Genomic DNA, 72,089 nt, shown 5'->3' with positions numbered 1-72,089 from the left:
CATTTACATCTATCAGTCAGAGCGTAAGCTTCTCATTTGAAGCCTTAAGCCCATCCCTTTCAGTTGTTAATGTATACAGTGTATCTGACAACAACCAGCCAACGTCTCTATACCTCCTATTTCCACAAAACTCTGTAAAGGTGTCAAAAACATTAGCCCCCAGAGACTGGCTTCATACAAGCAAAGCATTAGAAGAACTGAATGGTGATTTTTGACTATCTCTTTTGCCAACTCATCCCATGGATTGGCAGTATCTTTATGATTATGGGAATCAGAGTCCTTAGTGCCTTTGAGTTCTGTCAGAGTAGAAGATCAATCATAAAAACCCATTTTTAAGTTTCTGTTTCTTAAGAACCACTCCTGGTACCAAGCTGTATTAGTTAGGGTTCTCTAGAGAAAAAGAATCAACAGGGAACCCTCGCAAATATAAAATTTATAAAAGTGTCTCATGGAACCATGGGAATGTAGCATCCAAAATCCGTATGGCAGGTTATAAAGCAGACAACTCCAGTGGAGGGTCTGGACAAACTCCACAGGAGAGGCTCGCTGGCCAAAGCAGGAATAGAGAGAGTGTGTCTCATCTGAGTTCTCCTTAAAGGCCTTCCATTGATTAGATTAAACATCAGTCATTGCAGAAGACACTCCCCTTGGTTGATTACAAATGCAATCAGCTGTGGATGCAGCCAACATGATCATGATTTAATTCTATGAAATGTCCTCATAGCAACAGACAGGCCAGCACTTGCCCAACCAGACAAACAGGTACCACCACCTGGCCAAGTTGATACATGAACCTGCCCATGACACCATTTTACAGATGAAGAAACTGAGACTTCGAGAGGAGAGGTTATGTCCCACACAAATAGCAAATGGCAGCATTGGGGTTTGAATTCAGGCAGTATCTTATCCATAAATCTTATTCTTAACTAATGTATGTCCTCTTGCAGTTGTTATCTTGGACAAATGACCTTTTCATAGTCTCAGTAGTCATGCTTGTAAAATGTGGGGGTTCGGTTACATTATAGTTTAAATTTCAAATACAATTTAAACACAGACACACACACATATATTGAGGGATCTTAATTAAGTAAATGTTGCCATGTTAGGCTTTGAGCAGTGATGAAAACAGGAGACAGAAAGGTAAAAAGAAAGAAAGCTGACAGACTACAAATCTGCCTGTGAGACTGAGCTCTCCCAAAGGATCCAGCTCTCGGCCCTTGATGTCCTGCTCATCTCTTTACAATGCTTATAAGCATGCCTTGCATGGCACTTTATTTCCATGTCCAGCAACAAAGTCCCCACGGACACACTATTACTGTATACCACTCCTTCCCTTTATGCATAATGTTCCTTAATGCTTCATAATGATTTCCAGGCAGCTGAGCTTTTGAAAATGTTAACAATTTTTTTTCCTTTATCGTGAAAACTATTTCTTCTCCCCCAACCTGATAAAGATCACATTTTTTGCTTTTGTTATAAAATTATGTCTGGGCAGTGCAATGGCGGCTCGGTGGCAGATTTCTCGCCTGCCATGCCAGAGACTGGGTTCGATTCCTGGTGCCTGCCCATGCCAAAAAAATAGATATCTAAGATATATGTTGATTGAAATTGAAGCTCCTGTTGTTTTAAGTAAAATATGTATCCCATTAGTGTTTAAATATATGAGTGTACTTCTACCAAAATATCCTGTGATTACTTCTAAATCCCTAAAGGGATAAAAAGATTTAAACACCACACAAAACCCTCTTAATGCCACAACTTGATCCTGGCAAAGTGATACACAACTGACTTTTGATGTTTTTCTTGGTGTTAATTGGATAAGTTTTCATCCTTGTTGGCTTTTAGAGAAAAGGTTGCCAAAGGGATTAATAAAATTGGCCCAGATACCATGTTTAGGACTAGAGAACCCTCTGCCTTCTATAGGCTTTTCATATTCTAAACTGCCCTCCTCCACTGCAGAGATGTCTAGCTCTTTTTTCTTTCACTAAAACACTTGACTTCAGATCTTGGCTTGTTCATATTTATAGCAGCCACCCTCCAGCACTTGCCACTACCATGTCTAAGAATAGCCCAACACCTATTATTGCAGGTGATAATAATAACAATAACATTAATAAGAGTGGTAGTCATTGAAATTTACCAACCATCTTCTATGTGCTGGGTGTTCATTGCAAGTATTGATTCATTTAATTCCTATATAATAAACCTGTGAGTGTATACTATCATTACCCCTATTTTACAGGGGAGAAAACTGAGACTAAGAGAAATTAAGTAATTTGTCCTAGATCACATATCTAGTGAGTGGTAGAGTCATTATTTAACAGATTTCAGGCTTCCAATTTTCCAGTCTTAATTTCCATGCTTTTATTATGGTTTTTTAAAAGGATTTTAAATGGAGATTTGACGACAACTGTTATCTTGAGTTCTATTTCATGTTTTCACCATTCTGATGTTGAGACAAAGTATTAAGAAAACTCTTATTTTGATCAAGGAGGCTCTATGTATGATTTACTTTGCCAAGAAAAGATATAGAACTATCAAGGCAGTATTTTTTAGAAAATGTACCATATTTTCTTTTTTTAGCTCAAGCTACCTTAATTCCCTGCAGACATATAACAACAAGACTGCACTGACATTTGTGAGGCTTCTGGGTAAAAAACTCCCCATTTTTCTGAAAAATAACCTTTTGGTAAAATTTCTCTAATAGAGAGACTAAAAAGTCTCTATAGGCTTAAGTTTTTAGGTTCTTTGGAGAATTTTTTTTCGGTCATATTTCCAATGATCTACCTTCAAAGTTATTCCTAAGGGTGTTCTCACAAAAATATCTCTTTTTTTCATAGGTAATATAATTCTTTTGTAAAACTAAGACTCCTTGCTTTTTATTTGATATTTCTTCCACTACATTTGCTTCATATGGATATACACTTGAGCTCTCCAGTTCTAGAAAGTTTAAGAGTCTCACCTTGACACTGGATTTTGTGCCTCATGATTATCCCTAGTGCCTATTGCTACAATCTGGCACACAGTAGGTATTAAATGTTTAATCAATAATGAGGATTATTGATTAAAATGGAATAGAATTCTGTTTTAGTTTGCTAGCTGCTGAAATGCAATATACCAAAAACAGAACGGTTTTTAAAAAGGGGAATTTACTAAGTTGCTAGTTTACAGTTCTAAGGCCATGCAATTGTCGCAAATCAAGCAAGGCTACAGAAATGTCCAATCTAAGGCATCCAGGTAAAGATACCATGGTTCAAGAAGATTGATGACGTTCAGTGTTTGTCTCTCAGCTGGAAGGGCACGTAGTGAACACAGCAGTGACTGCTGCCTTTCTTTCCAGGCCCCTTGCTTCATGAGGGTCCCTGGGAGGTGATTTCCTTCTTCATCTCCAAAGGTTGCTGGCTGGTGGACCCTGTGGTTCTCTCGTTCTTTTGTCGTGGTTCTGTGACTCTCTCCTCGTTCTCAAAAAGAACTCTCTCTGAAATGTCCCCTCTTTTATAGGATTCCAGTAAACTAATCAAGACCCACGTAGAATGGGTCTCCACCCATTCGTCTTGGAATAGGACACATCTCCATCTAATCAAGTTTAATACCCTCAGTTGATTGAGTCACATCTCCATGAAGATAACCTAATCAAGTTCCACCTTATATAGTACTGAATAGAGATTAGAAGAAACTGTTGCTCCCACAAGATTGATTAGGATTAAAGCATGGCTTTTCTAGAGTACATAAATACATTCAAACCAATACAAATTCCCTGAAATATGATTCAAAAGTATGAATCCAAATGTGGATCTTCTTCACATGGACACAGTCAAAGAGGTCAGCTCATTAGAAAGGATTCATCTCATTTCTGGCAATAAAAATACTAAGGAGTGAGAACTTGGTGGTATTCTATAGAGAGAGCTCAGTTCCAGTTCATTGCACTAAGAACTATTCTTCTCTCCTGTTGAAATGAGAGCAGAGAATGCACCAATGTAAACAGCCAGCTACTTTAGACCACAGGGTCTGTGATTTCAAAGTGTCAACAAATTGCCCCTGAAATGAAGAATGGATGTAAGACAAAGAACATAACGTTCATGCTTTTTGCAATCAACACTTAGAGCAGTGGAGGGGGCCTGAGTGAGCCTTCGAGACAAAAGCAGAGTATTGAAAGGAAGGAAGAATTGGGGAATATTTTCTTGTCTAAGATTATTTGAATTCTCTTTGTGTGCTGCTTTTTTTTTTCCTGTTCCCATCCTCTATTTACTTATTATTACAGATTGAATTGTGCTTTCCCCCAAAGACATATTCAAGTCCTAATCCTAGGTCCTGTGAATGTGAAGTGAATGTGAATTTATTTGTAAATAGGATTTTAGGAGATGTCAATAGTTAAGATAAGGCTAAACTGGAGAAGGGTGGGTCCTATTCTAAGACGACTGGTGTCCTTAAAGGAGAAGAAATTTGGAACTCTAAAAAAGACAGAGACAGAGAGAGAAAATGGTCATATGATGGAGACAGAGATTGAATTATTGTGCCATAAACCAAGGAACACCAAGGATTGCTGGCCACATACCAGATGCCCAGGGAGAGGCACCAAACAGATTTTCCCCTTTAAGAGGAAGTATGACCCTGCCTACACTTGATTTCAGACTTCTAGCCTCCAGAACTGTGAGACAATAAACTTCTGCTGTTTAAGAAAACTAGTCTGAGGTACTTCATGACAGCAGCCCTGGCAAACTAAAACACGGGTTTATGCGTTGTCACACATTTATGTTTTTGAAACAGGAAACTTATTGTAGGCTCTGAATACAAAGTGTCCTTAGAGGCCATTTAATCCAGACCCTTCTTTCATTTGTCATGGATGAGGAAACAGGTAAATTAAAAATATTTCCCTCTCTAGGAAGTGAATTTATAAAAATACCAACCTCCAAGGTGGAGCCACCACCATAGTGGTGAAAAACACGTGCCTACCATTATATATGTGCTAGGCTATTATTAAAGGTACAAAGGGCTTACCTGCAAAACCCAGTCAAAGCTATACCCCTTCATTGTAGTATCCATAGTGTAATAAGCCCAACAAGAATTCCTGCTTTGCTCTGGACAGAAAAAATCCAGGGCATTTCTTAAAGGAAGGCAGATTTATGAACCAGAAATCTCCATGTTCTGAGATTTCTATAGGCAAATCAATCTCTAATGCATACTCCAACACTCCGATTTGAGTAGCACTTTATATATTTTTGGTCCTGCGTAGATAATTCCAACTTCGAAGTACTTTATCACTTGGTAACTGTAGAAAGCACTAAGTGGGCAGGGTGAGGCTTAATCTGGTAAAACTATTAAAATTACCAAAATGAAGATACACCAGCCTTTACATGAGAACCCTTGTATTAGTTTGCTAAAGTTGTCAGAATTCAATATGCTCTGGCATATTGAATCCATTTCTGAATGGATCAGCTTTCATAAAGGGGATTTATTAAGTTACAAGTTTACAGTTTGAAGGCCACAAAAATGTTCAAACTAAGGCATCTAGAGAAAGATATCTTGACTCAAGAGAGGCCAATATCAGTCACATGGAAATGTACATGGTTGGTGTCTGCTGGTCCTTGTTCCCAGTTCTATGGCTTCCAGCTTAGAATGGTTTCCTTTCTAAGCATCTGTGGGCCATCACTTAGCTCCTCCAGGACCCAACTCTAGGTTCTTGCTTGCTTAGTGTCTCAAGGAAGACACATGGCATCACCAAACATCCATGTTTTACGCATCTGTTCTCACTCTGTTGACACTTCATGCATCTTCAAATATCTGCATCTCTTTCGGCTGTGAAGCAACTGTTCTCGAAGCGTCAGCAGAGGGTTCTCCAAAATGTTTTCCCTTTTAAAGTCTAGTAAACTAATCAAGATCCACCCTTGAATGGGTGGAATCACATCTCCATCTAATCAAAAGGCCACACCCACAATTGAGGAGGTCTGTCTCCATGGAAACAATTTAATCTACAGTTTCCACCCTAAACAATAGGTCTGGCCCTACAATATTGGATCAGGACTAAAATATAGCTTTTCTGGGGTACATAATAGTTTCAAATCAGTACAACCCCTTTCTTCTAGAACCAAATGGAAATCAAGACAAGATTTAAAACTCATAAATATAAAATTAAAATTGCCAAATAATAAAGTTAACTGTTGTCATGGGCACAATAAATGTTCCACACTCCACTCTCTAGAAGCCTATACTCTGTCATGAATGTTAGCAAAATTTTTCAGATTACTTGCACAATCACTGCATTCCTTCAGCAACAATAGCACAGGCTAACCTACTCTACCACTACTAAAACACACACACACATCCCATCCTTTATCCCTGAGACCTCCTTGGATAACTCCTGTTAGTTGTCAAGACCCCTCTCCCACCTTTCACTATCATGAATGCATCAGAACAAGGGCCGATTCCCTACCAAACTTTCAGCCTTATTGTTCAATCCATGGTGAGGGACAGATGCACAGGTTTACTTAACCTTTTAGTTGGCTTAAAACTCTGTAGGTTGCACAGGAATTCCAGTCAGATTTTGCCCATGGGACCTCCATATAATTCACTTTAGATCAGACCTACTTGGCTGAATTTTATTGAATGTCAAAAAAGGATTGCTTGATGCACATTACAGCAATGGCTTAATCTTTCTACAATCTACATGAGCTGTAAATAATAGAAATACACATGCCATACCACAAAATACCATAGCAAAAATACCAGAGCCTGATTCTATATGTGATTAAAATTCCTGTTTATTTGAGTGATGGGAAAAAGCCGAGGAGATTCAGCAGTATAGAAATAATGTATATTTACATAAAATGGATGTAATTATAAAGGAGAAAAATATCCATCTCACTGTATAGTTTTTCTTTCTAGCTTTTTCATTAAAAAGCAATAATTTGGAAACTCCATTTTCCCAATTTATTCAATATAAATTTACTTATTCTTCCATGTGCTAACTGAAATAAAAGTGATATATATTTTCAAGAAAGGCCATTTTAACCCTTTTAGTAAAGGTCTACTTTTGGAAGTTCCTGCCCAACTCATGCTTCCTACTTGAAATGACAGACTCAAGTCAAATTCATACTTCAATTGTATAATGAGTAAACTTGTCAACTCTTGATTATGGCTGTAATGAAATAACAGGCACTGAATTTACTCTTCCTTCTTAAACAACTGTAACATTTTAAAAACATTAAATAGTGGCTTTTAGACAGTTGGTAAGAGGCTGTACAAGAAAGTTATCCCTGCAATATGGAAACAAAAAAGGTGAGCCCTACAAGTGCCCTAGCTCTCTGCCTGGAGAAAGCTTTCAGGCTGCAGCATATTAAGGAAAAACCCATATAAAACCTGGCAGTCTCATTAGTTGAGGACACAGAGTCCAAAGTTCAAGGAGGCAATGAAGCTACAATTTTTGGAGAGAGTGCTGGACAAGAGAGCTGAATAGAAAGAAGAAGCTCTAGAGATACATAGAAGTATCTTCTTGAGTTTTTAACTCCATCTTTAAATGTATATAAGTGTAAGAAGGGACTAAATGAAAATGAAAACACCACATATCAAAATTGCTGGGATGCAACTACAGGAATTGTTCTGGTTTGAAAGGATGCATGTCCCTTAGAAAAGCCATGTTTTAATCAAAATCCCATTTTGTAAAGGCAGAATAATCCCTATTCAATACTGTATGTTTGAATCTGTAATCAGATCATCTCCCCAGAGATGTGATTTAATCAGGAGTGGTTGTTAAAATGGATTAGGTGACGACATGTCTCCACCCATTTGGGTGGGTCTTGATAACTTTCTGGAGTCCTATAAAAGAAGAAACATTTTGGAAAATGAAGGAGATTCAGAGAGAGCAGAGCAGAACGACATAGTCTCGAGAAGCAGAGTCCATTAGCCAGCGACCTTTGGAGATGAAGAAGGAAAATGCCTCCCGGGAAGCTTTATGAAACAGGAAGTCAGGAGAAGAATCTAGCAGATGATCCCATGTTTGCCATGTGCCCTTCCAGCCAAGAGAAGCCCTGATTGTGTTCACCATGTGCCTTCTCATTTGAGAGAGAAACCCTGAACTTCATCAGCCTTTTTGAACCAAGGTATCTTTCCCTGGAAGCCTTTGATTGGCTGTTTCTATAGACTTGTTTTAATTGGGACATTTTCTCAACCTTAGAACTGTAAACCAGCAATTTATTAAATTCTCCTTTTTAAAAGCCATTCTGGTATATCGCATTCTGGCTGCTAGCAAACTAGGACAGGAATGCTAAAAGGAAATTTATGATACTACATGTATATATTATAAAAGAAGAAAGACTTGAAATCAGTGACCTAAATGGCCACTCTAAGAAATTATAAGAAAAAGAGCAAATTAAATCCAGAGTAAGAAGCTGAAAGAAAATCATGAAGATAAGAGCAGAAATTAATGAAAGAGAAAACTAAAACCAATAGAGAAAATCAATGAAAATAAAAGTTGGTCTTCTAAGATTATTAATGGATTAATCGTCTTCTATCCAGACTAATAAGGAAAAAAGGGAGAAGAAAAAATTACCAATACCTGAAAAGAAAGAGGCAACATCATTACAGATTCTACAGACTTTAAAAGAACTGTTCATAAGAGAATATTGAACCGTTCAAAAGAGAATTGGCAATTTTTTTGCCAATAAACTGGATGACTTAGATGAAATGGAAATATTACTTGAAAGATGCAAGCCATGAAACCCCACTTAATGAAAAATGAGGTTTCTGTAGCCCTCTATTTATTAAATAAATTGAATTTGTAGTCACAACATTTTCTCTATAAGAAAACTCCAAGCTCAGAAAGCTTCACTGGTGAATTCTACCAAATAAAGAACAAATAATGAAAACAACAACAACAACAATAAAACCCTTCCAAGAGAGAAGAGGAGGAAAAGCTTCTGAACTCTTTCTATGAACCAGCTTTACCCTGATACTAAAACCAAAGAAAAATATCACAAAATATATCAATTTCTTGATGAAAAAATGCAGAATATTTAGCAACATTTTAGCTAATTAAATCTAGCAGTATATTAAAAAAATGACATATCAGGACTAAGTAGGCTTTAATCCAGGAATATAAAGTTTGTTCAGTATTAGAAAAATCAGTGAAATTCACCATATTAGCACACTACAAAAGAAAAATGGTATGATCACATAAATAGATATTAAAAAATATCTGGCAAAATTCAACACTTGCTCATGATAATAATTCTCAGAAAACCAGAAATAGATGGGGACTTCTACCACCTAATAAGAGACATTTATGAAAAAACCTGCATGCAAGATTATTTTTAATGTTAAAGACTGAACACTTTTCCCTAAGATCAAGAACCAGACAAAGTAAGAATCACCCTGAGAGAACCTCTTTTGTTGCTCAGATGTGGCCTCTCTCTTTAAGCCAACATGACAGGTGAACTCACTGCCCTCTCCCCTATGCGCGACATGACTCCCAGGGGTTTAAATCTCCTGGCAACATAGGACATGACCCCCAAGGATGAGCCAGGACCTGGCATCATGGGATTGAGAAAGACTTCTTGACCAAAAAGGGTTAGACAAATGAAATAAAATTTCAGTGGCTGAGAGATTTCAAATAAAGTTGAGAGGTCATTCTGGAGTTTTTTCTTATACATTAGATATCACTTTTAAGTTTTAGTGTATTAGAATAACTAAAAGGAAATACCTGAAATTGTTGAACTATATTCCAGTAGCTTTGATTCTTGAAGGAGATTGTATAACTATATAGCATTTACAATGTGACTGTGTGATTGTGAAAACCTTGTGTCTGATGCTCCCTTTATGCAGGGTATGGACAGATGAATAAAAAATTAGGGCAAAAAATAAATAAGTAATAGTGGGGGATAAGGGGTAAAAAAAATGGGTAGATTGTAATTATAGTGGGCAATGAGAGGGAGGGGTATGGGATGTATGGGTGTATTAGTCAGGGTTCTCTAAAGAAACAGAACCAATAGGAGAAATCTGTAAAAATGAGATTTATAAAGGTGTCTCATGCAACTGTGGGAATGGAAGAGTCCAAAATCTGTAGGGCAGGTTGTGAAGCTGGCAGCTCCAATGAAAGGTCTGGTCAAACTCCACAGGAGAGGCTTGCTGGCTGAGGAAGCAGTGAAAAAAGTCTCTTTTCAACTGACTGGATTATTTTATTGGTAAGAGACACACCTTAGTTGATTGCAGATCTAATCAGCCACAGATGCAATCAACTGACTAATGATTTAATACACCAGCCTTTCAGCTTATCAACCAGCCACAAAATATACTTGCAGCAACAGTCAGGCCATTGCTTGCCTGACCAGACAACGGGGCATCATTACTTTGCCAAGTTGACACCAGAACCTAACAATCACAATGGGGTATTTCTCTTTTATTTTTATTTCTTTTTTTGGAGTGATGCAAGCATTCAAAAATGATCATGGTGATGAAGACAAAACTATGTAATGATATTTTGAGTCATTGATTGTATACTTTGGATGAACTGTACCATGCCTGAAGATATCACAATGAAAATATTAAAAAAAGGAACCAAGCAAGAATTTCATCTCTCATTATATTCAACATTGTACATCCTGGTCAGTTCAATAAGGTAGGAAAAATAAATAAAACATGTAAAACTTATAAAACTAAGTAAAACTGGCTTTATTTGCAGTCAACATCTATTTAGAAAATTGTAGGCTTCTTTGGAAAAGCTACTGATACTAATGAGTCAGTTTGCAAGGGTATAGGATATAAGGGCAATGCACAAAATAAATTATTATTAAAATATACTAATAGCAAACAATTGGAAATTGAAATTTTTGAAAATTCACAAAATCATTTAACACAGTATCAAACATATGAACTGAGGAATAGTATATATTTTTTTAACTAAGGGATAATATTTTAATGTGAAATATTTGTACACTGAAAACTATAAAACGTTGTAGGGAGGAACTGAAGAAGTCTTAAATAATGGAGAGATACACATTCTCACTTGTCAATAGACTCAATATTGCTAACATGTCAATTCTGCCAAAATTGATCTATAAATTCAAGACAATGCCAATCAAAATCCCAGGCGACTTTTCTGTAGAAACTGACAAGTTCATTCTGAAATATATATTGAAATGCAAAGGACCTAGAATAGCCAAAACAATCTTTTGGAGGAACAAAACCTGAAGGCATAGACTACTTGCCTTCAAGAATTTGTATAAAGTTACAGTAGTCAAGAGAGTGGTAATGGCATAAATATAGATGATGAAATTGACAAAACAGGATAGAGAGTCTAGGAATAGGTCATAAATAAATGTCCAAGTAATATCTAACAAAGGTAAAAGCAAAGGCAATTCAATAAGGGGAATGATCATCTTTCCAACATATTGTGGTGAAACAATTATATATCCATATCCAAGAAAAAATCCTTAAACTCAATACCATTTACAAATTTAACATGAAATGGATTACAGCATTAATGTAAAAAATAAATTATAAATTAAATTCTAGAATCAAACATAGGAAAAAAACCTTAATGACCTTGGGTGAGTATAAGCTTCTTTACAGGATACAAAAAGCAAAACGTAAAAGGAAAAAATAGTTAAATTCAAGTTCATCAAAATTAAAAGTCGCTTCTTCAAAAGTCATTCTCTTAAGACCATTGAGAAAACGAAAACAAGATTGAAAGAAACTATATGCAAAACATTTATTTAACAATTTATATTTAGAAATCTTATAATTCAATAATCTGAAGGCAACGGCCAAATAATAATTTGGCAAATATTTTGCATAGGTACATTGCCAAAGAAGTTACAGATGGCAAATAGATACACAAATAGATACTCAAGATCATTAGTCATAATTTGTCAGTTTTTTATAAACACACTTATCATATCATGAACAATTCTATTCCTAAGTATTTACCCAACAAAACTGAAAGCTTATGTTCACAAAATTCCCTGTATAGGTTTTATTCAAAATAGCCTTATACAGGAAATAAGACTAATGCCCATTAATTGTTGAATGGATAAACAAACTGTTCTATGTATATACAATAAAATTGTCAGCAATAAAAAGGAACGAACAACTGATTCACGCAACTTGATGAGTCTGAAAAGGATTATACTAAGAGAAAGAAGCAAGACATGAGAGGGTGATATATTCCATGATTCTATTAAACGAAACACTAGAAAACACATAACTACAGTGATAGAAAGCAGATCAGTGATTTTCATGGGCCAGGGTGTGAATGAAGGAATTGCCTGTAAAAGGCGAGAGGAAACTGGGTGATAAAAATGTTTTATATTATGATTGTGGTGGTGGTTATAAGACTATACATTTTTCAAAACTCATCAAATTGAACTCTTAATTTGGGGAATTTTAATGAATGTAAATCATGCCTTAATAACAATGGCAAATAATGAAGGAAGGAAAATGAACACCAAAAAAAAGTAAAGTATGAACTTACTGGGCAATTAAGGAAAAATAACTCAATGGAAATCCCAATGAAAGCCACAGAGCCCAATTAGAGAGTCCTTATGTCAAAGTTTTGGGAACTATAATGTTCTCTAAATAGTTGACCTTTGGAATAACATATGTCAGAAGCAAAGTTCAAGAATAAACACAAATAAAGCAGAATAATGAATGAAAAATAAGAAATAAGATGACAGCTTTATGACAATGTCTTTCATTAAATTAAAAATGTATGCATCCTGACTGTGGGAAGCCAGTGGAGTAGGAAACTCCGAGAATCAGTCCCTCCACCAAAATAACTACTGAATTTGCCAGACCTATCTGAAACAACCACTCTCAAACTCCAGAGTCTACAGGAACAATGGGCAGCATCCAGGGAGGAACAGGAGAAAGGGGCTGGTCATTTGTCATAAAGAGCAATGAATTTCACCCTACCCCCAACCTCGTGGCCAGCAGCAGTGGGGACTGGAGTTCTAGCTCCCAGTATAGTTTGCTGGTGCCAGGTTGGAACATAACTATTCCTCCAAACTCCAGGGATGTGTGTGATCTGATCCCATCAGCTACTTCAGATCACTGGCGGTTGGCTCCAAGAGCGGTTCAAACCCCTCCTGGGGCAAAAGTGACAGAGAACGCTTAATGATGGTCAACTTCCTCAAAACTATGGAAAAGAGTTAAAGGGCTTCAATAACCAGGTGATGCGGAATTAAGAAAACAGCTTCAAAAGCAATAGAAGAAGCTCTTCGCCATTGTTGCCCCCTCTTCCCTTAATGACATATGTTGTAGCCAGCACAAGCTCGCCTTGTAGATTTCTGGCTCTGTTTCAGAGTGAGCAGAGAGGGCCATATGTGCATACTGGAGTGCATGTATGTCAGAGACAACCAAGCAGGAAGATGTTTGAGAGACTGATTTAGGGAAAGTGCCCTGGGCTAGCCCTCCTAGAGTTGTCCCAAAGGCAGAGAAGACCCTTGCAGACAGCCTGGGATTGTGTAAGAAATAATTAAGTTTAAAACAGCCTGGGTAAAAAACTGCCTGTACTAAGTCACTCAACAAAGCACCCAGGAGGAAAAAGAGTTCTGCTCTAGAGGGAGTAGAGGGGACAAGTACTCAAATTCCTGTGGAATTCCTGGGGCCTCTAGGGAACACAGACTCAGGAAAAGAATCAAGCTCCCCAGCTCCAGCTCCCAAGAGGTGCACTTCCCATTTGCCTTGGGCTGATCTGCTTGATTGTTAGGAGGGCTAAGTTCTGAAGGAGACAACCAGCCAAATCGGAGCCATGATCCTATATACAAAAAATCCATAACAAAGCTACTGGAACTAATAGACGAATGCAACAAAGTAGTGCAGTACAAGATCAAAGCACAAAAACCAGTAGTGTTTCTATATACTAGTAATGAACAATCTGAAGAAGAAATCAAGAAAAAGGATCCATTTACAAAAGCAACTAAAATAATGAAATATCTAGGAATAAATCTAACCATGATTAGATTTGTACACAAAAATTACAGGATATTGCTAAGCGAAATCAAAGAAGATCTACATAAGTGGAAATATATTCCATGCATGGGTTGGAAAACAAAAATATTATTTTGATGTCAATTTTATCCAAAGAGATTTAGAGACTCAATGTAACCCTAATCAAAAAATTCCAAAAGCTTTCTCAGCAGAAATGGAAAAGCCAATCATCAAATTTAAATGGAAGGGTAAGGGGCCTAGAATAGCCAAAGCCATCTCAAAAAAGAAAAATAAAGTTGGAAGACTCACACTTCCTGATTTTAAAACTTATTACAAAGCCACAGTAATTAAAACAGCATGGTCTTGGCAAAGGACAGACACAGACCTATGGAATTGAATTGAGAGCTCAGAAATCAACCCTCACATTTATGGCCAACTGTTTTTGACAAGGGTGCCTAGTCTCATCAGTGCAGGAAGAACAGAAACAGCAAAAATTGTTGCTGGAAAACTGGATTTTCTTATGGCCCCCTACCCCATACCATATACAAAAATCAACTCAAAATGGATCATAATCTAAAACAGAGCTATAAAACTCTTAGGAGAAAAGCCAAGGACTCTTTAGGACTTGGGTTAGTCAATGGTTTCTTAGACTTTACACACAAAGTACAAACCTCAAAAGAAAAAATAGATAAATGGGACCAAATCAAAATAAAAAATTTCTGGGTCTCCCAGGGATGAATCCGATCCTGGTACCATGGGATCTACAATTCCATCCTGACCAAAAGGAGGAAAATAAGTGTAACAAACAAAGTAGCAGTGGCAGGGAGAGTTCAAATAGTGCCGAGAGGCTACTCTGGAGGTTACTCTTATACAAGCTTCAGTTAGACATTGCTACCTATCATAACCTGTCAAACCCCAACCAGCACCATTCCAGCCAATTCTAAAGAACACCTAGGGTAGTATATAAGATTCCACAAGGGTTCCATGCACTAGAGTAATTATCCAGAAACCTACAGCCTCCAGATGGGTCCCTGGTCTAGATAAGTCCTGAAACCTAGAGGGCCCACCCTCTCCAGAGCATCAGATAGTTCCATCTCCCTATCCCATATCAGTGATAGACTCCTCCAATATGAAAAATTTAGTATGGCCATAGCCGAAGCACCCCTAAAGAGAGGGATGGAAAGATCAAAGGTGATGGCGGAGTCATGCAGTGAAGATAGGATTTAATAAATGAATGTGAATACTGAAACATTAAATTGATATCTCTTTTAATCTCTAGTATCTTAGAGCAGTTAGAAGTAAAAACCTAAAATTATGGAATTGTAACACATGTCAAACTCTGAAATATGATCTACAATTAATTGTGGTGCTGTGCTTTGAAATTTATTGCTTTGTTGTATATGTGTTATTTTTCACCAAAAAAAGAAGGAAAAAGTTGATGGTGATGATAAAAAATATTTAAGCCTTCTAGCCTTCCATATTCTGGAGCAGCTAGAAGAAAAAATCTGAGAAGATCCTATCATAGCCCATGACAGACTCTAGGATCTGTCCTGTAACTACTTGCTGAAGAATGCTTTGAAAACTATTGCTTTTTTTATTTCTCTGCTTTGTATATATGTTACACTATACAATAAAAAAGTTAAAAAAAAAAAACAACTTCTGGCCTCAAAGTACTTTATCATAGATGTAAAATACAACCTAATCAATGGGAGAAAATATTTGGAAAACACATACACATATCTGATAAGAGTTTAACATCTAGAATATATAAAGAAATTCTGAACTCAACAATGAAAAGACAAAAAAAGGCCATCTAAAAAATGGGCAAAATAGTTGAATAAATATTCCTCCAAGAAAGACACACAAATGGCCAAAAAAGCACATAAAAAAGTGCTCAACATCACTAGCTATTATGGAAAGGTAAATCAAAAGCACAATGAGATAATATTTCACACTCACTAGAATGGCTGCTATTAAAAAAAAAAGAAATTTTCAAGTGTTAGGATGTGGATAAACAGGAACACTCATCGACTGTTGGGGGTGGGGATGGAAAATGATACAGTCACTGTAGAAGACAGTTTGGAGTTTCCTTAGAAAGCTAAGCATATAATTACCATATGACCTGCAATCTTAGTTCTATATGTACACAAAAGATTTCAAAGCAGGGAGTCAAACAAATACTTTCCCATCAATGTTCATAGTGGAATTATCCACAGTTTCTAAAACATGGAAAGAAATCCAAGTGTCCATCAACTGATGAATGAGTAAATAAAACGCATCATACAAAAAAGAAACTGTCTTAGAGAAATGCAAAGCCCATATGTTGACAGAATTTACAGAACAATATAATACATAATAAATAAATTACATGCTAAAAAATACATGCATCCTGATATCAGTGGGATTGTAAAATGCTTCTCCATAAAAGCAATGAAAGCACTGGCAAAAGTGGGGAAAAAATCAACTTCTTTAGAGCCCTGAAAACTAATAAAAGGTTTGCAACAATCCACGGAGTGCTTATTCAAGAAAAGTAGCTGAGTCTTTGTAAGGTAAAAAACCTCTGTGGTGTTTATTCTTGCCTGATTTGCAGAGGAATGGACAGGTTTGGAAATCTCCCTGCAAAAAACAAAAATAAAAACATTTTCATAGAATTGTCATTTGACCTATTTTGCAGTTCTCTGAAAACACCTATTCACAGAACTTGTCTTTGTTTGATATGATTCAGACCTTATTCAGTCTAGGCCTTATTCAGGCCTTCAGCAAAAGGCCTTTTCCCTACGTATGTTTGCTTAAAACAATCACCTGCAGTTATTTATTATTGTAGCTGCCTGACATGGCAAATAAAAAGCTGATCAAAAAATTTAATAGGAGTGGCTATGTTAATAACAGAAAAAAGAGAGTTTAAGGCACAAATCATTATAGGCAAAAATCATTATCAGATTCAAATAAATACGTATTTTAATAAAAGCATCATTCCCTCAAGAACTGATGTCAACTATAAATATATATGCACCTAACAACACAGTTCCAAAATATATGAAGCAAAAACTGAGAAAATTGAAGAGATAAATAGATAATTCAAAAATAAGATTTGGAAACTTCAATATCCCATTTTTAATTAGGAGGAACAAGACAGAAGATACTTAAGGAAATTCAAGACTTGAAGAGTACTATAAACCCACCAGATTTAACAGATATCTATAAAACTAGCCCACTCTACAACAGTAGAATACCCATTCTTGAATGCCCATGGGACACTCTCCAGAATAAGTCATATGGTAGGCCATAAAATAGGCATCAATAAATTTGTAAATATTGAACTCATACAAAACATGTTCTATTACTGCAAAAGAATTAAACTAAAATCAGTAACAGAAGGAAATTTGGAAAATTCACAAATATGTAGAAATAAAGCAACAATTTCTTAAATAATCAATCATAAAGAAATCACAATAGACTTTAGAGAATACTTTGAGATGAATGAAAGAAAAACACAACATACCAAAATTTATGGGATACAGCCAGAACAGGGCCTAGGAAGGCATTTATAGTCATAACTGCAATATTAAAAAAGAAGAAAGACCTCAAATCAATAGCTTACATTCCACCTTAAAAACTGGAAAAAGAAGAGCAAACTAAGCCTAAAGAAATAAAAAAGGAAATAGAATTTATTAGTTGAAATGAATGAATTAGGCAATAGAAAAACAGAAAATAAATAGAAAAACAAATGGAATAAAAATTTTGGTCTTTGAAAGGATCAGTGAAATTGACAAATCTTCACATAGACTCACCATACTAAGAAAAAGACTCAAATTACTAGAATAAGGAAGGAAAGAAATATTACTACTGAAGTCATAGAAAAAAAATTGTATGGAAATATTATGAACAATTAATATGCTAGCAAATAAGATAACCTAGAAGAAATGGACGTATATCTCAAAAGACAGAAACAATCAAAATTGACTTAAGAAAAAATAGTGAATCTGAATAAATCTATAACAAATAAAGAGATCGTCAGTAATAAATAAAATTCTCATAAAGGAAAGCCCAAACCAGATAGCTTCATTGGCGAATCCTACCAAATGTTTAAAGAAGAATTAAAACCAATCCTTTAAACTTTTCTAGAACACAGAAAAGCATGGAATATTTTCCAAGTAATTCTATTAGGCCATTATTACTTTGATATCAAAACCAGACAAAGGCATCATGAGAAAATGAAACAACCAAATCTAGAAACATATAAATAGGAGTATACAATATGATCAAGTGAGGATTATCCCAGAAATGCAAGATTTGTTCAACATATGAAAATTAATTAGAGGAACACACCATTTTCTCAGAACAAAGCACATGATTATCTCAATAGATACAACAGATACAGAAAACTCAATTGACAATATCCAACATGCTCTAATTACAAAAACATTCAAACATCTAGGAAGAGAAGGGAACTCTCTTAGCAAGATAAAAGGTACCTACAAAACCTCACAGGTAACATTATACTTAATGATGAAAGACTGAAACTTTTCCCCTTAAGATGAAGAACAAGACAAGGATTTCCAGCTGTTCCACTGAGTTGAATTGTGTCCCTGAAAAAATTGTTCAAGCCCTAACACTAGTCCCTTGAATGTGAACTTATTTGGAAATGGAGTCTTTGAAGATGTAATTAGTTATGATGAGGTCAAATAATCCAATATGCATGGTGCCTTTATAAGAATAGGAAATTCGGATATGGACATAGACCCAGGGGAGAAGGACAAGTGAAGATGGAGCAGGCAGGGATTAAAGTGATGTACTTACAAGCTAAGGAATACCAAATATTGCTGGTAAACACCAGAATCTAGAAGAGGCAAGGAAGATTCTCCCCTACATATTTCAGAAGGAATATACCCTGCTGACACCTTGATTTTGGACATCTAACCTCCAGAATTATAAAACAAAACATTTATGTTTTTCCCAAGCCATTTAGTTTATGGCACTTTGTTTTGACAGCATGAGAAACTAACAGAATCACTTCTATTCAACATTGTGCTGAAGACGTTAGCCAAGGCAATTAGGGAAAAAAAATGCATTAAAAACTTTTACATTAGAAAGGAATAAATAAAAATATCTCTATTCCCAAATGGATAATCCTAAGGAATCAAAAACAAAACAAAACAGAGTGGGTGTGGTGGCTCAGCAGGCAGAGTTCTTGCCTGCCAGGCTGGAGACCCAGGTTTGATTCCTGGTGCCTGCCCATGCAAAAAAAACAAACATAGCTAATAAATGACTTCGGCAATATTGAAAGATAAACACTCAACACACAAAAAATCAATTGTATTTCTATATGTTAGAAATGAGCAGGCAAAAAAGAAATTAGTAAAGTATTTTATAAAATCAAAAAGGATAAAATGTTTGGGGATATATTTAACAAAATAAGTGCAAATCATGTACTGAAATTACAAAAGACCATTGAAACCAATTACAGAAGACCTAAATAAATGAAAAGATATCTCATATTCATGGAGTGGAAGACTTAATATTTTTTAAATGGCAATACTCCTCAATTAATCTACAGTTTTAATACAATCCCATTCAAAATTCTAATCCCACCACATTTTTAAAAAAGAAATAGACAAATTGATCCTAAAACACATATGGAAATGCAAGGGACCCAAAATATCCAAAACAATCTTGAAAAAGACAGAGTTGGAGGACTTACAGATCCCAATTTCAAAGCTTATCTACAGCTACAGTAATCAACACAGTGTGGCATTGATACAAGGATCAATGGAATAAAAGTGAGAGTATAAAAATAAATGCATTCATATGTGGTTAATTGATTTTTCAACAATGGTGCCAAAACCATTCAATGGGGAAAAATGGTTTGTGCACAAAATAGTGCTGGGACAACTGGCTATCCACATGCAAAAAAATGAAGTTAGACTTCTACCTCATACCACATTCAAAATTAACTCAAAGTGGATCAAAGACCTAAATGTAGACGTTAAAATTATACATTCTTGGAAGAAAATAAAAGTACAAATGTTTGCGAGTTGGGGTATGGAAATGATTTCTTAGAAATGTGAAGCAACCAAAGAAAATTTAGATAAATTAGATCTAAATAATTTTTAACAAATTTAAAAGTTTGAAAGTTAAATTGTAAAGAGTAATTTAAAATAAGTTAATAAAACAAAAACTTTTTTTCCCTGAAGGACATTTTGAAACAATAAAAAACAACATACAAAATGGGAGAAAACATTTGGAGATCATATATCTATAAGACACTAATGTCCAGATTTGTCAACAATAAAAAGACAAATAACCCAATTAGAAAAAAAAAGATGAGCAAAAGATTTGAATAGGTATTTTATTTGACTAACGCTGCTGGAAAGCAATACATCAGAAATGGGCTGACTTTTAACAATGGGAATTTATTAGTTTATAAACCTACAATTCTGAGGCCATGAAAATGTCCAAATCTAGGCATCATCAAGTTTATTCCTTCTTCCTGAAGACAGGCAGCTGGCAATCTGGTATTCCTCTGCCCCATAGCAAGGCACATGGTGGTACCTGCCAGTATCTCCCTTCTCTTCCAGGTTTTGTTGCTTCCAGCTTCTGGCTTCAGTGGCTTCCTCTTTATTTCTGTGGCTTTCTCTCCCAGTTTCTGTGTGTGTCCTTTTCTCTCATTTTCTGTGTCTTTCTCTTTTTCATCCTTCTATCAAGGACTCTAGTAAGAGGATTAAGAGGTGCCCACCTGGGGCAAGCCTCAACTGAAACAACCTAATCTAAAGATCCTGCCCACAAGAGGGCTGCACCCACAGGAATGGATTAGCTTTAAGAACATGATCTTTTCTGGGCTCCATAAAACCTCTAAAACATCACAATATTTCTCCAAGGAGACATACAATGGGCCAAGAAGTACATGAAAATGTGTTGAACATTCACTCATTATCAGGGAAATACAAGTCAAAACCACAATGAGTTACCATAGCACACCCAATAGGGTAGCTAGAAAAAAATATCAAAATAAAACATAATATAAAACATTGGTGAGGAAGTAGAGAAATTGGAACCCTCATATACTGCTAGTGCCAGTATAAAATGCTTTAGAAAACATACTGACAGTTCCTCAAAAAGTTAAACAAAGAGATACCATTTGACCAAGCAATTTCACTCCTAGTAGAGGCCCCAGAAAACTGAAAACATATGTCCACACAGAAGCTTGTACATGAATGTTCATAAAAGTATTATTCATAATAGCCAAAAAGTGGAGATAACTGAATTTATCAATAGTGTTATATCCATACAATGGAATTATCCTAGCCAAAAAAGGGATGGAATACTGATACATGCTACCAAATGTATGAACCTTGAAAATACCATGTATCTGCATGCAGACACAAAAGGCTAAACAGTGTAAGAATACATTCATAGGAAATGTCAAAAATAGGCAAATCCATAGAAACAGAAAGATGATTGCTGGTTTCAAGGGACTGGGATATGGAAAAAAATGGGGAATGGCTGGTAATGGGTATGGGGTTTCTTTTTTGAAGTTATATAAATATTTTAAACTTAGATCATGGTGTAGGTTGCATAACTCTATGAATATACTAAAATCCAGTGAATTTTACACCTCAAAAGTCAATTTTATGGTGTATGAATTACATCCTAATACAAAACGCTGTCATGAAGAAATTTGTACCTATAATTGCAAATAGTATATACTTTATAAGATCTTTTTAAATAAAAGATCACCCTTCCAGAAATACTAGAATGATTGTGTGGGATAGGGAAAAAGTGAGAATGGGACATGGGGACAAAAAAGATCCTTGTCCCAAATTAATCATTATTAAGTCAAATTTCTGTACACGTTGTTTAAATGTCAAAAAAAAAATTAGAAGAAGACTGATCTTAAGGGACATCACCCTGGAAATTATTTGTCCACTGATGTTACTTCCTGCTGCTTCATGTTGGTGGGCGAGGAGTAGGGCTCTGTTGTATATTTTAGGTCATGATAAATACATTGATGAGTGCTGCAGGCATTCTAGAGGTGAATGGAGCCGTGGAATATAAGGTAGATTGGACAACCAGGGTAATTCCATAGAGACTTTGGAGCAGAAGGGAGGATAGAACTCATGTAACGACAAAACGACATACCGATGCTGCTTAGTATTTGGAAGTACTGAGGGAAAATGGCTAGACTTCACATCTGGGAGTATCTTTAGAATATTCCTGGAGGTTACTGATAAATCAAGAAACACTGACAAAACTGACCACACTTCCCTGCTTTGCAGTCAGGGTGCTGATGTAATCTGAGTCATTAGAAAGCCCCATTCACAGAAACAACAATTCAACCAGTTTTGTAGCACCTTTTAATTAATTATTCCTTCTCTGATTCCTATTCTATAACAATCTTTGATTTGGGCCCATTTGCAGTTTGTTAAAGAGAGAAATAAAACTCACAAGCCCATGCTAAAAAAAAAATCCACAAAGCACCAAGAGTAACATTCCACAGACATCTCTCATGTCTCACATTGGCAAATCAGAGAATGACACGGAGCATTGGGTTGGGCGAGAATGATAGAACAACTCAAGGACAGCATTGCATGTCATGAACCAAAAAAATGTTTCCAATGGCACAGCTAATGGACTAGTCACAAGAAAAGATCAGACAGTGAAACCAATTCCCCCCCAAATCACTGTAAAGGAACTTAAGATAATTTCATGGGACTTTTGCTATAAGCACTGCACTGAGCTGCTGACATGTCAGGCCAAGACCAGAATGTTCCTTATCAGAAATCTGGCCTCTTCTGCACAGTGATTCCTAGAAACAACTGGAGTTCAAAATGCAGGGAAACCCGCATAAGGGAAGCAGAGCAAAATAACAAAGCACAGTGAGCCTCTCAGAGTTGGAAAAATGCATCAGACCTGAGGTGCTAAATTTAAACTCAAAGTCCCTGGCATCTTTTGCATGCATGGGATGGATAAAATAATACAGGTAGAATGAGTCCTTACTACACTCCAAAATGGTTTCTCTCACCTTTCAGTATCAGACTAAGTTATACTCCTTACCTAGAGATTTATTACTTTGGGAATACCAAAGGGTATTCCATTTTCTCTGGTACCCTTCTAAGAGTTGTATTTTTTAAAAAGCTCCAAATCCTTAATGTCAATTCAGAATAGTCTGTTTAATTACTTTCCTATTTTCTAACAGGAGGACAATAAAGTTGCAAAGGCAAACATGGGTCAGGGGTGGGGAGATGAAATGATAGGGGAGATGGGGAAGGGAAAGAGAAAATACATTGAAGGGAGGCAATGAAGAGAGCCTTCATTCTCTTTGCCAAGGTAGAGCCCGTAAGGGTTGGGAGGGATGATGAATGTTTCCTTTAAAAAAATCTTGCAGAAAAATGTACTATATTATAAATACCAGATCTCTCTCCCTCTCTCTCTGTTTTTCTCTCTTTCCCTCTCTCTCTCTCTCTCTCGCATTCTTTCTCTCTCACTCACACACACACACACACACACACACACACACACACATATGATCAGTTGCTAATATAGTTGAATATTATTTATATCAGAAATCTGTACATATGCATTTTTAAATCCAATAATTTCACAGCAGAAAAAAGTTCTCCAATAACTGAGAAGTTTTTAACATCACCAGAGAAAATGCTTTTATAATTCTTTGAGTCAGCTTTCTCATTGCTTTTCCACATCTTATCTGTCACTAAGTCAAGGAGTTTCCCTTTACAAAGTATATCTCATGTTTACTTCTTCTTTAAAGTCTTCTGCAAACCAAAGGATCTGAAAACTTAAAACAATAATTCTGGTTTGATTTTCTTCAAGGGAAATTTAACCATCATCAAGTATGTACTATCAAGAAATAAAAATATTAATACCTGCTCAGTCTAAAAGTGGGAAATCATTTGTATGAAAACAAGCAAACTTTGAGTTTAATATTGCAGCTATAGGCTCTTCCTGATGTCATCCATGGTAATAAAAGATAAAGAAATAGTGCATGGGAGATACAAGTCTAGTTTTTAACAGATTGACAAAACTAAGATATTAACATCTCTGTCCATACAGGATACTACTACGGGGGATGGTTTAATTATTAGTGGTAGAGTAGACTGTGAACTAGAGAGAAATAAGAGTGGTTAATGAGGTGAAGTTGGAGAAATAGCCATAATTTAAGTAGTAAATGCATCTGAGAAGCTGAGACTCAGAGGCGCAATAATATTAAGATTACAGACTGACAACTGGTTCAAAAATATGAACTGATGAAAGTATTAATAAGTATATGCCTCAGATTATTTTAGAAAATACATTGTTTTGAGATGCCATGGATAAAATCCATAGTTACAGACACAGAAAATTCTTGCCAGCAGATTAAAACTTTGGATATGAGAAACTAATAAAGCAGAAATCAGTATGCCGGTCAGAGTAAACCAAAATCCCAATGGCTCTTTTTGCAGATAAATAAACACAAAGGAAAGTGACTGAGAAGAATGAGGAACATTCAGACAAAGCCTGCTCTCTAAGTACCTGCTACGATATTCTTGCCAGAAACCTTACAAAAATAAAACCCTCTAATAATCAAGTGAACACTAAATGCCAACACTAGAGTCTTACCTGGTGTACTATCCTGGAAGTATATGTGAGGAAATTGAGGACTCTAAGAGAGTGTCCTTGCCCCCAAAATCTCACCAGTGCTAACCTTAGGATTTGGAGCCAGTTCTCCTAAATCCCAGCATAGAAATATCAGTACCCAACGATCACAGCTTTATGAAGTCATTGCCCACGTAGGTAGTAGGTGTAGTTAGGGTCAACAGATGGCATTGTTTCTTGAGCCTATCATCTTTTCAGAAATACCGATCACCAATGAATATTACATATTCTAGAAAATAAAGAACCATTAAGTTTTGTTTTGTTTTGTTTTTTGGGGGGGTGGGGTGCATAGTCTGGGAATCAAATCCAGGTCTTCCATGCAGCTAGCAAGTATTCTACCACTGGACTACCCATGCAACCAAGAACCATTATGTTTTAACAAGTACAGACCACAATACTTTTTGTTAGGAAATCTAAAAATCAGCTCAAGTTCATAAAGCACTAGCACAGACCACCAGCTCAAATATGTTCTCATTGGTACAGTTTTGAGCAAGTTCTCTTGTACTGTTTATGCTTTAAATGACTATTTAGTAAAGGACAGTTGGGCACCACTTCTCGAAAAGCAGCCAGTGAAAACTTTTGAAGCAGGAGGCTTTCCTTAGCTAAATAAGATGTGGTAAAACCGGGTATCTTCCACAAGCTTTCACTTCAGTGCTTCCTTAGAAGCTTTCTTACAAAATTCCTAAAGGAGAGTGCTGTTTTCTATTCTACTCTAAATCCTTAACAGTGTCTTGTGCATGGAAGTACATAGAAAAACAAAACAAAACAACAACAACAAAAACGGAGGGTGGTGAGGCACTTTTGTTAAAGTTATTCAAACACCCGTCTAGCCATTACATATTTTGTTTTCCTATTTTTTTACTTTTTTCCCTTCATTCTCTCTTATCCTTACATTGTTTTCTCTTTTACGCTCATTTTCCATTTTTGCAATATGGCTTATTCCTTAAAATGATGGCAGCACTTGAGAGGCTTTTTTCTTTGCCCAGGGGTTTTTAAAGTGATGATTGTGATAGAAGATGGTACACAGCCCATGGAGGATACAAATGAAAAGGCAGTTGATTTAGTCTGGGGAAGGGAGTTAAAAAAGTCTCCAAAATTGATATTACATTTGAATTGGCTCTTGAAAGATGAGTAGGAGTTTCTGAAGTAAAGAAATGAAGGACAAGCGTCCCCTAAAGAAATAACAATATGAACAAATTACAGAAATGAGATATTACATATCATATTCAATAAATTGTGGGTAGCCTCAAACTGTCAGAATGTAGAGTATTTGTGGGTTGGGGAGGTTATCAAAGGTGATTCTTAGGTTTCTAGATTGTATCCTTTGGGTGTAGGATAGTACCATTAACCAATACAGGAAATATATAAAGAGGAGAAATTTAGAAGGGCAGATGATATGTTTACTCACTGATATGTTGAGCATGGGTTTTCTGTGGGGCTTCTATTCATGAATGTTTATTGGAAAGTTCCATAAGGATCTGGTTCATAGCATATGGCATGATGGTGGTGGTATATGAAGCCAAGGGAGTAGGTAAAATCACACAGTGAGCAGATGACATGAGGGATAAGTAGGGCTTAGCACAGGAAGATAGGAAATGCCAATCAGGTCTAGGCAAGGCAAGAAAAGCACTCAAGCACAAAAGGATAGAATTCAGAGAATTTGGAGAAAATAGCAAGAGAGAAAATTATCATGGGAACAAAAGGAAAACTGAACTTAAAAGTGTCAGGAATGGTCATTAATACAAAATCTTTAGAAAAAGTCAAATAGTACAAGAATTTAAAATAGGCCATTGGGTTTAAAGAATTATTTCATAGAGTAATCTCCAAAAATATTATGATGTAGACGACTTTGAATTCAGCACACCCACTGTCCCTTCCAGCTCCTTCTTTCTGGGGAACCTGGCATCCACTTGGGCTCTTTTAAAATAAAATTTTATTAAGACCAATATTTTGCTGCCTTAATATGGCCCCAAAATGCCAGGGTCTCTTCTGTGACCAACATCTTCAGAATCTTCTTGTGCGACTGGTGCTAACAAAATAAACTAATTGGCTATAACAAACTACAAATAATGGCTATACATGTACTCTATTCAGATAATGGATATCATTACAGACAATAGTGAGAGAAGCTTGTTTGGAAGGGGCCTATTTCATAAATCTCAAACCCTACTGTATGTCCCATCATCTATTCTGTCTCCACAAAAGGACAACCCTGTTTGGCAAGCAGAGAAGAAAAGGAAATTAATCATATTCCAACATATGGTAAGGAAATAAGCAGCTGAAATGGGGTTTCAACTGATAGCTTTCAGACCACCAACGCGGACTTAGTCTGGTTAGTTGAGGGGCCTCCATAAATGCCAAATATCATCGTTCTTAACAACAGTCGGGCATCTGATTCTTTCACCTTCCTGGATAATTGCTTTTTTATTCTGAGACTACTTAAAAATAGCTCTAAGCAATTTCCAAAGACTAATAGTCATAAAAGGGGGTGTTAGGAATAATTGCATTGACGGAAAGCAGAGCCCAGCATGATTTTCTAGCTACCTCATAAACACTGCTGCCTTGCCCTGTATGTCTGGGGACAGTGGAGCAAAAAAGAGCCATGATTCTCACTAACACACCATTCAGGAGGGTTTATTATGGTTTACCCTTTGAAAACCCCTTGTGAAACACTGGGGCAGGGATGACACATTGGAGGTAAATACCAATGCAAGAGAGTCCTTACCTGTACATGGCAATGGGACATCAAGATAAATGACAGGTACACTCTTTCCTATAGAAGAAAACTCAGGCCAGTAAGTGTGAGTAGGACTGGGATATTCTGCTGAAAGTACCAACAAATGAGTATTAAGATCAGTGAAGAGACTATTGGATTTTTTTCTGTGATAAAATAAAGTTCCGTATTGCCCACACTTTCCAATTTCTACTTTCTTCCACATATCAACCACCACTCATCTTTTACAATGAAGTGGACAGCAAGTTCCTATAGCTTCTTTCTATAAGAATCTTTCCTAGCTCATATGGGGGTGTGACTCTAAAGGATGCTGCCAACTTTTTTTTTTTTTACCAACTAAAACTGCGTCTTCAAATTATCCTACTACTTGAGGATATCAGATCTCTAAGTAGAGTTGGATCATACCTCATTTGATAGATTTCACTTCAAATGGATTCTGACTCTTTTCAAAAAACCAAAATCTATCTTCTAGGGATCAATACTGCCCCAATTTCTGGAGACATTCAAAAGAGATTCATATGACTCCAAAAAGGATACATAAAATCATTGACACAGTGGCCACATACTAAGAGGAGCAGCTCTCAGGTGTAGTACTATTTACAGCAATTTGATAGAAAAAAATATCCTTTCATTACTTTATATTATAACCCCTTAGGGATTTTATGGGAGAGTTTAGAGGGCCTCATAAAAATACTAAAATGAGTATCAGAAATGCTGATATCTTGTCCCAGATTCTACCCTAACACACTAGGTGCTTTAAAAACAAATACTCTATTGGAAAAGATACGGGAAAATGTACATTTTCAAATACACTACTGGTGGGACTATAAATTGCTGCCACTTCTTTGGAATATGATTTGCCATTTTCAATTTAAATTTAAAACATATAGAACTTATACCTAGAAATTGCATTTATCAATATCTCTGCTAGAGAAACATACACATATGTACAAGGGAGAATGTATAAAAATGATGACTGTAGCATTGTTGTAAGGCAAAATTTGAAAAGATCTGAACGCCCATCAATAGAGGAACGGTTTTAGAGGCCATTGCATAACAACCGTATGTAATACTATGCAGCAGTTTAAAAGAAAAGGTGTGTGTGTGTGTGTGTAGATATGCTAGAACACTTAAATCTAAATCAATAAATGGAAATGTTAACAAGCCATATTGTTGAGTGACAGATAAGTTGAGAAAAAATACGTCAGTATAATGCTCTTTATGCAATCGAGCATACAAATAGAAAAGAATATGTATGTTCCTATGCATGCATGTGTAAATATGTGTGTGCACATATATAAACATATATTTATTTAAATGCATAGGAAAGGGACTGGGATATTGTAACAGTGATTATATCTGGAGCACATTCTAGGATAGAGGGTGTAGACATGGTGAAAAGGGACTCAAGCCTTATGGTTAAGTTGTTAAAATACGATGAGGATATTACACTTACATATTTCTTGTATATTTAAAATATTAGGTACCTAAAAGGATGTTTTAGTTCCCTTGTCTGCCCAAGCAAAAACCATGCAATGGGTTAGCTTAAATAATGGGAATTTATTGGCTCACACTGTGAGATGTGGAAAAGTTCAAATCAAGGTGTCATCAAGGCAATAGTTTATTCTAAAGTCTTGCATTCTGGGGCTGCCTGACTGTTTGCAATCCTTAAACCTGGATTCCTCTGTCACATGGCATTGCATGTGACAGCCTCTCCTGGCCTATCTCTTCTCTGCTGGGTTCTCCTGACCTTCAGCTGTTTGCATCCCATGGCTTTCTCTTTATCCATTTGAATTTCATTCTGCTTATAAAGGACTCCAGTAACATGATAAAGACGCATTCCGACTTGAGTGGGTCACCCCTTACCTCAAGTGAGATTATCAAAAAGGTCCTAATTACAATAGATTTACACCAGTAGGAATGGATTAAGTTTAAGGACATGTTTTCCTAGTGTACATAGCTTCAAACCACCAAAGAGGAGCTGAAATAAGATTATACCAATAATTGCCTTTGTTTTGCACATTTAATGCTGTGTAATTTGAAGCTGTTATGTGCCACAGAAAGGATCATGCTCTTGTAATCCACTCTATTGTGATTGGGACCCTTTTGATTAAGTTATTTTAATTGAGATGTGACCCTCCTCATTCAAGGTGGGTCTTAATCCTCTTACTGGAGTCCTTTATAAGAGGATATAAGACAGAAAAATCCCAGAGAAGTTTAGAGAGAAAAGCCTCACAGAAGCTAAAAGGGAGAAACATGCAGAAAGAAGCCCAAAGAGTAAGCCAGTGAAGCCAGAAGTTAGAAGCAATGAAACCCTGAGGATAAGGACCAGTAGACCTTGCCATGTGCCTTGCTATCTGACAGAGGAGCCCAAGCTCACCGCTAGCAGGTCTTCAGAGAAGGTATCATCCTGTTGATGCCTTAATTTGGTCATTTTCACAGCCCTAGAACTGTAAACTTATTTTAAAATTTTTTTTTAGAACTGTAAACTTTTAAATTAATAAATCCTCATTGTTAAAAGCCAGTCCATTTCTGGTATATTGTATTTTAGAAGTTTTAGCAACCAAAACAAGTGCCCACTCCATGACAGAGTACTCAGAAAAACCAAAGCAGAATGGACCCAAAGTATAAAAGAAGATTATATCCTAGAAGTCCGTTTTCTATTCTTCAACACATACTCATACACACACACTTACTCGCTTACACACAACTTGGGGCACAAAAGGGAACTTGAGGCTGATCCAATCAATTCCGTTTGATTTTGAGCCCCCCTACAACCTTTCTGCCAAGCACCTGTACATCTCATTCAACTTCAGTGGTGAGCACACATGAGTTTTACACCATAAACACATGGGTAGGGGAGAATTAAGCTAGAGAGAGAGATGTAAAACTAGAGATGGTGAAAAAATTAAAGACATAAGCATAATATTGCATAATAATTATACCCAGAAATATAATTTGTAAAGGATTTGGCATAGATATCATTGCAATCAGCTCTCTCTTGAAATAAAAAATGAGTTGAAAATGAACTCTGTTTAATTCTTTCGTACTGGGAATTAATTAGGAGAAAAAGCTAACAATTTGGCTTTCCACCTGGTGTGTCTAAAGGTAACATGTTTATTTTACTGTCTCAAAAAATCACATACTTTTTGGGATGCTGCTGTAAAAAAAAAAAAGGAACAATTTGAGTCTCCCCAAATCTGATGATACCAGAGGATATTCTGCCCAGGCTGAACAAGTGTAATTACACCTCCTAGTGAGCATCAGGCCACTCACATGGCATTCATTTAGAAGCCATTAATAACAAGCATGCTATGTGCCAAGGGAAAAAACGTACTGCAATGAAATGCCGTGGAGAAGAAGTCAGAAGTCACTGCCTACCCTGCTATTTATACTACAGCAAAAAATTAAAAATAATGTCATAAAATTATTATTGCCATCCTCCTACCCTCGGCGACCATCAGCATCGGAGCACCCCCCAAGCAGAATGTGGAGGTGGCCAAGTTCTTGGCCTGCCTTTGAAATATGCCATAATTAATTTTTGACACCAAATGCCTTTCATTAGAGCATCTCTGAACTCATCTCAGCAGGTGAATGCATGTATTCCCTTAACAATTTTCTCTTCCAAGCGGGTAAATATTATTATTACAAACAGGTTGAGTAGGAGTGTGCGTACAAAGCAGATTGTGTTCCAAGTGCTTAAGAAGCATTTTTTTGGTCCATGTTCACAGGTGCTGAGTCGAGGCCCTGAAGGAACAAAGGGCCCCTCTCAACACACCCCAGGAAATGAGCCAGATGTTTAGGGAGAAGTGCTGATGGGCTTTCTTGGAAAAGGGCCAAGTGAGCTGATTATACTTGCAGTGACTGTTCCTGCTGTCCCTCATCCTCCAAAGATGGGGGAGGTCAGTGATCAAGCGAAGGGAGAAGAGCTTAGTGTATATGAGAGGGAGAAAGGTGACTGTTCCAAGGTTATAAGCCTCATCTAACGATTCTAGGATTTAAAAAGAAATCATTCAGCAGACTAAAAAGAAATAAATGCACTGAACACCTGCTCTGTACCCAGCTCTATGCAAGACTCTAGGTATTTGGCTGAACCTGCAAGTGTAACTGTAGCAAAGGCAAATCTTTTCTTCACTGGCTCATTCACCTAGTCTGTATCTCCCAGTCTGCCTTGCAGCTAGGTATGGCCATGAGACTGCATTCTGTCCAAGGGAAGGGGAAGCATGTTACTTCCAGGCTAGGTCCATCAAAACCTATCACAGAGAGACCTCCGTGATCTGTGTCCTCCCAAGTGGATAGAACGAAGCAATCTTTCAGAGCAACACTGGAAGAAACACATTGAAGATGGCAGAGCATGCTTACAGGGCTCCCCGCCCTCAACCTATTGCATAAGGCAGGAAAATGATATTTATTGTGTTTGAGCCATGATTTATTTCGTGATCTACTTGCTATAGCAGTAGACTACCCTAACTATGGTGAGTCATAGATCCTATGCCCAATTATTACCAAAGGGCAAGTGAACTTGTTTAGAAAACAAATTAACAAAGTTCCCAAAGTGAAAGAAGAGTGAGAAATATAATTAGGTAGTTCTGAGTTTTTTCTTTCCCAAAGCCAGAAAATATAGAGAACGTGGAGAGTTAGGACAAATAACCCCAATGGATTACAAGCCAAGAATTTTGGTTTTGGCTAATAATGTCATAAAGTAGCTACATGGAACAAACCAAGTCATTCCTCTTATTTAAGCCTCATTTTCTCATTCTTACCATCTGTAAAATGAGAGGTTTAAATCAGATGAATGCAACAACTTTCTCAGTTTTATATGGCCAAATAGAAATAGGGTTAATTTAGACTGCTTCTCAAGCTCTGAAAGACAAGGACTTGATCTGAAGGGCCTTCTGAGAGTCTGGGAAGGTCTCTTTTTCCACCTTCAAGGCAGTGTTCGCTCATGTATAAAAGGGGCACCATAGAGTTTTGCTTTCTGTTTGCAGACAGATAGAACAAATCTGTTGACTTATTGGTGAACCAGGAGAATTGAAGTGCAATGGGTATGTGAGATCCTATGAATTTTCACATATACACCCACTCCCTCAAATTCTTCCCTGTATTTTCTGACCTCTCTGAACCCTGAATACCATGCTATTTATTTTTCTCCCTCTTACTCTTGGATTCAGTTCAGTCTTCCATCTCTTTCTTGAACAACTGCCTCTCTGAATGTGAAGAGTGACAGGGAACTCATCTCCTAGGTAACCCATCCCACCATAGGAACAATATACAGTAGAATTCATAAGTAGATTTATTTATTAAGTCTGTTTTCTTAAAACTTCTTTATTAGTCAGAAACTAGAACTAGAATATAACCATTTTTAACACTGTAAAATGCTTAAGAGCTTTTATACCAAAGATAAATTTTAGGGAGATGGTTAGAACTGATTACAACTAATGACCCAGGAAGACAGCTAGGGTGCCATGATAAAATTGCTTATATAAGTAGTGAAATATAAGTACGTGTGCAATATCATTGAAAAGTATCACAGTGACCTCTAAATCCTACCGTATGCTGAGGGAGGAACTTGCTGAGGTCTAGAAGAAAGGTTGCTCTGCAATTCGTTTGTGTTTAAGAAATCTCATCATGACAGGCTGAAGGTATTGAATTTTTGCAAAGGTGAAGGACCACGGTGCTCAGTAGCAGCTTAAGATAGCTAATTCTCTTGGGTACTGCTGAAGAAAATGTCTAGATTCCCTGGGTCAGACAGCCTGGGGCACAATATAGGGAAGCTATTTGAGATAGTGGCTGCTCCCTCACTGACCCCCACTTGCTTCCTCTCTTAGCACAAACTGCTGCATATGTAAAAAGGAGATCCACTGCCTGTATTTTCTATGCTTTGTCAGCTGAGATGGCCATCATCAAACTTATCCATATCCTGTATCTAACACATCTTGCTTTCTTTTCCAGAGCCAACATTTCTAGTTCTTCCAGGCATTCCTCAAATAACAATTGTTTTGCATCCTCTACCTTCCTTACCTCCTTCCTCTGACTGGTCTCTAGTTGGTCAGTCAAATCTCCCTCCTGAACTGTGGTCTCAGCAGTAGACATCGCTACAGGCATGTTTTGACCAGCACAAACTAGATTAGGGCTACCACCCGTCCAGGTCTAGATTCCTGCTTCTTTAATGGTAGAGGCTAAGGCTTTATTGATTTCCTTGGTTTCTATGCCAGATTATCTTGAATTTAACCTTGGTTTGCTAACTATGCTTTAAGGCAAAATCTTCCCTATTCCATGATTTTGTTGTGAGGATTTTGGCTCCAAGTGCAGGACTATATATGCATCTCCTTTGCATGCCACCTTCTTAGGATGCCAATCCAAAAGAATCTTTCAGGGTAGAAAAAAGGGTGAACATTGTCATTTCACATAATCATGATTTCTTCCTTTTTTATGTTATCCTCAGTTTTATTAATTATATCCAAGAGTGCACATTGGTTAAGAATGTATGTGCTATAATCAAACTATCCGGGTTCAAATCCCAGCTCTTCCATTTACTATTTTGTAAAATATTTTTATTGAGAAATCTTCACACACATACAGTCTATCCATAGCACACAATCAATGGCTTATAATATCATCACATAGTTGTGTATTCATCACCATGATTATTTTTAGAACATCTATATCACTCCAGAAAAAGAAATAAAAAGAAAAAAGAAAAAACTCATGCATCCTTTACCCCTTACCCCTCCTTATCACTGACCACTATTTCAATCTACCCAAATTTTTTTACACCTTACCACCCCCATTATTTACATTATTTATTCATTTTTAATTCATTTTTTTACTCATCTGTCCATACCCTGGATAAAAGGATCAGACTCAAGGTTTTCACAATCACATGGTCACATTATAAAAGCTATATATACAGTCTTCTTCAAGAATCAAAGCTACTGCAACACAGAGCAATAGTGTCTCCCTCTAGCCATTCTAATACACCAAAACAAAAGAGATATCTTTTTTATGCATTAGAATAATCTCCAGGATAACCTCTCGACTCTGTTTGAAATCTCTCAGCCACTGAACCTTTATTTTGTCTCATTTCTCTCTTTCTCCTTTTTGTCAAGAAGGCTCTCTCAATTCCATGATGCTGGGTCTGGACATATCTTAGGAGTCATGTCCCACACTGAGAGGGAGATTTACGTGCCTGGGAGTCATGTCCCACATAGGAGGGAGGGCAGTGAGTTCACCTCTGAGTTAGCTTAGAGAGGCCACAACTGAGCAAAATAGAGGTTCTCTAGGGGTGAATCTTAGGCATAATTATAAGCAGGCATAGCCTCTTTGCAGGAATAAGTTTCATAGGAGTGAATCCCAAGATTGAGGGCTCAGCCTATAGAATTGGTTGTCCTGATTGCTTGCAAGAATATCAGGAATTCTCCAGATGGGGAGGTTGTATATTTCCTCCTTTCTCTCCAGTCCCCTAACGGGACTTTGCAAATACTTTTTTTTTTTTTGCAGGTTCTAGGAATTGAACCTGGGTCTCCTGCCTGGTGGGTAAGAATTCTGCCACTGAGCTACCCTTGCATCCCCCTTGCACCCCCTTTGCAAACACTTTTTTATTCTCTGCCCAAATTACTCTGGAATATATTAGGGCATAATGCTAACATGTACAAGCCAACAAGCTCTCACATCCTATTCAAGATTCCATGTAAATATGGTGTTTGAATAAACCTACCATATAAGTTAAATTAGATAATACACTACCTAAAATATAAATTTTGCACTGAATAAACAGTTCTTCTTTTGGTCTCACATAGAAATTGACGTCTTAAAATATGAACTATATCATCCTCTATCCTGTATTCTGATTTACCTTAATCCTATCCAAATCATCTTCATTCATATCTCTAGTTGAAATCTGGTCACTTTTTCAATTTTTTAAACAGTTACTTTATGGGGTACTGCTGACTTTCATAGTTTCAGAGCTCTAACTTTGAGTTTCAGGTGTCACATAAATATCCCAAGTTTCAGGGAACGACCAAATTATACTCAAATAGCTCAGTATCTCAGGATTTTAAAATAACAGCTACAACTCCTGAATATATGTGACTGCTGTAAAAACTTACAATCTTGGATCCTCTACTAGAGGCTCCAACCTGATCATCCATGCTCTCAACTGCAATTCTCTGAGTTTGTATATTCTAGTTAGTCCATATGAATGGGGCATGATAATATTTTCGTTTCTGACATTTCATTCAACATAATGACCTCAAGCTTCACTCACCTGGTTGCATGCCTCCCAAATTTATTACTTCTTGCAACCGCTCAGTAATCCATTGTATGTATACCCCACAGTTTCCTCTTCCATTCCTCAGCTGATATGCTCTTAGGCCACCTCCATCCATTGAGAATTATGAACACTGCCACCATAAACACCAATGTGCAAATGTCCATTGTGTCCCCACTCTCAGTTCCTCCAAGTATATACTGAGCAGTGGGGTTGCAGGATCATTTGGCAACCCCACCCCTAGCCTCCTGTGGAACCACCACACTGCCCTCCAAAACACCGCACCTTTCAGCTTCCCTACCAAGTTTTATTTGCACATGATACAATTCAACCTAAGTAAATAGCCATGCCTTCACACCATAATCTATATGAAGACATTTCCTTTTCTTCTGCAAAAAATCCATGCCCCCTGTCCCCATCCATATCCCCTACTTGTTGACATTTAGTTTGGGCATAATGCCTTTTTTACATTCAGTAGAAGCACAGTACAAAATTACTGTTGACTACAGACCCTAGTTTGCATTGATTGTATATTTTCCTATATACCATCCCATTTTCATCATCCTGCAATGTTGACATTCATTTGTCCTCCCTCATGCAAAAACACTTTTATATTTGTACATTTAATCACCATCATTGTCCATTCTAAGCAGTCCTAAGTTATACTGTCTCATCTTTAACCTCTTTATCGTTCCTTCTGGTGTAATATGTGTCCCAAGCCCTTCTCTTTCAACCATACTCACATTTTCATTCAGTGTCCTTATTTTATTGTGCTACCATAAGATAGTATTGTGCTATTCATTTTTGAATTTTTATAATCAGTCCTGTTGCACATTCTGTATTTCTTCAGCATCATATGCTGAATCTTTACTGTCTTTCTCTCTCCTGATAACCTGTGTTTTTAATTTTAACTCTCAGAGTTCACTCATTAAGGTTAGTTCATATTAGTAAGACCATACGGTATTTGTCCTTTGTTTCTGGCTATTTTCACTCAGCATAATGTCCTCAAGTTTCATCCATGTTGTTACATGCTTCATGACTTTACTCTGTCTTACAGCTGCATAATATTCCATTGTTATGTATATACCACAGCTTGTTTAGCCATTCGTCTGTTGATAGACACTTGGGCTCTTTCCATCTGTTGGCAATCAAAAATAATGCTACTACAATCATCGATGTGCAAATGTCCATTTGTTTCCATGACTTCAGTTCCTCTGAATATATAGTGGAATTGCTCAATCATATGGCAATTCTATATTTAGCTTCCTGAGGAAGTGTCAAACTGCCTTCCAGGGCAGTTTTTATATTCCCACCAACAGTGGATAAATGTGCTTCTTTCTCCACATCCTCTCCAGCACTGGTTATTTTCTGTTTGTTTGTTTGTTTGTTTTTGATAATGGCCAATTTAGTGGGTGAGAGATGATATCTCATTGTGGTTTTGATTTGCATTTCCCTAATAACCAGTGAGGTTGAGCATCTTTTCATGTGTCTTTTAGCCATTTGTATCTTCTCTTCTGGAAAATATCTGTTCATGACTTAAGTCCATTTTTAAATTGGGTTGTTTTCCTTTTTATTGTTGAGTTGTAGAATATTTTAATATACTGTGGAAATTAAACCATTATCTGATAAGCAGCTTCCAAATGTATAGGAAAAGAATGAAACTTTCTCAACAAGATATATAGGAATAGAAGGGACCATCCTCAGCACGATAAAGGGAACATATGAAAAATCCACAGCTAACATCATCCTCAATGAGGAAAGACTGAAATTTTTCCCTCTAAGATTAGAAACAAGACAAGGATGCGTACTGTCACCATTGCTATTCAACATTGTACTGGAAGTTTTAGCCAAAACTTTTATATAAGAAAAAGAATAAAAGGCATCCAACTTGGAAAAGAAGAAGTAAAACTCTCACTGCAGATGATATGATACAATGTGTCAAAAATCCCAAAAAATCTACAGCACAGCTACTAAGGCTAATAAATTAGTACAGCAAAGTAGCAGGGTACAAGATCAACATCTAAAAATCAGTAGTGTATCTACACATAGTAATTAACAATCTGAGGAAGTAATCAAGAAAAAAATTGCATTTACAATAGCAACCAAAAGGATCAAATACTTAGGAACAAATTTAACTAAGGATACAAACAACCTATACACAGAAAACTACAAGAAATTGCTAAAAGAAATCATGGAATAACTAAATAAATGGAAGGGCATACTGTGTTCATGGATTCGAAGACTAAATAAATTTAAGATGTCAATTCTAGCCAAATTGATTTGTAGATTCAATGCAATACTGATTAAAATCCCAACAACTTATTTTACAAAGAAAAAGAAAATCCAACAATGAAATTTATTTGGAAGGGCAGGGTGCCCCAAATAGCTAAAAATATCTTGAGAAAGAAAAATGAACTGGGAAGTCTCACACTACCTGACTTTAAAGATATTATAAAGTTACAGTGGTCAAAACAGCATGATATACTGGCATAAAGACAGATCTATTAACCAATGGAATCAAATTGAGTTTTCAGAAATAAACTGTGTCATCTATGGACAATTGGTCTTTGATAAAGTGGTCAAGTCAACCCAACCAGGACAGAGCAACCTCTTCAATAAATGGTGCTTGGAGAACTGGATATCCATATGCAAAAGAAAGATAAAGTATTGTATCTCACATTCTAAATGAAAACTCAAAATGTATCAAAGACCTAAGCATTAGAGTTAAGACCATAAAACTTTTAGAAGAGAATGTAGGGAACTGTATTATAAATCCCATGATAGGAGATGGTTGCCCAGACCTTCAAGCAAAGCTTGAATAGATAAATGGGATCTCCTCAAAATTAAACACTTCTGTGCATCAAAGAACTTTGTCAGGAAAGTAAAAAGGCAGCCTACGCAACGGAAGATGATATCTGGAATCCACTTACTATTTATGTGACCTTTCAGAAGCTACATTTCCTGTCCTTCATTTTCTCAGTTGTAAAATGTTACTAATAACAATAATAGATCCTACTCTAAGAATTATCATGAAGATTAAATAAGGTAATGCCACAGAAAGTACTAAGGAGCCCATAGTAATCATTCATATTAACCACTGCTTATTATTATTGTTGTAATTATTATTTCCTCCAAAAAATTTTTTTATCCATCAAAGCCATTTATATCAATGTTAACAGGACAAGATGAAATATAGAGGTATTTAGAAACCCATTAGGACTTTCCCTCTAGAATGATACTAATCCATATACCATTATCTTTTTTTTTTCAATTGATTTTTTTATTAATTAAAGAAAAAAAAGAAATTAACACAACATTTAGAAATCATTCCATTCTACATATGCAATCGGTAATTCTTAACATCATCACATAGATGCATGATCATCATTTCTTAGTACATTTGCATCGATTTAGGAAAAGAACTAGCAAAACAACAGAAAAAGATATAGAATGTTAATATAGAGAAAAAAATAAAAATAATAATAATAGTAAAAAAAAAGGAAAAAGAAAAAAAAAAGACAAACAAACAAACAGACAAAAAAAACACCTATAGCTCAGATGCAGCTTCATTCAGTGTTTTAACATGATCACTTTACAATTAGGTATTATTGTGCTGTCCATTTTTGAGTTTTTGTATCTAGTCCTGTTGCATAGTCTGTATCCCTTCAGCTCCAATTACCCATTATCTTACCCTGTTTCTAACTCCTGCTGGACTCTGTTACCAATGACATATTCCAAGTTTATTCTCGAATATCGGTTCACATCAGTGGGACCATACAGTATTTGTCCTTAAGTTTTTGGCTAGACTCACTCAGCATAATGTTCTCTAGGTCCATCCATGTTATTACATGCTTCATAAGTTTAGTCTATCTTAAAGCTGCATAATATTCCATCATATGTATATACCACAGTTTGTTTAGCCACTCGTCTGTTGATGGACATTTTGGCTGTTTCCATCTCTTCGCAATTGTAAATAATGCTGCTATAAACATTGGTGTGCAAATGTCCATTTGTGTCTTTGCCCTTAAGTCCTTTGAGTAGATACCTAGCAATGGTATTGCTGGGTTGTATGGCAATTCTATATTCAGCTTTTTGAGGAACCGCCAAACTGCCTTCCACAGTGGTTGCACCATTTGACATTCCCACCAACAGTGGATAAGTGTGCCTCTTTCTCCGCATCCTCTCCAGCACTTGTCATTTTCTATTTTGTTGATAATGGCCATTCTGGTGGGTGTGAGATGATATCTCATTGTGGTTTTGATTTGCATTTCTCTAATGGCCAGGGACATTGAGCATCTCTTCATGTGCCTTTTGGCCATTTGTATTTCCTCTTCCATTATCTTATTTTTCAACACATTTTTCTCCATCTTTTCCATAAGGATTAGTGAAGGAACTTGATAGTGCTTTGTTTAAATCTAGTGATGTAACATCTACTGGGAAATCATGCTGATAGCCTATAGGTTAACAAAGTTTTAATTAAAAAAAAATTTTCAACTAGAAAATTTCACAAAAAAATCCATATTTACAGCTTATCTTAAGAAATTAGGAGTTCAGATCATGCTGGGCCTTTATTCTCACATTGCAACAATTAGCTAGATTTTCTAGATAAAACCAGTGATCTCCAGGCTACCACAGCTCTACTCTGTACACCCATTGACTATCATTCCTGATTCCTTTCACTCAATTTTCCTACCTGCCTAACCACTGTAGGCATTGAAATTTCAGACTTTTACCATTTCCATGGTGCACCAACCTGAAAAATCTTTTAAAAAACTTATGAATGTTTGTGCAATAAGCATGAGCTTAGAGTCCTTCAAACTGAAATATGAGAATTAGCAGATGGACATAGGAAGCACTTATTTATAAATTTACAAATTAAAAACAGCAAGTTTAGTCCAAACAACCTGGTAATATTTAATGTTTCATTTCCAACTCCAATGAGTTATAGAAAAAGAAACTGGGGCACAATGAAAAATCAAAGACTTGCTCAAGTTAGTGCAGAAGTAGGTTTAGATCTCTCTTCATGACTCATCTCCTGGATAATTGTCTTTATCTTGAATCACAACAATTAATGAAAGAGTTCCACTGAAAGCACACACATAGTGGGGATGAGAATAGACATTTTAATTTTAACAACAACAAAAACAAAAAAGCTGGGAGACCTATGGAATATTCCTAGCTCTACCGCTGACTAGCTGTATGATTTTAAGCAAATCACCCAAACTTTGTGGGCTCCATTTACCTTACCTGTAAAATAGCAATGAAAACACCAACCCTTATTTAAACCTTGAGGTTTTAAGGATGAAATAAAAATAGACTTTAGGCCCACCCCGATCCAAATGACAGAGTAGGACACTTTAGGGATTCATCCACTTAGGGCTTTTAACAACCAGATAAGGGCAGTGTTCATGTTTATTTTCAGTGGTTTTCAAAAAATACTGTCTGAACAATCTATTTTCATTGCTGTCAGCTGGCAATAAACCTGAGTTTTTTTGTTTTGTTTTTTTAAACCTGAGTTTTTAATCTCTTCTTCTCTCCCACATTACAAAATGAGATTACAAAAGAGAATATGAAAATTCTTCTAGGAAGAGACACACAAAAATAATTTTCTACTGCATTATAATATACTTGACTATGCAAAGATTTAAGCTTTCTAAGGTATGTCTTTTAAAATTGTATCTGACTAACTTCTGCACTTGAAGGACCTTGAAAGATTGCAGTGACTACTAATTTCAAGCATTTGCTAGAAATCGTAATAACTGAATTCTTGTTTTCATCTAAAGTTCTCATGGTGAAGGATGTGATTTACCATGACCTAGAGATTTAGTTGAGACTTATAAACAAATAATAAAACAAGTATGGAGTATGGTAATGGCCTTTCTTCAACAGAAGGAGTCGATATTCATACCCTAAGATGCACAGAAACACTTGGTTCGCTACATTTCTTACACCTTCTGGGAAGGGATTCATCCCGTAATAAACTCAGTGCACATCATAGCCTGTTTTGGCAAAACCAAATTGCCCTTATTGCTGTATTCCTTCCAAGGGAAACAGTTAATCAAACATTTTATCTGATTTCTATAGACTTTAGAAGATTAAAATATGGATTTGAATGTCAATAAGACACACCCAACAATAAATTAAATGTTGCTATGACTTCGAAACAGTTACTTAGTCTTTCTTGGCCTTAGTTTAATCTTTTGTAAAATGGGGAGAATATATATTTCACATAAATGGTAGCTACATAGAAATAAGACAAATGGCAGAAACTTTAATTCAGCATTAACTGGGCACTTACAATGGGTTAAAATGTTTTTTTTTTCAATACAAAATAAGGAAATAGGTCTTTGATTTATGAGATGTGTATCCCATTACAAACCACAAAAACAAACTTCTCTCATCAACAGAATTTTTCAATAGGGAAACTAGAAAAATTCAGGAGTTTTTTCTTGATTATGTTGCTGCTAGAGGTAAAACATTGCAATAAAAATTCCTTTTGCTTGATGCTAGAAGGGATAGAAGGCTATCATCCACAAACAAAACAAAGCAAAAATAACATGAAGTGCATCTCATCACTTGACTCTAGATTCTTTAAATGGCAAGGTTTATAAATTATATGCACATTCAATGACAACAGTACATTATCATCAGTAACAACTGCCAAAGAAAGGGACTCAAACAGGAAAAGAAGGTTCCCTGTGGCCTGGATCACATTAGACTGACACATTAGGTAAGACTTCAATAAAAAATGAGCAAAGTCTGATAGATGAAACAAAGTGTGAAAGAAAGAAGGTGCTTCTCCTTCGATTCATAGCATGTCTTTTCACTTGTATTCTTTTTTATTTTTATTAACCACCATTTATTATGTGCCAGGTACAATGCCAGGTAGTCAAATATATTATCTCATTTGGCCCAACCATCAATCCTATGAAGATTTAAAAAAAAAATTTTTATTAATAAAACCAATCAATGTCAATATGAACATTCTTTTTTTCATCACATATATGGTTGTATATTCATCATCATAATCATTTCTTAGAACATTTGTATCAATTCAGAAAAAGAAAACAGAAAAAAATTCATACATACCATACCCCTTACCCCTCCCTTTGACTGATCACTAGCATTTCAATCTACTAAATTTAACATTTGTTCCCTTTATTATTTATTTATTTTTAATCCTTATGTTTTACTCATCTGTCCATAAGGTAGAAGCATAAGACACAAGGTTTTCCCAATCACACAGTCACATTGCAAAAACTATATCATTATACAATCATCTTCAAGAAACATGGCTACTGGAACACAGCTTTACATTTTCAGACACTTCCCTGCAGCCTCTCTGTTATGCCTTAACTTAAAAAGGTGATACCGGGCGGGCCGCGGTGGCTCAGCGGGCAAAGTGCTTGCCTGCTATGCCGGAGGACCTCGGTTCGATTCCCGGCCCCAGCCCATGTAACAAAAACGGAGAAACAGAATACAATAAAACAAGAAAATGTTTAAAAAGATGTTTCCCTTTCTTCCTTCCTTCCTTCCTTCTCTCTGTCTTTCCTTTAAAAAAAAAAAAAAAAAAAAAAAGGTGATACCTATTTAATGCGTAAGAATAACCTCCAGGATAACCTCTCAACTCTGTTTGGAATCTTTCAGCTATTGACACTTTATTTTGTCTCATTTCTCTCTTCCCCCTTTCGGTTGAGAAGGTTTTCTCAATCCCTTGGTGCTGAGTCCCAGCTCGTTCTAGGATTTCTGTTCCAAGTTGCCAGGAAGGTCCACACCCCTGGGAGTCATGTCCCATGTAGAAAGGGGGAGGGCAGTGAGTTTGCTTGTCATATTGGCTGAGAGAGAGAGAGGCGACAACTGAGCAACAAAAGAGGTTCTCTTGGGGGTAACTCTTAGGCCTAATTTTAAGTAGGCTTAGCCTATCCTTTGCAGAGTTAAGTTTCATATGAACAATCCCCAAGTTTGGGGGCTCAGCCTATTGTTTTGGTTGTCCCCACTGCCTGTGAAAATATCAAGAATTCTCCACTTGGGGAAGTTGAATTTTCCCCCTTCCTATGAAGATTTCTTTTAAAAGATTATAATTTGCTTTTTATATTTTTTATTGATATAAATACACATGAAGTACAGTTACCTTTTTTATTTTTATTGTGGCAACTCATACACAATATAAAATGCTCCATTTTAACCACTACCAAATAATCAATCCAGTGGCATTGATTATATTAAAGGTGGTGTGCTACATCACCACCATTCATTACCAAAACTTTTCATCACCCCAAACAGAAACTCTGTGCCCATTAAGCAATAACTCTCAATCCTTCCCACCTCTGTAATCTACTTTCTGTCTTTATAAATTTTCATATTTTAATTATTTCAAACATTTCATATTTTAATTATTTCAAATATGTCATACTCTAATTATTTCACATTAGTAATCATATCATAGTTATCCTTTTGTGTCTGGCTCATTTCCCTTAACATGATTCTTTTAAGGTTCACCTATGTTATAGCATGTATTGGTACTTAATCATTTTTATTGTCAAATAATATTCCATTGTATTATATACCACAATTTGTTTATTCATCCTTCTGTTAATAGACCCTTGGCTTGCTTTCACTTTTTGGCTATTGTAATTAATACTGCTATGAAAAAAAATATTTGTTCAGGTCCCTGCTTTCAACTCTGCTGGGTATTTATCTAGAAGCAGAATTTCCAGGTCATATGGTAAATCTATATTTGCCTTTCTGAAGAAAACACCCAACCCTTTTCCACAGTGGCTATACAATGTTACATTCTCACTTATATTGTACAAATGTTCCAATTTCTCTGCATCTTAATACTTGCTATTTTCTTTTTTAAAAAAGAATAGCCATCCTAGTGGGTATGAAGTAGTATCCCACTGTGATTTTGATTTGTGTTTCCTTAATGGCTAATGATGTTGAGCATTTTTTCAAGTGCTTATTGGCCATTTGTATATCTTCTCTGGAGAAATACTATGGAAGTCCTTTGCCCATTTTTAAATTGGGTTGTCTTTTTTGTTGTTGAGTTGAAGTCTTTATTCTGGATATTAAATCCTTATCATATATATGATATTCAATTATTTTCTCCCATTCTTTAGGTTGTCTTTTCACTTTCTTGAGAATGTCCTTTGAGGCACAAAAATATTTAAGTTTGATGAAGTCCAATTTATCTATTTTTCTTTTATTGCTCATTCTTTTAGTATAAAACCTAGAATCCATTGCCTAGTGCAAGATTCTGCCAATTTTCCCCTATGTTTTCTTCAGAGATTTATAGTTTTAACTTTTATAAATAGCTCCAACTACAAATGACGAATTCCTATTCAATCTGTAACTTCAGCTTTTAATTTCTTAAATGCTCCCTCCTCCATGAAACTTTACCAGTCCTCCCCACTGCCTCTGGGGAAACTTGGGTACTCTTTCCTGTAGATACCTGTTCCACCTTGTGCTTAAGTCTAATTATCACTCTTTATTGTAATTATTATTTCCCTATCTGCCATTCCCCACCTCCATCCCCTAGACGTTAAGCTGCTTTTCATTTTGAGTAACCAAAGATTTACTCAGTGCAGGTCCAAGACAGCTTCCAACCAATGCTGGGATTCTCTCTCAAACTGAGCTAGCTTGTCATCCTCCACACATGGTTTAAATTTTTCAAATGATACTCACTTTATTCTCATCAAGAAGCCATTTCATTTTTAGATAGTTAAAATTGTTACAGAGAAGTCACTTTCATTTAATACAAGGAAGAACTTTCTAACTTCAATAAACTGATACCCATTCCCCCTTCTTAGTATTATAGGGCAAACTGAGTTCTTCTTCCAAATGATTAGGTGAAAAAAAGTTTATAAGGCAAATACATAGTTTGGAGAGCTAAAGCTCAGAGCTTAAATTTCAAAGAGAATTCTATAGCCTTTAGGTGAATTAAGAATCACTTGCTCACTTTTGGTACAGGCGTAAACCAACTTCATCATTCCCTTTAACAGAGTCCCACCCCCACCCCTCCCACACAGATATTTTTCTAATCCACAAATATCTTCATTAAGATGCAGTCTATCATATGACGTATGAAAAACTTGCAGAAGGATTTAGGAAACATCTTCTCAAGCAGGCTTTGAAAGCAGAACTGGCACCACACACTATTCATGCCTCTAGACTGAGTTGCAGGAAAAGCATTCCCTGAGACTAGAGAAAAAAAAATGATTGAACTTCAAGGAAAGAAAGATTTGGTTTAGTTAGGTCTGTTACAGAAGAAGCATCTGGGAAAATGGACCATGGAGTCTATGCTTAAAGGCATCATGACTGCCTCCCTTCTTCCATAGTAAGGGATCCCCTGTCTTAGATTGAATGTATGGTGTTGCAGTCAACAGCTACATTTCAAAAACAAGACAAAACACTGATGTGTGCAATAGTGGCAAAGAGCCAGAACACATTTCACCAAGCAGTCCTGGGACAAACATGTATTTACTGTCAGCTTTGGGCGAAGACCATTCTAGGTGCTTTGGAAACATGTATCAGAACAGCATCCCTGTCTACAAGGCATTTACACATGAATTCTGGCTAATGCTTTTGGAACATATTCAGCCATATTTTATTGTTTTATGAGTGCATTTTGTAGTTATCTTTGGAAACATGGCAAAATTAATTCTGAGCTTTTTTTTTTTTTTTTTTTTTTTAAACATTTTCTTGTTTTTATTGTATTCTGTTTCTCCGTTTTTGGTACATGGGCTGGGGCCGGGAATCGAACCGAGGTCCTCCGGCATAGCAGGCAAGCACTTTGCCCGCTGAGCCACCGCGGCCCACCCAATTCTGAGCTTTTTAATAGTAGAGGCCACACATTATTTTTTGTTTCATATCCTTTCCCAACACTTCTGGATATGTCATACCCTAAATGTGACTTAAAATAACTTCACTTGCTTTGGGTTGAACCTATTTACTTTTATATCTGTTTAATATATCACCTTAGACAGTCTTGATTAGAGGTTGAGTAAAAAATGTTTCAGTTCTTTTAGAAGACAACAGTTTCTATTCTTAGGGAATGTTTATGGGGAGAGGATTCTTTGTTATAGACGACAGTCAAGAGGGAATTTCTTTTCATTTGTATTAAATTCTATATATCTTTAACCAAGTTCACATATTTTATTTCGTTTGATGCTTATAGAAACCCTACAAAGAATGAATGGCAGAAAATCACTCCAGGCCACATTAACCCATCCCAGTATTAACATTCATATTTCAAAGTAGTTTTCTCAAAGCCATTAAGCTAGTGTGGCTTGTGTTGTAAATGAACAAATGTAATAGGTTTGTTGGTTTTCTTGTATTTTGTTCAGAATTCATATCCAATATCTTCATGAATCATCATGCAGAATTGACTATTATTTCCAAAACTTAATCAGCGTTCACATAACATGCACATTCAGTCTCTCATGTATACCCATTCATAATAATACTTCAGTTTCCAAGTAAAACAGGATTTAGCACTTGACTTAATCTTATTCCTTTGTCATTACTGGACTATAGAAGTGCCTCCTTCTGGTGACAGAGAACAGTTTAGTCATAGAATTAATTAGATTTTTGTGTTATTTTAGTAAATGCAAAGTACAAGAGAAATAAAAATAAGAACCCGTGGTTGTTCAATGATGTCCTACCCTTCCTGGATCCCTTTTGCATACACCCACAGGCTACTAAAGTTCTTTCTCAACAGTGTATCCCAAGCTGTCCATGTCAGATAACATACCCTATGACTCCTCTCCAAACTAGCCTGGAGCCCTGTCCAGGATTGTGGAGGCACCAAATTCAAAGAAAAACTTCCCAATCATATACCTGAATGACAGACTTCTAAAAACTCAATCCTCCAATGCTAAAAAGGCATAGTCCCCAGGTCCATAAAAATAAATGATCATAGATGTGAGGGTCTATTTTCATTTCTTTGATAATGTCTTTTTATGCACGAAAGTTTTTAATTTTAAGGAGGTCCCTGCTATAGTTCGTTAAAGCTGTCAGAATGCAATATACCAGAAATGGAACAGCTTTCAAAAAGGGAATTTATGAAGCTGCAAGTTTACAGTTCTAAGGCTGTAGAAATGTCCAAATTAAGGCATCAACAAGAGATACCTTCACTCAAGAAAGGCTGATGCCGTACAGAGCACCTTCATCAGCTGGGAAGGCACATGGTGATGTCTGTTAGCTTTTTCTCCTCATTTCATAAGGCTTCCTGGAGGGCATTTTCCTTCTGCATCTCGAAAGATCTCTTGTGTGGGGGCTCTGTCAGCACTAAAGCTTTTTCCAAAATGGCTCCCTCTCAAAGGACTCCAGTAAGTAACCCCAACTTGAATGGTGGAGACATATCTCCATGAAAACCATCTAAACAAAAGTTACCACCCATATGGGTGGGTCACATCACCATGGAAACAATAAAAAAGATCCTACCCAGCAATATTGAATGAAGATTAAAAAACATGGATTTTTGGAATACACAACAGTTTCAAACCAGCACAATTCCATTTATCTATTTTTTTCTTTCATTGCTTGTCCTCTGGATGTAAGTCTAAGACACCATTGTCTACCACAAGATCTTGAAAATGTTTCCCTATGTTTTCTTCTAGGTGTTTTACAGTCCTATTTCTTATATTTAGGCCTTTGATCCATTTTGAGTTATTTTTTATATATGGTATAAGATAGGGGCACCCTTTCATCCTTTTGTATATGATGCATCTCCCAGCATCATTTATTAAAGAGATTATTCTTTCCCAGTTAACTGGACTTGGCAGCCTTGTCAAAAATCAATTGATCATAGATGTGAGGTTCTGTTTCTGAATTTTTAATTCTATATCTACCCTTATGAGAGTACCATGCTGTTTTGACCACTGCAGCTTTTTAACATTCTTTAAAGTCAGGAAGTGTGGGTCCTTCAACTTCGGGCTTCTTTTCAAGATGTGTTTTTCACTTTTCAGACCCTTGCACTTCCAAATACATTTGATAATTGGCTTTTCCATTTCTGCAAAGTAGGCTCTTGGAATTTTGATTGGAAATGCATTGAATATGTAAATCAGTTTGGATAGAATTGACATGTTAATGATATTTAGTCTTCCAATCCATAAACACAGCATGTCATTCCATTTATTCAGGTCCTTTTTTATTCTTTAGCAATTTTGTGCAGTTTTCTGTGTACATGTCCTTTACATCTTTGGTTAAATTTATTCTAAAATATTTGATTCTTTTAGTTGCTAACACATAAATGGAATTTTTTTCCTCAGTGGCTCCTCAGTTTGCTCATTACTAGTGTATAGCGTCCTACTGATTTACATGTTGATTTTGTGTCTTGCCACTTTGCTGAACTGGTTTATTAACTGTAGTATCTTTGCTGCACATTTTTTCAGGTCTTTTTAAATATAGGATTGTGTCATCTGCAAATAGGAGAAGTTTTACTTCTTCATTTCCAATTTGGATGCATTTTATTTCTTTTTTTTTTGCCTAATTTTTCTGGCTAGAACTTCCAATACAATGTTTGTAAGAGTGAACAGGATTGGTATGAATTCTTTTTGAAATGACTGAATTCTCCTGTGAATTGATCTGGTCCTCAGCTTTAATTTTGGGGGAGGTTTTTGATGACTGAGTTAATCTCTCTACTTGTAATTAGTCTGCTAAGATCTTCTATTTCTTCTAGAATCAGTGCAGGTTGTACATGTTTTTCTAGAATCTTTGCTTTTCATCTAAGTTGTCTAATTTGTTGGCATACAGTCATTCACAGTATCTTCTTATGATCCTTTTTATTTCTATGCAGTCAGTAGTAACGTCCCCCTCTCATTTCTGGTTTTATTTCCATTGCCTCTTGTTTTTTTCCTTTGTCAGTCTAGGTAAGGGTTTGCCAATGCTCTTTACCTTTGACAAAGAACCAACTTTTGGCTTTGTTGATTATTTCTATTTTTTCTTAAGTCTCAATTTTATATATTTCTGCTCTAATCATTGTTTCTCTCATTCTGCTTACTTTGGGATTATATTGTTGTCCTTTTTCTAGTTCCTCCAGATGTGCAGTAAAATCTTTGATTTTAGCTCTTTCTTCTTTTTTAACGTAAGCATTTAGGGCTTAGACATTTTTGCCAAAATGCTTCCCTTATCTGCCAAAAATCCTTTATCCCTTATTTCTTCATTGTGAAGTTTTATTCACACTTCGCTTGCCACTTCTTCTAGAACATCTCCCCAGTGGCAGGACCTTATCAATTACTTCCTACTTCTTCAAACTCCTCTGATATGTAACTTAAGTTATATTCTATATTTGATGGCTCTGGGTTATTTTTGTTTATGTCAGCATCCTCTCACAAGGAAGGCTGCAGCCTCTTGGAAGTTAAAATTCGGATCTTGGACATTTAAATAATTTATATAAATACATAAATTTATATAAATAATTAGAGAAGTTGTGAGTTCACAGAACAATCCTGCATAAATTATAGGATTCCCATATGACACCCTATTAGTAACATTTGCATTGGTGTGGAGCATTTGTTGATGAAAACACATTTTTATAATTGCACTATTAACTAAAATACATGGTTTAACTTAGGGTTCACTGTGTAGTGCAGGTCCATGTGTTTTTTTGCTTTTATTCTTTTTGTGTTTTTTTTAAATTAAAAAAATTTTTTTAAACATAACAACATATAAAAACAAAAATTCTTACCATATGATCATTCCATTCTTGGTATATAATCAATAACTCACAATATCATCACATAGTTGTATATTCATCACCATGATAATTTCTTAGAACATTTGCATCAATTAAATTCAGAAAAAGAAATAAAAAGAAAAAAACACTCATACATACCATACCCCTTACCCCTCCCTCTCATTGATTGCTAGCATTTCCATCTACCCAATATATTTTAGCCTTTGTTTCCCCTATTTTTTTTATATATCCCTTACCACTACTTCTCATTGATCACTAGCATTTCAATCTACTAAATTTGTTTTAACATTTGTTCCCCCTATTATTTATTTATTTTTAATCCCTATGTTTTACTCATCTGTCCATACCACAGATAAAAGGAGCATCAGACACAAGGTTTTCACAATCACACAGTCACATTTCAAAAGCTATATCATTATACAATCATCTTCAAGAAACACGGCTACTGGAACACAGCTCTACATTTTCAGCCACTTCCCTCCAGCCTCTCCAATATACCGTAAGTAAAAAGGTGATAACTATATAATGTGTAAGAATAACCTCCAGGATAACCTCTCAACTCTATTTGAAATCTCTCAATCATTGACACTTTATTTTGTATCATTTCTTTCTTCCCCATTTTGGTCTAGAAGATTTTCTCAATCCCTTGATGCTGAGTCCCAGCTCATTCTAAGATTTCTGTCCCATGTTGCCAGGAAGGTTTCTGGGACTCAGGTCCCACATAGAGAGGGGGAGGGCAGTGAGTTTGCTTGTCGTGGTGGCTGAGAGAGAGATAGGCCACATCTGAGCAACAAAAGAGGTTCTCTGGGGGTGACTCTTAGGCCTAATTTTAAGTAGGCTTAGGCTATCCTTTGTGGGGATAAGATTCATATGAACAAACCCCAAGTTTGAGGGCTCAGCTTATTGCTTTGGTTGTCTTCACTGCTTGTGAGACTATTAGGAATTCTCCACATGGGGAAGTTGAATTTTCCCCCTTTCTTGCCATTCCCACAAGGGGACTTTGCAAATACTTTTTTATTCACTGTTTAAATCACTCTTGGATTTATCAGGGCATCACACCAGACAAACCTACAAACTCTCATGCCCTACTCAAGGTTCCATGTACTTACGGTGTTCAATTAAACTGTCCAAGTCAAACACACTAGTCAAATTATAAATTTTGTACCAAACAAACATTTTTTGTTTTAGTCTTACACATAAGCTAAGGTTTTAAAATATGAGTTTCCATCTATTTTCAACACCCTGCAATACTGACATTCCTTTGTTCTTCCTCATGCAGAAACATTTTTTTTAATTTGTACATTTAGTCACTATCATTGCATACTTTAGGCAATCCTAGATTATACCATCTCAGTCTCAATTATCTATCTTTCCTTCTGATTTCATTTGTGCCCCCAGCCCTCTGCCCTCTATCATTCTCACATTCAGCTTCATTCAGTGTACTAACATTATTGTATTATTGTATATATTCTTGTATATATATATTGCATATATATATTATTATATATAGTATTGTGCCATCCATTTCTGAATTTTTACAATCAGTCCTGTTGCACAGTCTGTACCCCTTCAGCTCCAATTATCCACTATCTACCTTATTTCTATCTCCTGATGGTCTCTGTTCTTAGCTGGAATTCTCCAAGTTCATTCACTAATGTTAGTTCATATCAGTGAGACCATGCTGCATTTGTCCTTTTGTTTCTGGCTAATCTCACTCAGCATAATGTCCTTAAGGTCCATCCATGTTGTTACACACTTCATAACTTTATTCTGTCTTACAGCTGCATAACATTACATCATGTGTATATAACACAGCTTGTTTAGCCACTCATCTGTTGATGGGCATTTGGGCTGTTTCCATCTCTTGGCAATTGTAAATAATGCTGCTATAAACATTGGTGTGCAAATGTCTGTTTGTGTCCTTGCCCTCATGTCCTCTGAGTAGACACCTAGCAATGGTATTGCTGGATCATATGGCAATTCTATGCTTAGCTTCCTGAGGAACCACCAAATTGCCTTCCACAGTGGTTGTACCATTTTACATTCCAACCAACAGTGGATAAGTGTGCCTCTTTCTCCACATCCTCTCCAGCACTTGTCATTTTCTGTTTTATTGATAATGGCCATTCTGGTGGGTATGAGATGATATCTCATTTTGGTTTTGATTTACATTTCCCTAATAGCCAGGGAAGTTGAACATCTTTTCATGTGCCTTTTGGCCATTTGTATTTCCTCTTCTGAGAAGTGTCTGTTTATGTCTTTTGTCCATTTTGCAATGGGGTTGTTTGTTATTTTGTTGTTGAGTTGAACAATTTCTTTGTATATTCTGGATACTAGACCTTCATCTGATATATAGTTTCTAAATATTGTCTCCCATTGTGTTGGCTGTCTTTTTACTTTCTTGATGAAGTTCTTTGATGCACGAAAGTGCTTAATTTTGAGGGGATCAATTTCTTTCTTTCTTTCTTTCTTCAATGCTCATGCTTTCTAGGAAACTGCCTCCTATTACAAGATTTATAAGTTATTTCCCTACATTTTATTCTAAAAGTTTTATGGTCTCAGATCTAATGTTCAGGTCTTTCATCCATTTTGAGTTAATATTTGTATAGGGTGTGAGATATAGATCTCTCATTTTTTGCATGTGGGTATCCAGTTCTCTAGGCACCATTTATTGAAGAGACTGTTCTATCCCAGGTGAGTTGGCTTGACTGCCTTATCAAAGATCAATTGTCCATAGATGACAGAGTCTACATCTGAACAATCTGTTTGATTCCATTTGTCAGTATATCTGTCTTTATGCCAGTACCATGCTGTTTTGACCACTGTAGCTTCGTTATACACCTTAAAGTCATGTACCATGAGACCTCTGACTGCATTTTTCTTCCTTAGGTTATTTTTAGCTAATTGGAGCATCTTACCCTTCCAGATAAATTTGGTTATTGGTCTTTTTCTGAAAAGTAAGTTTTTGTGATTTTAATTGATATTGCATTGAATCTGTATATCAATTTAGGTAAAATTGACTTCTTAACTATATTTAATCTTCCAATCCATGAACACAGTATGCCCTTCCATTTATTTAGGTCTTCCGTGATTTCTTTTAGCAATTTCTTGTAGTATAGGTCTTTTGTATCCTTAGTTAAATTTATTCCTAAATATTTTATTCTTTTGGTTGCAATTATAAATGGAATTTTTTTCTTGATTTCTCCCTCAGATTGTTCATTACTAGTGTATAGAAACACTACAGATTTTTGAGTGGTGATCTTGCAACCTGCCACATGGCTGCACTCATTTATTAGCTCTAGTAGTTTTGCTGTGGATTTTGGGGTTTTTTTGACATATAGTATCATATCTTCTGCAAACAGTGAGAGTTTTACTTCCTCCTTTCCAACTTTGATGCCTTTTAGTTCTTCGTGTTGTCTAATTGCTCTGGCTAGAACTTCCAACACAATGTTAAATAACAATGGTGATAGTGGACATCCTTGTCTTGTTCCTGATTTAGGGGGAAAGTTTTCAGTTTTTCCCCAGTGAGGATGATGTTAGCTATGGGTTTTTCATGTATTCCCTTTATCATGTTGAGGAAGTTCCCTTTTATTCCTTTCCTTTGAAGTGTTTTCAGCAAGAAAGGGTGTTGAATTTTGTCAGATGCCTTTCCTGCATCAATAGAGATGATCATATACACATTATACTATATTGTATATATTTTTATACAGTAAATATTATCATATTTTTTCTTAATATTTATCCTACTACCATCTACACAGCCTAACATTTCCCCTTTAAACACATTCAGATATATATTTCAGTGCTGCTAATTACATTGACAATGGTTTAGACTTCTTTGATATCTTTCTCATGAGTCCTCAAAAACAGACCACACATATCCAAAGGTGTTTCATTTGGTTAAATGATTTAAAAAATCACAATTTATATACCTGAATTAAAAAAAAAGATTTGGGAAAAATTCAGTACTCAGTCAACATGGCATGCTGGTTACAGAAACATAAGGAAAACAAAAGGTCACAATATCATCTGAAGCCTCTTCCCTGAAAAGTTTTCGAGATTTTCCACCTTAATTCTTCATTTGTTTGCATTCAAACTTATTGATTTGTTAAACCGCTTTGGAGAAACTAACCTTTAGTTTAGCAAATATGTCTGCATTAATAAGACCTTTAACAACATCCTTAGAGAGGAGTTACAGTGAATTAAAACAAATAAAAGAGGGTGGGCCACGGTGGCTCAGCAGGTAGAATTCTCGCCTGCCATGCCAGAGACTCAGGTTCGATTCCTGGTGCTTGTACAGCAAAAAAAATAAAATAAAATAATAAAATAAAAAAAAGTAGGTAGCGTTTCCTATACATGCCTCCAACACTCCATTAACCCTGTGCCTCTTATTCCTAAACTGAGTTATCTCTAGAGGTCTGTTCCTCTATCATTCTAGTTTCCTAACTCCCTAATCTCACAATCCATCCTTTTTCTCTCAAAACACATCCACATTTTTCTCTAAACCATGGTCTCTTGCCTGTGATTCTTCAATAGCCTCCTAATCTGACATCCAGCTTCAGGCTTCCGTACATTCAATAGACATATGCTTATTGATAGCATGCTTTGTGCCAGGTATGGCTAGATCCTGGGGTAGAGGAATAAGTAAGGAGACAGGTTTGCCTCCCCGGAGAAATTACAGAATAAGAGAAGGAAACAGATGAGTCTACAATAAACAAATAAATAATAAAACAAGATACAATATATACAATAAATATTATTGCATTTTTTTTTCCTAATATTTATTCTACGACTATCTACCAGCCTAACATTTCATTCAGATATATATTTCAGTGATGCTAATTATACTGACAGTGGTTTGGACTGTGCAGTATTCTCAAAGAAATATACAGAGTGGCTATGATAGAGTGATTGGGACAGAATAAACAGTGAGTGTGCACAAGATTGGGGTGGGTGCCCCTCTAGAGCAAGTGGTCAGGGACATCTCTGATAGTTATATTTATATAAAATATCTGTAAGAAAGAACCTACTAGGTACAGATGAGAAGAGTGGTTTACCAGATAGCACAGGCAGCAGCAAAGGGCTTGAGGCAGGAAACACTTTGGTTTGTTCAGGGAACAAAAAAGTGTTTTTGTATTGGGAGCCTCATAGTGAGTTATCTTAAAAAAAAAAAATCTGGTTATCACCTCCCTCTGACCGTGATCTTTAAGGCCCTATGCAATTTGAAGTCTCCCCAACTCTTTCGTCTCACTGGTGTGCACTCTTCCTGCCCTCCCTAGATGTTACAGCGCGACTGGCCTTTGCCTGTTTCTCTAAGATGCCTAAGATCCTCCCACAGTGCTTTCCACTACACACCCTGCCTGGAATTTCTCCTTTCACCAGCCTTCACATAAAATCCAGGTACTTGTCTTTTGGAATGCAATTTAAATAGTGCATGTACTGGGAAGAAAGATCCAAAAAGGCAGGGACCGTGTCTACCTTCTTCATCCTCCTAACCATATTTCCAAGCACGTGTCCTAACTTAATGTGCTCAAATACATTGTTGAAAAAAGACCTAATCTTATGAATGAGAGCACAAATGCCCATACACACACAAGTTAGCTGACAGTGGTAAGGAACATGTTAGTTACCGTATGAATGGCTAGACAGATCAGAGCCTGGGGTGTACTGGAATCAATGTAATAACAAGGCTTATTATATCAGGGTTTATTATGCAATCTTATTTCAATTGATAATTTGGGGGATTAATTCCCATGCCAGAAGTAGCATCCTCTATTATTTTACTTGGACCATTTTCTATGTACACAGCAGATGCTCATTTGCCTAAGTAGGGAAACCATGGAGCTGCTATCTGAAGAGGGAAGAAAGAAGAGAGGAAGGAGCAAGATGCTGCAGTCTCAAATGCAACTGCCTTTGTTTTTGGATGGGTGTTGGAGCTCATCATTCTTTTAAATTCCCTTTCTTAAAAAATGCAGCATAGCATCACTCAGACAAGATGTATAGAGACGCTTAAATATTAAACATAAATTCTCTATTACATGTTTAATAAACACTGCTAGCTTACAGGAAAGCTAAATTGCTTTTTATAAACACTGAAGCTGGCAGACACATTTTTCTGGCAATAATCTATGAAAAACTCTTCTCACTTCCTTGTTCATTCACAACACGGCAGGAGCTGAATGAATCTGAGTGTGTGGCTTCCTGGGGGTGTTTGCAATTGAGATTGACACTAGAAAAGGAATGAAAACAGGCAAGTCATTAGAAAGTAAATGAATATCTGAAACCACAGTACACCAAAGGAAATTTTGATGAAGCTTCACAAGCCCTGTCCTCCCTATTTGGGAGTAAACAAGGCTCAGTAAATGAATAAGTAAAAGAGGAGGCAGTCTACGTGATGTGATGTGGCTTCAGTTTGAAGACCTTTAGGGCCCCCTGAAAAGGATCTAAAAAACGGAATCAATCTAGGTCTGAAATTCCCATGATTAGTCACTCTTTTGGACAGATCATACTGTCAAAATCAGCAGACATTTATTTATAGAGTTTGAAAGACAAAGAAAGGTCTCTTTGCCTAGTTGTCAGTTAAAATGTCAGGAATTGGCCATTAGAGATTCATTCCTTTGGATCTTTAGACTTTTATATTTTAGGAGTTCCCTAATTAATGAAATAATGATCTTTGAGCTGTTTTTGAACTGCTTTTTAGTAAAAGTCTATTAGGGATGTGTTAATATTTGGTGGAGAACAAGACTTTTACACAATCAGAGGAGTCTAAAAGCAGCAAGAAGGCAATTACGAGGAAAAGGGTGATGGCAAAATAATGCCAGTTTTGTTCAGGTTAGTGCACAATTTTGCATTAAGCCAGCCCTGCCTTTGAGTTACATCTGTGCCAATAATGTATAAAGGTCATTTCTGAGTAAAGTGGTCATAAGACATTTAGCATAGGGCTTGTCCATCAGAGTCACTGTAATTACAGGAGAGGATATTTATATAAGTGAACAAAAGATAAAAATTCTTTTGGAAGCAGTAAGGAAGGCACACAATCATAGGCAAGCACAGGAAAAGATCCAATAACCCTTGAATCTAAACATGGGGTACACCCCTTGGAAGCTCACCTTCTAGGCACCAGCATAAGACAAGGATTCTGTCAAGAGAGATCACAGATCTGCAAAGATATTGTGCTGGTTTGAAGCTATTATGTACCCCAGAAAAGCCATGTCCTTTAATCCTCATTCAATATTGCTGGGTGGGACCTTTCTGATTATTTCCATGGAGATGTGACCCACCCAATTGTTGATGGTAACTTTTGATTTGATTGTTTCCATGGAGATGTGTCTCTACCTATTCAAAGTGGGGTTGCTTACTGGAGCCTTTTAAGAGGGAACCATTTTAAATAAAAGCTTTAGAGCCACCAGAATCAACAGAGTCAAACAGAACAGAGCCCTGGGGAAGCCCTTTAAGATCCCTGGAGAGAAAGCTAGCAAATGTTGCCATGTGCCTTTCCAGCTGAGAGAGAAACCCTGAAAATCATTGGCCTTTTTGAGCCAAGGTATCCTTCCCTGGATACCTTAATTTGGACACTTTAATAGTCTTGTCTTAATTTTCATGACCTTAGAACTGTTGATGCGCAATTTAATAAATTCTCCTTTTTAAAAAGCTGTTCTAATTCTGGTATATTGCATTCTAGCAGTTTGCAAACTAGAACAGATACATATTAAAGAGGACTAAATCATCTCCTGACATTATCATTTTAGTTGACATGCTTATTGTAGAGGACCTATGTGCTTTCCTATTCTCTTTACTTCCACCATATCATTCCTGTTTACCTTCTGGCAGCTATGCTGCTTTATGCTCACTCCTACTACCCATTCCTAAAAGACGTTGTTCTCAGTAAAAAAGCAAATATCAGTAAAAGCAAATATCAGTAAAAATTTGACCCTTTGAGGGTCAAACACCCACATTCATTTGTTCTCTTGGGGAACTGGCATTTTAAATTTTATCACACCATGTCATGAAAAGGTTCTGTTAACTTGTAAGAGAATTTTGGGCATCAGCCAACAGTTGAGGTGTGTAGTTGAAGAGAGAATCCCTAAACATCACAGAGCTAGGACATGCAAGGATTGAAATTTCAAGGATGGGTAGATATGGGACAATGCCTGGTACACAGAAGATACTTAGAAAAGATATATCAGAGGATTGATTGAATGAATGAATGTTTCATTTCTCTTTTAATGGAAATATGTATCAGGGCAGTGCTAAGTTGGATGGAAGTGGGAGCACTGCAAGTTCCTCGAGTACCATTTGGCACTGGAACTTGGTATGGTGTTTTCCAACAGAGGAGTTTAAGTTTCCATTCAAAATATTTTTTAAGAGGCAATTACCCTGCCACCCTTCTCTTCTTTCACAGCCACACAGGAGACCATACATGGAATACCAAATTACAAGGGCTTGCAGAAATTAAACTTTTCCAGATTGGGTGAGGGGAAGTGAAGGTAGAGAGAGAGTGTGTGTCTCTGTGTAGGGGAGAGATAGACTGATTCATTCTTGGGCATATTCCGGAAACTCCTCTTATCATTCATTCAAAGCTTCAGTAACAAAAATTATCATTTTTTATTAGGATTGAATTTCTTATCTTGCTCTTTAAGCCTCATATTTCTTTCACTCTATGGTCAATGGAGTTTAAAAACCTTATCTTTTAAATTCATCCTTCTGAAAAAGACAGCTGCATGCATGAACATCAGAGGCTAAGAAATGTACTCAGGTAGCTGTAGATAGAGGTAGTTAATGTGTATTTCCTCCTTTCTTCTTTCTTTTATGTAAAAACATGACCAAAGTGATGGAGTTCTTTGGGGTTCTCTCTGGTCCAGTAGTGGCCTGTCAGTGATTCATTCACTGGCTATGTAATCTAGGCATGGATTCAAGGAAAGAGACTCAATCATCTAATCTCAGATGGGTCTGGAAATCTTTACTTTATTACAGAACTTATTCTACCCCACCCCCCACCCCCCTAACAATGATGATCAGTGAGTGAATGAGTTTATGTGCTTGCTTTAGAGAAAACTACATTGGTGTATCAATTTGTACACCTGACATTCATGGGTCACAGGTAACTTTAACAATCTGATGTAGCTGGCACCAATGGTAGCTAGTTTATAATTAAAAACATTTCAAGGTCTTATATTTGTGCTAGACAGCATTTAGTTTTACACACTTATTATGCCTGATCTTATTTAATCTTATAAGAAATCTACTGCCATTCAAAGTTCTAAGTCTTCACACAATTCTATCTTCAGAGATAGTAACTCACTTTAAACACTCACTGTGCAGAATTGCTACAGAACAATTAGTCAGTACACCCCTAGTTAATTTCCTGATGGTCTACAATGAAGAGGTTCTTTAGGAAGTTCAGTCATAGGCAGACAATAGACTTTATCCACCTAGAGTCTTCTTGCTCTCTCTCCCATAGGCAGAGATCCTGACCAATAACGGCCAAGATAATTCCATAATGTCTGTAAAGTCAAATAGTTAGAAGAAAACCACAGAGCCATAATATATTTTTCCCTGATTTTATTTGTGGAAAAGTGCCATTGCCATGTCTCTTCCTAGCTAAGTCAGCACCATAGTCAAAATATCGACCACCCTTTTTCACTTTCTGCCACTTTGCTCATGCTCTTTTATGTTGTGCTGCCATGTTATCAACTCATCCTCCCAGACTCTGTTGGTTTATCTGGCATCAGTTCCTCTTTCCTGGTGGGAGTGCTAGCATATTTCTTTTCATAGCACAGTAGAGTAAGTGATGTAATAGCAGTATATGTAATTATTTGTTTTTATGTCTGTCTTTCTTACTAGAGCATGGAGCTAACTGGGAATAAGGATTTTGTCTTATTCATCATTCATCTTTGTATCTCCCTGAATATAGCATAGGAGTTGACACATTCAAATAAATTCCAAGCAAATGAATTAAGGCAATCAAAGAAACCAGTCTTTGGGGAGGATTTCCCTAACCTCAGCCTGACTTAGTTTCCATTATCATGTTCCTCACAGTACTCCAAATTCACCTTTGTGGCCCTCATCACAACTATAATTTAAGACTAACTTTGATGATTGTTTAATGTCTGTTTTCATTGCAAGACTGTGAACTTGTACTCTCCATGAGCCCTAGGGCCATGACGGTTTTGCTCACAGCTTTGGAAGATGCTCAATAAATATTTGTTGACTAAAATGAGAATAATTCTTGGCAATCAGAAGAAAAATTATACATGACAATAACTTAATGTTACACTTTATAGACTCTGTGTAGTTCCTAGAACATTGTGAACACCCAGTCCATATTAACCAATGATAATGAGTTGTACTATTTATAAAGTATTTCAGTAATGGCATCATTTCCAGCATAATGGATGATGATCTTAATGTACCTTCTTCTAGGCAATGAAAAATAAAAATAGCATATTATAAAAAATGATATCATTCTACCTCTTACTGAATATTTTTATTCTGATTGTCGAGAGTACAGTGATAATGTAGAAGAACGAATTTCATTAAGGAAAAAAAAAAACCTTTGATTTATAAGACCACACAAATGAATTAAAAACTTTTATTCTGGCATTGATATATGTAGAAAAAGTACTTTTGTATCTATAGCCTAAACATTTTTAATGAGAGGGATTTGGTTTGGGAAATTGAGTATGTATAACTACCATTACCCTTATGTGATTCAATTAGGCACTCTGCATTCTGTAAGGGGACAATGCATGATGACCTGACAAGCCCTCTACCCTTAGTAACAATCATCCTTGAAGAACAGGGAACTGAAAAATTAGGGTACAGGGAAGAAGAGAGGAAAGGTGGGAGAAGTCAGGATAAATAGAGACAACACTGTGTCTCACTGGTTGAACAGTGATAATTTTATGAAACAAAGCATATATGTCCAGGTAATTAACATATTAGCAATTTTGACTAGTGCTTTTTCTCAACTCTTCTAATTAGGCTTTTTCCAGTGTCTAGTCACTTATAGGCAGAGAATCTTCATGGCATTCTGAAAGATCAAATACCATTTTCTTTGATTCACATTTCTAGCCAAGCCAATGACACAGGGTTTTGGTATAATATGGGAATTTTCTAATCTCCGGATCTGAAAAGCTGACCTGCTCATCTAAGAGACATGCATGAATAGAATGAAGATAAAAAGAAAGGCAAGAAAGGATAATATATTAGATGCCAGGCATAATAAAAATGGCATTTCTTTCAGGGTCCACTCCCTCCTTACAACCAGGGAAGAGATAAGAATTTGCAATAAACTCATCATATTCTCCAGAGAGAGACAGGTATTCTGGTTAGCGCCCAATATGTAAGAACTGTCCATCTTCTATTTCACAGGTTCTCATTATTAATGTGAGAACGAGGATGGTCTTTGAAATACTAGCATATTGTTTTGAATGTATGTTACTCTTTCACTTAGGAGAATGGAATTTGCAATGTGTAATTTCATTGGTCTTAACCAAGTGTATACATTCTTGTGTCACATGATGTAGCATCTCTGAGGAACTCAAGAACCTTTCCCAGGGTCAACCCATGGCAAATCTCCTGTGGTACACTCTCTCCCATACCACACTGAACAAGATTAGCATGGTATCAAGTACACAAATGCAAGGAGCAGAAAATACAAAAAAGCCAGTTGAAGAAAGGAGGTGCCCTAAAAGAAATGGACAGCACACTCCTTGCTTTTATGATAATTAGAAGGGAATCTGAGTTGATTTTATGTAAGAAACTTCATTTTTGGCGGTAACAAGTAGATAGCAAAATCTTATATCCCCCATCTGCTCGCTATTTGATAGTCAGGAGCATAGGGCTCCTGGGGCTTTCTAGAACCCCTTCTGTCAACCTTATGCTTGGCTTTAGAATTCATGCAAGGTGATTTTTCTTAAGGCAGGAATCTGCTCAACCCAGCTTCCATGGACTCACGCATCTGCATCCATTGTATGTGACCACTCTCCCCAGCAGTTTCAGTCTCCTCCACTTGACCCTTCAGCCAGTACCAGCCACACTCCACCAAGGAGCCAGAGAAACCTCAACTCAATGCCATTCTCAAGATTTCTGGTATCCTGACCCTGAATTTCTCTCCTCCTCAGGAATCAGACTGCCTTTTTGGTGGGACTGGTAGGTACTAGAGTAAACTAAATAACCAATATATGGAGTAATAATTTGTTGCCCACAGGTGTAGATATAGAAAATTAATACTTTTGAATGGCATCATAATATCCCCAAACATATATTAAAACCCCAAAGATAGTTTTGACTCTTCTGTTTCATGTTTTTAAACCCCACCTAAATCAGTCCCTTATCAAGTCCTTTTGGTTTGCCCTTTAGTGAAGACAATGAGAAAGTAAAGTTAATATTATATAACACATGCATTTAAAAGGCTAGCCTCATGACAGGATGTCCATCACAGTGCCTTCATTTGTTAACCTTCTCCCAGTTGGCTCCAAACACCTTCTCTTCCACACTTCCTAGCCTTTTTCTCTGTACTCTCTACTTAAATTTTCATTCTATTCAAACTAACATAGCCATATATATTCTACTGAATATATAGTATTCAATTATATTGCCCCTCTTGTTCCTCTAAATTCTCTAGCCTTGTACTCTCTGCTTATCTAAAATTAACCAATTTTAGTGTTACTAAAAAATGCTAATCCCATAACAGATAGACCACAAGTCTTAGTGACCTAACCAATAGAAACTTATTTAATCCTCTCATTAAATCCAAATTAATATTCCTGATTGGCAGGCAGCTCTCCTGGAGGTGGGCATTCATGGACCCGTTGTCTTTCATCTTATGTGTCCACCATCATCATATGTGGTTTCCAAGAATACCAACTATGGGGGAAGGGCATGTAAATTATCACTGGATGTTTTTATGTCCCAGGAACAGAAGTGCCGTACACAATTTCCTCTCACATTTCAATGAGAGTTATTCAGTCACAGGGCTATGTCTCGCTGTTAAGAGAGGGGAAATGTCATCTAGCTATGCTCCCAAGAAGAAGTGGAAGCAAACACAATGATCAGCTATATCATCCAACATAGGTTGGATATAACATTCAACACAGGTTCTCCCATACTAAGTCTCCATTCCAGAGAGGTATATTGCTTACCTCTTTTCACCCCATAACCTGTATTAACTGACCTCATTTAAACCATTCCATGCATTTCTATGTGACTTCTTCTGCATTGCTGTTTTGCATATACTCTCATCTTCATATTTTATGCCTTGTATCCACAAACTAGCTTTAAGCTTCTTGGGAGTAGGAAATATGTCATTTGCACCTTGTTTTCATATCTACACATTTTCTAGGAAAAGTTAGAGCTAAGAAGCACTATTAACACAGAATCTTTGCCATTCCTTGAAGAGGTATTCTACCTAGCCTAGTATGAACTAAAGACTTCTTGGGGCATTAGATTTCTTGGAAACAAAGCAAACTGAATAACACTTCAGCTCACTAATTACTAGAAGTTCATCACATGTACATTGGTTACTATGTACATAGTTTAGTGCTAGGTTCTTGGAGAATGACATAGGTAATGTAGGTAAGACAGCATTACCAGAAGATGATTTATAATCCAGTACCAGGCCCTGACTTGCATAGGATGACATTCAATGAAATATCAGGAAGAAGGAGGTGGAGGGTGGGAATACTATAAAATCTTCATAAATTAGGCCCCTTGAGTGGAAGTCCTAAGAATGGGATATTATCTCAGTGTGGCAGTGGGGGCCATAGATTAGAGTCAGACCCAGGAATTGAGGCAAGGTCTATCTGTATCTGACCATGTAGATGAGAGCTCTCTGAGTCTTAGCTTCCTCATTTGTATAATGGAGCTAATATCAATACTTCCAGGGTTTCTGTAAGAAATAGGAGCATGTGGATGAAGCATCCTCGCCACTGCTGTTCTATGCCTGGCTCTGTCGTGTTCACTGAGCTAGGGCTACTGAGCTAGGGCTACACTAGAGAAAGGAATGTAGGCCTGTGTGAGAGCAGAGACCAGCCTAACTGCAGGGTTGGATCTATTATGTGGAGTGGAGTAGGAAAGAAGGCTGGGCAGGAAGTTAAGCCAATGTATGAAGGACTTTGTGCTGGGATGTTCAATGTTGCCATTAGAGGCAGTGGTATAACTCTAAATTGAGGAATTCCATGATTAAAGCTCCAATGAAGGAAGGGTAGTTTGGCATTGTAAAGGGCTGCCCCCTACTGGACACTTCCCCTACCCATCTCTCCTCCTGTCTCTAGTTTACTCCTTTCTTCTACCAAGCATGACCCAATTTTACCCACATGCTCTGATTTCCACAGGCACAGAATTCCTAGCCTCTTTCCCTGATCAGCAGCTTCCCTCTACTGTCTCCCCATCACTTGTCTGCAGAATCCAGTAAGGGATGAGCATATTTGGCTGTCACTATTTCCAGAATCAGTCCTTCCGTCATGTTTATGTAATCCTCTGGGACTGATTCAGTCATTTGCAAGGGCTTGGCACTCACCCAAGTGTCCTACTCCCTGCCTGTGATATAGCCTCTGTGTCCCTCAGCCATGGTGGTGCTAGATACCCTGGGAGGCTATCTTTCACCTCAGTCCCTAAGTCTTATTTTAATTTTCATCTGAATGTGCTGCCAACTGTGGAGGGAGACACTGCCACCAGGAAGTCACTGCCTTGCTCCACTTCAGCCCCTACAAGGCCAGCAGGTGTCTGGCTCATCTGATCTGCTGGCCAATCTCCATCATGGAGGGTACAACTTCCTGACACAATCTGATTCACAGAAAGTTTCTTGCTTCCTTGGCTTAGTAAAGGATTCTGAGATGCATTCTCCTTCCTCACTAACAAAGGATTTTGTTACAAATCATGCCAAAGATCTATACTGCTATCTATATGGCCCTAGATATTCTCTCTTTCAGGACTGTGACTGTGTGTGCATGCGTGTGTGAGTATGTGTGCATGCACAAGAGCAATGGTTCAGAAAATTAATTTCTTTGGGCATAACACTGTAGTTTATATAAAGCATTCTCCCTTCATTCTAGACTTAGAAGGAGTTAAAGAAAGCTGATTAAATTTAGGTAACCTGCTTCCAGAAGTTATACTCCCCCTTGATGCCCTTGATGGCATCCCAAAATGTGGAAGAGAATCTGAAATACTGGTCATCTATAACTTCAACTATCCTCCTTCCCAAAACTAATATTTCAATACCGATGAGATCTGGTCATAATAAAACTCCAAGAACAGCCTTGATGAAAAAATAAATAAAAATAATAAAGATGGGGAAGAGATTTCCCAAAGCTCTGTCATAGTCATCCATTCTGAAGGAAGTGTGTAGCAATAGGGAGGAAAATATTGCTAGCAAGCTGTATTAATTATTATGTAAGAGAGCCTCAAAGCTCGTCTGCTACTAGCTACCACACTCACTTGTTTCACCTCACACTCAGATTTGCTGAGTCACAGCACAGCTCCAGGTTCCCAGGTCCACAGGAAACACAACAAGCAAGCTTCAAATTAGAGAGTGGCTCCCACATTCCAGACATGCTGCTGCTGATGGCCACATGGCCACACCCTATAGCGGGAGTCAGCAATCTTTTCTTTAAAGGTCCAGATAGTAAACAGTTTGGGTTTTGTAGGCCACACACAATTCTCTGACTTTCAGCTCTTGTTGTACTAGCCATAAACCATGCCTAAACAAATTATTGCAGCTGTTCCAAAAACACTTGATTTATTAAAAAACCAAGCAATTATGGATCGAAACGTGTCCCCCCAAAAGATATGTTCAGGTTCTAACCCCCAGCTCTGTTAATGTAAACTCAATTGTACATAGGATCTTTGAAGATGTTGAGATGAGGCTCACTAGATAAAGGTGGTCCCTAATCCAATGTAACGAGAGTCTTCTTAAGCAGAGGGAATTTGGACAGAGATACAGGAAACTGTGGTAGAAACAAGAAGGAAAGGGAGATAGAGGGAAAGGGAGAACATGAACACCAGCACCAGCCCTGTGACAAAGAGCTGAGATTGAAGGCAGGCCACTGGCAGACCTACAAACTTCAGAGGAAGCACGGTCTGGCTGGCATCTTAAGTTCATTCTTCTAGTCTTCAAAATTGTGAGACAATGAACTCCTGTTGTTAAACCAACTCGTCTGTGGTCCTTTGTTAAGGTTGCCTTGGCCAACTGAGACACAGGTGGTGGGCTGGATTTAGCTAATAGTATAGAGTTTGCTGACCCCTGTTCTATAGGACTATGAAACAACGGAGGCACAGAATGTTTGGCTAGAGAAAAGCTCTATGCATCCAAAGGGGAAGGAACCTAAAACAGAGAGGTTCGATTTCAGGATGCCTGTTTCTACACATGTGAAAGTGTGCATGTGTCTGTGTGTGAGAGAGGAGAGAAGAGAATGGGAGTGTGGGAATATGGAAAGGAGCAAGTGAGGTAGGATGAGAGCACTAAAAATATTTTAAGTAAAGACAAGGAATGGGGTGGTGGGGAGAGACAATTGTGTGCATAATGTGAAAAGATCATACTCGTATCTCCTTTATGTCTATCAACATGCCACAGAGCAGCTAGTGAAACACCAGATGTTAAGGGAAGCATCAGAAAAAATTATCTTATTTAAGACCGTAAAAGTGTTCATGGTGTTGATAAAGACACTGAGAATATTCTTGCATTTTGCCTTCTAGATATTATAAACTTAATTATGTTTTCATCATAGACAATGGTTAATCTAAATCAGACAGGGCAAGAAGTGGGTATCCTTATGTTTTTGGAAGTGGCCATACAATAGTCTTTTATTCCAGTCTGAACAGGGAGTATATGGATCATAAGGAAAACTTAGCAGTAATTTTCTGAGGATACTGAGGCCTCTCCTAGATTAAGATACTCATGGGAGGCATGGAGGACAAAGAAAGTCATCTTGGACTAGAACCAAGTCTTCTGAGATTCCTGAAACTATGACAATTTTGTTTGCCAGATTTTTTTATGGAAGAGACCATCTTCTTCTTGAGGTTTGGAGCATGGCTACTGAATAAATGTTTCTTTACCACAACCAGATTCTTAAGTTTGTTAGTTCTTGCCACAATTAGAAAGAAGGAAGACAAAACAGCCTCTGTCAGTCAGCTATTTCTCCCTTAATGTTCTTTCGAAAAGGAAAAGAAAGCTATATCAATCATAAGACATTCCCCCTCGGCGGATGTTGGTGGCCTAAGATTTATATAAACAAAATGATAAATCAAAGGCAAGTAGAAAAAAATGAAATGAAAGATTCACTCTTGTTTTTTATAGCTCCCATTTCTGTCATTTGTAAATGATCAACAGAGTTCCTTCTGCGGTTCTGATCAGAAAACTAATGAGAAGGAACAGTTGTCTTCCTAGATGTTTAGGGATCAACTATTTTGCAAAGCCATAAATTAACCGGGATATGAAGATTGCTTTCTGCTCTTGCAGACAATCAGCTGATCAGGCAATGCTAATTAAGGCATGAAAAGCTGAAAAACAACTGGACATACGGCATTCATTTTCCACATCCATTATGGACATTTTTAAGAGGGTGTTGAAATACAATGCATAGGCTACCAGCCATAACAAAAGTTCAAGATAAACATATTAAAATTCAATTGTCATCTGAGGAAAAATCATTTGTAAAAAGAATTTGTGTACTCAGGGTGTGACAGAAAATAACTGCGAGGAAAAAAGGTTGTTATTGACAGCCTCAGAGAGGCTAAGCTGAAACTGACAGAATAATGAATTTAAATAGTTTTCTCCCCCTCTGAAATACTTTAAGTAGTTTGTTCTGCAAAGAACAATATTTTTTCTTCCTAGGACATTTACCTGAAGAAAGAGAAGTTACGTTTGTAGCAATCAACCTGAAATGATGGCAAAACTTGTCTCATCTACCATTGTAGGCAGGTTGTCAAAGCTTTCCAGAGGATGTGGGCTGGGTTAGTGCTGCTACGTTCTTTTTTTATGAATATGATACTTTTATCCTCCTTCAAAAGGCAATTCTTTTAAGCACCTCCATTCTGATTTTAAGTTTTAAATTATACTTTCTTGAAGAAAGCTGTAACATGCAACTCTGGTTCTATGGTGGTTCTTATTCGTGGTTTTCTGCTAGTCAAAGTTTTTAATTCAATGGGGAATCTGTTAGCACTTGATTTTCACTATAATCTTATGAGACTCCTTTTTTTTATATATAGTAAAAATCGCTATTTTTTAAAACTTTTTTTATTATGTAGTATAACGTATATACAATGCAAAGAAATAAAAAAGCAACAGTTTTCAAAGTACTCTTCAACAAGTAGTTACAGGCCAGATCCCAGAGTTTGTCATGGGCTACCATACGATCATGTTTTTCCTTCTAGCTGCTCCAGAATATAGGAGGCTAGAGGGCTTAAATATTTTTTTATTGCCATCACAATCGATTTTTTCCCTTCTTTTTTTGTGAAAAATAACATATATACAAAAAAAGCTATAAATTTCAAAGCATAGCACCACAATTAGTGGTAGAGCATATTTCAGAGTTTGACATGGGTTATAATTTCACAACTTTAGGTTTTTACTTCTAGCTGCTCTAAAATCCTGGAGACTAAAGGAGGTATCAATTTAATGATTCGGTAGTCATTTTCATTTGTTAAATCCTGTCTTCTCTATATAAGTCCACCATCACCTTTGATCTTTCCATCCCTCTCTTTAGAGGTGTTTGGGCTATGGCAATTCTAAATTTTTGATATTGGAAGGGTTTGTCACTAATATGGGGTAGGGAGATTGAACTATCTGAAGTTCTGGAGAGGCTGGGGGCTAGGTTTCAGTACTTATCTGGACCAGGGACCCATCTGAAGATTGTAGGTTTCTGGAAAGTTTCTCTAGTGCATGGAACACTTATGGAACCTTATATACTGCCCTAGGTGTTCTTTAGGATTGGCTGGAATGGTCCTGGTTGGGGGTTGGCAGGTTATGATAAGTAGCAAGGTCGAACTGAAGGTTGCGTGAGAGCAACTCCCAGAGTAGCCTCTCTGCTCTATTTAAACTCTCTCTGCCACTGATACTTTATTAATGACACTTTTTTTCCCTTTTTGGTCAGGATGGAATTGTTGATCCCACAGTACCAGATCTGGATTTATCCCTGGGAGTCATCTCCCACATTGCCAGGGAGACTTTCACCCCTGGATGATGAGCTGCTTTTTAAAAGGCCCAACCTAGTCACACTTATCCAAATGTGCATCATTTCCTGTAAAAGAGTCACCTTGGGATGGAACAAGTTAATCCTAATAATGCTGCTGCTGTTCAAAATATTTTTGGAATTCCTTTTTGAGAATTGCTTTCAGAATCATATAAGAAAATTAGTCACATTGTTCTAAAATGAGCTGTGCATAAAAAGTAAGGTCAGAATTGCTAGCTTATTTGAAGCCAAGTTTAATAAATGTTTCCCCAACTCAAGTTCACCCCAGTTACCTGCCACCACTTATTCATCCTCATTTTCTACATATTCAAGATATTCGAGAAAATATATTCCTAGAATATACCCCAGGTTCTAAAGAAAGTCCAAAAACTGAATTTGGCCTTTTAAGCTGTTACCCATTGGTTTTTGTGCTGTTAACATCAGAGGACTTGATGAGAGCCAGCAGGGAAATAAATAATGGTCTATACTTTTATAAAATCTTTTAGGTCCTCATTCTATTGAAACTCTTAGAGGAGGTAGTAGATGCTAAGAAAGGAAATCATGTAATCTTCCCTGAATACTATGAACACATAAAAGGCTATTTTGACTGCATATTGTAAAAGTTGGATATGAACCATGCTATCATTTCTTGTTTTTTTTGAAGGAAGGAATAGAATAGAGGATTGAGAGGATAATAGGATTTAAGGAAAAGGACAAACAGCCTAAGAACTTTTGTCTCTTATATTCTATATCTTGACTTCAAGCCTGACTTATGATCCTACGAAATTGCTCCATATTTTGGCCAACAATAATTGCAATGGTTTTCATTCAGCTAATTCATCCACACTTGACTAATGTTATCCAAAATCAGTCTCCAGTTTATCCAAACCATTCAGAAAGATGAGAATCTGGAGAATGGATCACTGCTCAATGAGATATAAAAGGATAGGAACTTTCCTATTAATATTACCAATTATCCACCTCATCATATTGTGCTCTTTAAAAATCTGCAATGGTTTCCCGTGTCTACAAAATAAAATATCATCTCTTTGTGAATTCTGGAAAACTAACAGATAATTCACTTTAGTATAAATAATGCAAATGACTAATAAATGTATGAAAATTTTACTTTTCTGACAATCAATAAATTATAATTCAAACAGTAATTTATTTTAAAAAATGCTTAGTCTGTCAAGTTGGCCATAATAAAAAAATTAGTAATATAGAGAACAGATGAGGGTACAGTGAGACAATCATCCCATCTGTTGCTGGTGGGAAAGTACACTGGTAGCTTTCCAAAACCATTTGCAGATATATTATCAATAGCCTTACATGTCTTCATATTGTCTACAGCATGCTTCTCTCTTGTCTATATTCTCTCATTTGTAAACTTATCCAGCCTACAGCTGTTAAGTATCATCTACTTGCTAATGTTGCCTAAATGCCCCAGTCTCCAGCTTGCTCTCAAACTCCTGACCCAATGGTTCAATTTCCTACTAAACATTTCCTTTAGGAAGTCTAACAGGCCCTTAGAATTTATCACATACAAAACTGGAAACTTCAGTGCAAAATCTGCTTCACCTACAGCATTCTGAATTTCAATAAAAGCCAACTTTATTTTCTCAATTGCTCAGGCCCTAATTTTTTTTAAAAAACATTTTTATTGTAAAAACAACATACAAACATTGTTGACATAAAAACATTCCATATGATTGTGGAATTGTACAATGATTGTGTACCAACATTCCATGGTACACAATCAATGGCTCACAATAATATCACATAGTTGTGTACTCATCATCATGATCATTTTATGAACAGGACCTAATTTTTATGTCATCTTTGACTCTTCTTCCTATCCCATTCCCCATATCTAATCTGACCTCAAATCCTACTTTTCATACCAGAGCACTAACTCCTTAGTTTAAACACTATCAATCAATTCTTGTCTGAATTATGGGAATAGCCAATGAAATGTCTCCCTGTTTCTGTCCTTTCCCACCTACACTGTCTTCCTAACATAGGAGACAGCATGATCTAAAAAAACTGACTTCAAATCCCATCACTTCTCTGCTCAAAACCTTCTAAGTACCCCCATTGCACTAGAGTCAAAGCCAAATTCTTTACAAAAGCTATCAGGCCCTGGGTAATCTCGCCCTTCATTCTCTCTCTGACCAACTCCCCTACCCACATCTCTTACATTCCCTGCACTCTAACCACATTGGCCTTCCTAATGTCATTCAATGCAATGGGCACCTTCTTTCCTTAAGGTCTTTGCTATAGCTATTCCCTCTGCTTGGACACTTATCCACTAGGCTATTCTACCTCTCAAGAATGCTTTTCTAATTAAGTTTTTTAAATAAAGAAATAGAGAAATGAGTAAGAAAAAGTATAGCATGATGTCACTGTTAGTCTATCTTGGGTGGTGGGATTAAAGTGTTGTCACATTTTCTCTCTAGGTTTTCTATGTTTTCTAATTTATTCACAATCAAGGTATATAAGAACATAAAAATGGTTAAGATAGCATGGTATAACTCTTGGTCATGCACCCAGAAACACAGCTCAATACAAATCCTGGATACATAACAAAATGATGTAATGAATATAACTGATGTTGAATTTTGATCTTATTTATGATATGAAAAA

This window comes from Tamandua tetradactyla, chromosome 1, assembly GCF_023851605.1.
Source record: "Tamandua tetradactyla isolate mTamTet1 chromosome 1, mTamTet1.pri, whole genome shotgun sequence".
Lineage (NCBI taxonomy): Eukaryota > Metazoa > Chordata > Mammalia > Pilosa > Myrmecophagidae > Tamandua > Tamandua tetradactyla.
This window is presented reverse-complemented; position numbering follows the sequence as displayed.